A 72,089-nucleotide genomic window follows, 5' to 3' on the forward strand; every position below is an offset into this window, starting at 1 on the left:
ATAGAGAACAAAACTAATTAGTGACTAAAATAAAATAACATAAAAGCAACATGTAAAAATTAAAATAAAACCAAAATGCAAGTAGAAATAGAATGATAACAAATAAATCATCATGTCAAAAATTAAAATAAAATAAAGTAAAAAAGTGACTAAAAGGAACATTTTTAATATTAAGTGCTAAAATTGTAATGAATAAAAATAAATAAGACGTGGAGACCAAATTAAAATAAAATAAAATTGCATGATTAAATTAAATAATAAAAAAATATTGAAAACCAAAATACAAACATGTTGAAACTACAGGGACTATTAAAAGATTATACCTTTTTTCACAAGCTTAAAACATGCTTTTAAAGAAAATACGTAAATTACTAAATCAGTCTAGCCAAATTAAAATAAAATTAAGCAGTAACTACATATGACCAAAATGCAAAAGCAAACTAAACATAGAGACACTAAAAATCATATAACCTAATAAACACATAACATACATGAAAACGGGTAAATAAAAACTTTGGTCCCTACAGGTGACCAATATGCAAAAAAATCTAAACTATGGGGGATTAAATAGAAAATATCCCAAAAAAATAAAGCATATATAAAATGGGTAAATGACAACTTTGGCCCTACAAGTGACCAACATGCAAAAACGCACTTAAGTTAAGAGACCTATGTGTGATTTTACCCTAAAGTTTCCTATAAAACCTATTTTCTCCTTTTTTTCATTTTAACCGACACTTAAAAAAATTCTAAAACTCTATCCCCTATCTCTCTTCTTTTCTTTTGGTCGGCCCACTGTTGGACACCCTACGCCGCCATTTTGGCCACCACACATGGTGGTTGAAGCTTACAAACGAAACCCAAAAGACCCTAAATGCTCGATTCACTCCCTAAAATTCATATATAGGGTAAAACCTAGTTTTTATATTTTATTGTATTTATTTTGAAACCAAAAATAAAAGAAAAATACCTTGAAATTTTTTACTTGATTGCTTCTGAAAAACAAAAAAGAAGAGCCTCTTTTGCATACAATTGTTTGGGTTTTATAACCCTTGATTTTTACAGATTTTTTTAAAAAAATGAATAATTACATTGTGTTGCATGCTGATTTGGATGAACTAATGTGGAAGGGTTGCCTTTCACGATTGGCAAAAATGGTTGTGGTAGGAGACTGGTGCAGCAGGGCTAATGTTGTTGACAGAAATGGCGGTGGTAGGGGACTGGTACAGCAGGGCTATTATGGCAGGGATAGGGTAAAGACATGATCAGGGGTTATCAGGGATGCTAGATATCTCTCATATCCAATGGTTGTGATTGTGCGGCGCAAAGAGAAGAGAATAAAACTCTAGTTGGGTTAGGGTTTTGTCTGGGCTAAGTTTTTTGCTTGGGCCCGGGTTTTGGGTTTGTAATTGGGTATTGGGTTATTGGTTTTAATTTGGGCCTACAGAAATAAAAAATAAAAAAATATAAACATTATAATAATAATAATAATATAAATAATAATTAAATAATAATTAATAACATCAACAAGATCCCCGGGTGAAAATGGGCGTTGACAACTGCTCCTCATTGCCCATTTTTGTGTTAACAAGAATACATAAAATATAAAGAGACAATGAGTTTTCTCCAGGTCCGATATGTACTTGGAAATCTGATATTGTCTCAAATGAGACTGGAAATAAACATATCAAGAGAGATTTTTGAAGATAGAGTCTGAAAAGAGATATGCTCTGTTGTTTCTTCAGGGTATATCAAATTAGGAAATATTGATTCATTCCATTGTTCTTCAGGGAAGATTGAATCGATGCAGACTTGTTCCACTGCTACTCGAGGAAGATCAAATCTGGAAAGAGGGGATTTGTTTCGTTGTTTCTTCAGGGAAAATCAGATCTGGAGATGTTGCTTCACTCCAATGTTCTTCAGGGAAGATTGAAACGATACAGACTTGTTTCACTATTCCTCAAGGAAGATCAAATCTTGAAAAACAAGGGATCCACTCCACTGCTTCTTCAGGGAAAATCAGATCTGGAAAAGTTGATTCATTCCATTATTCTTCAGGGAACATTGAATCGAGTTCGATTTGCTTCTCTTTCTTTTAAGAATACCAAATTTAGAAATTAAGCATTACCACTTGTTAGTATATGTTTTGAGAATTTGAAAACATCATACCTAAAAGTTTTTGGAATTCAAGATAATCTTTGGAAATTGATTTTTCTTGTGAAAGCTTATCTCGCAGCCACCAAATATAGGAATCTTCCTCGACTTGAATGTCAGTTGAACCTTTCCTTTTTGGGACTTTTAATTGGTTACTTTTATGTTGGGTCTCGACATCTTCAACATTTCCATTTGGAAAACTTGTAAGTACTCAATTGCATTTATCACCGTCATGCATTTTATGAATGTTATGATCCTATTTATGCCTAAAATGTGTGCAATGATGCAATTTTAGGGTATTTTATTTTTCAAATGAGAACTTTCTTTTGTCGATCAATAGTAGTTCACCCCGATTTACAATTCTCATCAGACACTCTTTGGTTGAACATGTCTTTGATTCTTTTTATTCTTGAATCCAGACATTATTCAGGAACATCTACTTGATCAGCGACAAACATCGTGGATTATCCCAACTTTCTAAGCTTTTATGTGTAGCCCAAGGTTTTAACTTTCTGTAGCCCATCATCATGTTAGCCTCATGCTAAAGTCATTTTCAACTTTGGAACACCTGCACTTTTCCAAAACTTTTTGTACAATATTACACAATGATATCATGTTTCCCAAGTTAATCTACATGTTTTTATTTTCAAATTAGGATGCTCGTAAAATGGTTTTAACAAGGAAAATACCTCTTTTTATTTATAAAAATGTAAGAGTTTTTTTATATAAATGCATGGCAAACTTTTAACTTGAAAAATCAAAAGAAAATAAAGTAAGCATCCTCATATATCAATAGTACGAATTCTTTTGAACTAGCATGTTGCAAAATGACTTGATTGTCGCTTTTGTTAAATGGATCTTGAGAATTGTGACAATGCGTAAGGGTGTAAATTTTCCATGTACTACCAAATTCCTCGAATATTGGATGTCATAAACCAATATTTGAATCTCATGTGCTCTTCAATTTTTTCTGGTTATTCAAGCCTTTTTCAATCTCTAGTCCTAACCCTAACCACCATTTGATGTCACTGCTCAAATCTTTGTAATTAATTCAGAACCTCCACCATGCACGAATCCTGAATTTGAATAATTCCCAAGTTGCCCTTTATCGATTTTCAACTTGAGACATCCTTTGGTTTTAAGACGCCCTTTGCGGATTTTTATCTTGAACCCTATTTTATTTATTTTAATTTATTTTATTTTTCTTTATTTTTCTTTCTTCAGGTGAAGTATTTCTTAACAGCGTCGGAATTCACAGGGTTAGGTAACTCTGGTCCATCCATCTTGGTGAGCTTTGAAAAGGTTTTTTCACAACATAAGGTCTCTCCTAATTTGGCATCCATTTACCTATAAAATCTTTTTGATTTGGAAGATTCTTTTTAAGTACTAGATCTCCTTACTAAATCTCTCGTGGGTAAACCTTCTTGTACATTTGTCCATAACAGATAGCTTTTAATCTTTTTTCATCAATCATATTCAGCTAGTCATACCTAACTTGTACCCATTCTAGTTCATCCAATTTAACTTCTGATAGAACTCGAAGCGACGGAATTTCTACCTCGACGGGTAACACAGCTTTCATCCCATAGGCTAAGGAAAATGGAGTTTCCCTAATTGACGTCCTTATCGAAGTTCAATAGGAAAATAGATCGAATGGTAACTTCTCATGCTAGTCTTTATAAGTCTCAGACATTTTCTTTATAAGCCTCTTGATGTTCTTATTAACTACCTCTACTATCCCATTCATATTTAGGCGATAAGTGGTGGAATTATGATGTTTTATCTAAAACTGCTTACGTACTGATTCTATCATCTTATTGTTTAAGTTCAAGGCATTGTCAGTGATAATTGTTTCAGGTAACATATATCGACAAATAATATATTTCTTTAAGAACTTGAATATTGTTGATTGAGTGACATTTGCATAGAAAGTCGCTTCTACCCATTTGGTGAAGTTGTCTATTGCCACCAAGATGAAATGATGACCATTTAAAGCTTTGGGAGAAATTTGTCCAATGACATCCATGCCCCACATAGAACAAGGCCACGGAGCAGTCATCACGAGCAATGGATAAAGAGGGGTATGAAGTTTCTCCATAAATCTGGTACTTGTGATATTTTCTGGCATAATCGATACAATCAATTTCTATGGTTGACCAATAATACCCAAATCTCATTATTTCTCTAGCTATTTCATGTCCATTAGTATGGGTACCACATACTCTCTAGTGCATTTCTTCAATGATTGTTTTAGCTTCTTTGACATCCACACATCTCAACAAAACCTGATCATTGCTTTTTTTGTATAAGATCTCACCGTCAAGTACGTAACCTGCAACCATCCTTCTAATATTTCTTTCGTCATTCTCAGTTGTCTACTCAGGATAACTTTGATATTTGATGTATTGCAAGATATAATAATACCAAAGATTTCCATCATCTTCCTTTTCTATGCTATAGCAATGGGTTGGATACTCATAAGCTTGCTTCTCAAAAGTCATCATATTTGAATACTCATTTACTTTAAAGGTTTCTACCAAAGTGGCTAGAGCATCCTCCATTTGATTCTCTTCTATTGGGAGGTAGTGGAATGTCACTTCTTCAAGTTCTTTGATCATATCCAGGACTAACTTACGATATTCCACCAACTTGGGATCTTTCATTTTCCATTCACATCTAAGTTGATAAATTACCAGAGCTGAATCCATATACACTTTTAGTGTTTTTACTTTACGCTCAATGGCAGCTATGAGACCCAAAATACACGCTTCATACTCAATCATGTTGTTTGTGCAATCAGAATTTAATCGACTCGTGAAAGGATAATGTCCTATACTAGGTGAGACCAAAATTGCCAAAATCCCATGCCCTAAGGCATTCGAAACACCATCAAAATTCAACTTCCAATGTTCATAAGTAGAGCAAACTGCTTCTTCAGCTGAAATAGCCATCAAATCTTCATCTGGAAAATTGAAGTTCAGTGGTTCATACTCTTCAGAAGCCCTGCTAACAATGAAATCTGCTATAGCACTCCTTTTAACTGCTTTTTGGCTCACATAATGGAAATCAAACTCAGACAATAAAATCTACCAACGAGCCAATCTTTTAGATAAAGAGGGTACACCCATTAGATATTTCAAAGGGTCAAGTCTAGAGATCAACCAAGTAATATGATACAACATATACTGTCTGAGCCTTCGAGTAGTCCAAACTAAAGCACAACACAACCTTTCAATCGGGGAGTATTTTTCCTCATAATTAGTGAATGTTTTGCTGATGTAGTAAATTGCTCTTTCTTTTTTCTTGGTTTGGTCATGCTGCCCTAATACACACCCTATTGAATTCTCGAAGAATGATAAGTAAAGAATTGATGGTTTACTTGAGATAGGTGGAATTAAGACTTAAACATTTAAAATATTATTTTATTACTCCAAAAGCTTCTTGGCAATCATTACTCCATACCCCTGGGTTATTTTTACGGAGAAGGCAAAAAATGGGATCACACTTCTTGGTTAATTGTGAAATAAACTGAGCAATGCAGTTTAATCTCCCAGGAATCCTTGAACTTTTTTATGTTTGTAGAGGTAGTAAATCCTTAATAGCTTTGACTTTTTTTGGATCTACTTCAATCCCTTTTTTGCTCACTATGAACCCCAAAAGTTTCCCATACATCACCCTGAAGGTATACTTGTTTGGATTGAGTTTTAGCTGGCATCTTCTCAATCTTCGGAAGAGTTTCCTCAGATTCTCTACGTGTTCTTCAAATATCTTGACCTTAAATATCATATCATCAACATAAACCTATACTTCTTTATGCATTATGTCATGAAATAGTTTTACCATAACTCTCTGGTATGTTGCCCCTACAATCTTTATCCCAAATGGCATCACCTTGAAGCAAAATGTGTACCACATGGTGACAAACGTAGTCTTTTCCATATCTTCAGGATGCATCTTTATTTTATTGTAACTAGAGAACCCATCCATTAATGAAAATAGGGAATTCCTAGCAGTATTGTCTACCAGGGTATCTATGTGTGGCAAAAGAAAATTTTCTTTCATGCTCACCCTATTAAGATCTTTGTAGTCAACACACATGCAAACTTTTCCATCATTCACTAGTACTATAATGATATTTTCCACCCACTCAGGATACTTGGCTACTTTAAGGAATCCAATATCGAATTGTTTTTGACTTCTTCTTTAATTTTCAGTAGTATCTCGGGTCTCATCATTTTGAGCTTTTTTGTTGTACATGTTTATATTTTGGCTTAATCGGTAATTTGTGTACCACCAATTTAGTATCTAAACCTTGCATGTCCTCATATGACCAAGCAAACACGTCTTTGTACTCTCAAAGCAGTTCAATCAAACTCTATTATCCCTCGACAGATAGGGTGGTGCCAATCTTTAGTTCTTTCTTATTTTCGTATGATCCCATATTCAAAATTTCAATGGGCTCTTCATGAGGCAGAATATGTTTATCTTCCCTTTCCACCATTTTTAGTAGTTCATAAGGTAAGTCACAATCCTCATTATTATCATAACCCTCGATTTCCCTTTGACATATGGCAGGTCGAAATTAATCTTCGGGTCAGTGTCATCAGCATTCATACTATTGATATCGGAGGTCCTAAAAGGATAACGAGCGAGAGATATATATGCACATATAGGAGAATATATCCCATATCAAAATAGAATGAAATAATATATACATAAATAATAAAGAATGAAAGAAATGCACGAAATAATCTTTTCCACTTTGTGAATTAATAGGAATGCATCTTTCATTGAAGATTTAAAAACAAGTAGATTAACCCTTTATGAAATATCACCTATTGCCCTGGGTTTAGACAATAGGGGAAGTTTTTGTGAATTACTCTAAAAAAGTTTTGTAAACTACATGTATTTCCTTTGTAGTCCAATTGTTTAGCATGAAGTCTGGCAGTGTGGAATAGATGCCTACAACTATTCCTTCTTTAGCCTCATCATCATATACTCTCATATTAATGCCCATATTTACTAATTCATTCACAATAATCCATTCCTTAGTTGATTGGATTCCATGGAACATATGGCCTCCAGAGAAAAAGGTATCACATAGCGGTCGAAAAGTTATAGGCTCCCACTTAATATCCTCCTCGCCTAACATTGCTCTCCTCCTTTCTTGGCTTTTCTAAATACCTTTCAATTTCTCTATCAAGGTCGGCTGATATACCAGGCCTAAATGGTCTCTTTTGATTGTGGGAAAAACTGGATTAACATATCTCTATAGGCGGCTCGCTAGCCCTTTTCAAGGCTTGACCCCCTTTCCATAGTCATTTTTAATTCTATTCTAGTATAATTGGATAGTCTAGGCTTGATAACTTCTCCCCCTCAGCCACAAATATGGAATTATCAAATTCCAAGGATCTGAATGAACATTCAACAGCTTTTTCCTCCACTTTAACATAAGGGGAAGTAGTAGATACGAAAGTAATAATGTCTTCCCCATCATTGATGCATACCAATTTTCCCTCACTAACGAATTTGAGTTTCTGATGCAGAGTGGATGGCACGGGCCCTGCCTGGTGGATCCAAGGCCTTCCCAATAGGCAATTGTACATAGGCATAATGTTCATAACAAGGAACTCTACCTCATAAGTATATGGGCATATGGTCAAAGGAACATCAATCATCCTCGTCACTTCTCTTTTTGGTTTTTTAAATGCTCGAAAGATGATTTGGCAATTCATTATGTGTGTACTATCGATTGGAAACATGTTCAAGGTTACCAATGGCATTACATTCAGCGTAGAGCCGTTGTCAACTAGCACTTGGGATAACACATGCCCCTTGCACCTAATAGTAATGTACAGGGCTTTGTGACTGCCAACCATCCAATATGGGATCTCATCATCGAAAAAAAGAGATAAAGGTATCAGTTTGAATATTCACAACTATCCTATCTATCTTATCCACGTGTACATTCTTCGATACGAAAGTCTGATTCAAGACATTCAATAATGCATTCTGGTGTGCCTCAGAGCTTAGTAAAAGATCAAGGATTGAGATACGAGTAGGTAGTTTATGTAGCTGTTCAACGATGCTATACTCGCTATGTTTCAAAATTTTCCAAAACTCCACAGCCTCATTTTCTGTCATAGACTCGTTAATAATTAGCTCATCCTCTTTTAGCAACAAGTCATCCTTCTTCCCTTTATCAACGATAGTTCTTTTCTAATATTCGTTGGTCTGATTGGGAGAATAACATCTCCCACTTATGGTAAAATGACCTACCTTATCAACTTCTTCTTTAACGTTCTCTGAAGTACCCATATTATTCATCTTACACTCGTAACACCAAGTGACTTGTTTATTGTCCTTATAAAGGAATGAAGCAGGGGTATGATTATCACTTTAGAAGTTATTTTCTCTACCACATGAGTTTTTGGTGTAATGACTAGAGGATAACTGGCATTGTAAACTCCCTTAAAAGAATCCTCAAATGCACAATCCATGTTTCTTCTTTTTCAACAGTTTCTTTGTAAAATTCCATCTCCTTTTCATCCATCATTCTTTGCACCAAATCTCAGAATTTAGAATAATCTTGTATGGTATGAGCCTCACAGTTGTGATATTGGCATGAATGTTTACTCTTATCAACCATGTTAGAGACCAACAAGCATGTCTTGATCATCTCCCCCCATACCCAATGCATTGGTGACTTCCCCTCACTCACATTTGTTATAATTTTCTTTCTTCAGTCCTCAACAATTGCATTAACCCCTGCACCTGTATGGTTAGGCAATGGGTTCTGTTCTATATTTGGTTGCTTGTTTTCATCAAAGTTGTTGAAGTTCTTTTGCCTTAACCTTTGGGCAATCTTCTTAAAGGAAATGTAATTCTCTATTGCATGTCCCAGAACCCCTTCATGATACTCGTATTGAGTATTAGCGTCATACCATTTAGGGTAGGGAGGCTGCATTGGTGATGTATGGTAAGGTGACACCATATGTTTATCATATAAAATCTGAAACAATTCCTTGTAAGAAATGGAAATCGGGTCAAATTGAAGCCTTTCTCTCTCTTTTCTTAGTTCTCTTGTCCCTTGCATGGCATAATTTTGTGTGGATGACCCCATTTCTTAAGGTCGAGACATAATTATTTTATTAGAGCCATACTTCCTCACGTTATTAATTTCATTATCCCTCATTTTCACATGTGGTTTCTTGTTGGACTCATCCGTCAAGCCTCTCACTCTTGACTGCCATTTCGATTATTTCTCCTTCTGTGACCAAATCAGCAAAACTCTTGGATGAATTTCCTATGAGGTGGCCAATGAAATGAGCTCTCGGAGTGTTTTCAAATAGCATTTTTTCCTCTTCCTTAAGTGGATGATGAACTTGTACAGCCACATCTCTCCACTTTTGATCATATTGTCTGAAGCTTTCATAAGATTTCTTTCACATTCTCTGCAACATGATTCGATTAGGCCTTATATCTTTCACGTGTTTATATTAATCTAGAAACGCTTTAGCCAAATCCTTCCAGGATATAATTTGATTCATGATCAAGTAATTATACCAACTGATTATATCTGTAGAACATAGTGATGTGTACATAGGGACATCTCGTGCCATCAAATTTTTCAAAATTAGTAATTTTAAACTTGGGAGGTGGCACTAAATCAGGAACCAAACTTAGCTCTTTGGCATCGATTCCATACATGCTAGTGTCTTCTTTCATAGCTCTAATTTCATTTTCCAGTTGTTTTCATTTATCCTCTAATTTCTTATTTTGCTTTTTGTCCCTCCTCATCGAAATATGGGGCATCTTAAACTAGGTACGAGTTCACATAGGTGCCAGGTAAGTTTATGTGTATTCTTCTGGGATGAGCAGTCGTTGCTTGTTGTGCTCAAACATGCAGTGGTGTAAAGTCATGGGATATAAGGGTTATTCGGTAGAACCAACAGTTACAGCCTTTCCATGATCAGGCAGTGGTTCAAAGCCTAGGGATACACAGGTTTTTCGATAGTAGCACTAATGTTTAGAGTCTCTTCACGACTTGTATTCTTTCCCTGTAACAAGCTCGCTACTTTTTCCATCATATCATTATGAGCTTTCAACATTTGTTCACGTATCTCCTCTCGAGCATTCTTGAAACTCTCACGCATTTCAAGTTGAGTCTTCTGAATTTGGGTAATTCTCTCGTCCATTTCTTTTTTCGGGTATGATACGGATGCTTAGAAGTTTCCAGTATTCTACCATACACTCCTTTTATTAATATTGATATTTTATTATTGAATGTGAAAAAGATGGCTATTAATGAATAAAATGCAATGTGAAAAGTAAATGTTATGTAGATGCAAAAATGCACGGTTTTGATTTTGGAATGATTCCTTATAACAACTTTTTATATTAGAAACGAAGTTTGGTTACAAGGCTTAAACATATCACATATAGATCTGAGCTATCTCTCCTAATTGTTACATGTGCCCTAGTAAATCCAAAATTATCTGAGTTTTTTTAGTCTCGAGTTCCAATCCTTCACTTACAGCATCGGCTTCATGTGATAAATCAACCAAGTACTAAGCCACTCCTTGAGCATGTTGCAGGTAGCTTTCGATGAGGACATCCCTTTGCTTAACTCTCCACTGAGCCTATTCCCAACGATAGTACCACTGTATAACTCCTTCATAGGGGATTATAGGCAATACACTTTTCCTTCTCTGAAAATCTTAAACAATAACCTCAAGTTCATTCACAAGCTTCTTCAAGTTTTCAACTTCCGCACGGTTTGAAATACATTCTCGACTTCGGTAACGTCGTAAATATGTGTCTAAACTCAAGACCCTATCATTCAATTTCTCATTTTGAGCCCAACTCTCTTGCAGTTGTTGCTCTAATGCACTCTTTTATCTTGAAAGTAGCTTCGCTTGATGTCTACTCCGCTTGAGCTCGCCGTTGCTTTCCCAACTTCTTTCTTTTAACTTGCCACTTTCTGCCTCCATTCAGTAGGCGATTTACTTGACCTAGTGGACATTTGAGCTTTGACTATTAGTTGGTATGATAGTTGGAGATCATCGAAATCCAATCTGAGTTGCTTCTCTATTTTTTTAATCTGGTCAACTAGACCCATTTGGATATTGATTTCCAAACTTTTTTGTTACACCTCATCCTCCATTTTCTATAATGTTTCCTTCCACTATTTACTTTCGACCTCAAAATCATGCCTGGTTAATTTAACAGAGATGGTATCACTCTGAGATGTTCTTCCATAGGTCGAGTATTTTCAGGATTGACCATCAGGATATTATTATTAACTCTGTTGCTTCTCCATTCCTCATATTCTTATGACATCTTTAATTCGAAGGTGAAGAGGTTTACACTAGGAGTATGCTTCCATGCATCAGTAGCCCTTTTGAATTTACTTTTGTACTGCTCTCCTTTTAATGCAAACTCAGACCTAGATAAATCCCAAGTTGCCGAAATGAATTGTCTTGACCCATATTGCCTGGAAACCATTAAAGGAGCATACCATACAGAACCCCATATACTTGGTAATGGAACCCAGTCTCGTTCTCTATACATATAAAGTATGTTTGAATAAATGTTCTATGAATCACGTCATAATATATCACTATCTCAGATATTTTTGAAAATGACCATCTATTTCTATTCAGTGAAACCCCCAGGCCAGTATCGAGTTCAAAGGTGAAAATCCTTCTAGAAACACTCGACCTAGTGCCCTCTCAACGTGTTTGAAGTGATTAAGGACCCACACTAGCAACAGTGGTGCGCACCCTATGAAGCATCCTTCTCCTTCTCGTCTGCAAGAATTTAGTGAACAAAATGTTTCTGTCAAAATAGATGGAATAAGATTCAAATGTCTGTCCAATCTCTCAAACAAATCAACCACTGATACATCAACGTGCCCCATAATCATCGGGAATATGACTAGCCCATAAATACCCAGAGAAAATAGATCAATCTTCTTTCTCCTATCGAGATGATGATCAATTACTTCTCTCAGAGTAGTCCAGGTAATGAACTCACTATCTCTTTTCTTGTTGACGCTTCTTACAATATATTCTTCACTTATTTTGGTCATCAAAAGCAGTTTCTTCTTGAAAGAATGAGTATTTGAAGGCTTAGAGTACACCTTATCCACTTGAAACCTTGGACAACGAATCAAGGCATGGTACTCCTCTATGGTAGGTGTAATATACACTCGACCAAAATTAAAACAACTGTAGGTAGGGTTCCAAAACTACGTAAGATCCCTAAACAAATTTTGATCAATCGGAACATCTAAGAGATACGAGATATCACCATAGAGTTGATAAAACAACTGTTTATCGGATGATTCCCATTTCCCTATATTTCTTTTAGCTCGTTCAGGTCATTTTGATGAACATTGATGTGTGTGTATCCAATCAGACTTGACATGTACCCAGGCTGTAAGCTATTTCCATTTGTTAGTTGGGACTGCTTATACCATCTCAGAATATATGCATTGTCTTCTACCTCTTTTTGAATCCTTTGTTCCATATTACTAGCATTCTATATGGACATTGTTCACATACAAACACCAGGAATGAATAGTGAATGCAAAACTGAGAACAAAATAAAACCAAAAATCTAAAAGAAAATTAGTCAGTAATCATAAGGAAAATAATCGGACATAATATAATTTGTCGATAAAACCTACCCCACATTCTGGATACCCAATCATCCTTTAGTAGATCCTACCCAATCATGATTTCTACCCACATATTTTGTTTATAGAAAATCCTAACCTCATGCCATCTAGTTCGTATGCTTATTCGAAAAACTAAACCTAACCACATGATCTCTAGTTTGCGTACATTTATTCGAAATGTAAAATTACACTACAAAAATTTAAATAATCAATAAGGCTTTTCCTTGTGTACTATTCTCACTGGATTCTTAAGGTTTGAGTAAGGTTCTATCTGGGTTCTAGGCTCACTGTATGCTAGGTTCAACTCTAAAGTAAAAGGTTCTCGATTTGTCCTTATTGATACCCCTGGGCTACCAAACCCTTAATCCTGGCCATCACAAACTTTTGGATCGAGTTCAATTTGAGGGGACACACCTCCTTATGTTCATACATAGGTGAAAACCATCACGAGGACCATAAGGCGTGAACCCTATTAGTGATCCACTATCCTATAAAGAGGTGAAAACCACACGAGGGATAGTTTCTCACTCCTACTTAAATTGGACGGAGCGGGGTTTTAGCTCATATTCTGCAAATACAATTGTGCAGTAAGTGAGGAAAACCAAAAACAAAACAAACAACACAAAACATAATTATTAAAATCTTAAACATTTATTTAATCTGAAAACACCAACAAACAAATCAGTACACTATTTAGTGATTAACATAAAATTTATTTAAACCAAACAATGGATAAAAAATTAAATTAAAACGAATTCAGAATTCTCATTTCAAAGACAATTAATTAATCGACTAATAGCCTGACTCTCTAAAAAGAAGTCTCCAACGAAGTCGCCAAGCTATCAAAACGATTTTTCTTTAAAAACAAGTTTGGTTTTTAAAATATGGTTTTTAAAAGATATCGTCTTGAATAATTTGGTGACCTTTTAATAAAAACATAATTCAAGGAGTCGCCACCAACCTTTGATTAGGGTGTGATTGGGCACCCAAAAATGTATTTGTCGTTTTAATAAAAAAAATAATTTTAATTAAAACAACAAATTTACGGTCTGTATTACCAAAAAGTTGAGTTTAGGAGTCGGTTACGTGTGGGGAAGAATTAGCACCCCCTCAATGCCCTAAATCGGTACCTAGTCGATTAATTAATTGTCTTTACAATAAAATTTAAGAATTTGAGTTTAATTTAATTTAAGATCCCATACAAATAATATTCTTTGAATTTTGGGACGAAACACAATAATATTTAATTATTTCCTATCGAGAAGAATCGACCTCTGTAATACCCCAAAAATTTGGATAACGACCAAAATGAAAATTTTAAAAGTTTGATGGTCAAAATAGAAAATTGGTAAAAAGTTTAGGGAATTAAGTGATAATTTCCTAAAAAGAATTTTATTCCATAAATAGATGGTTTACTCTTGAGAGTGGAGTTTTATGGAGATCATATATTTGGATTTGTAATTTTAGTAAAGAAAAATTTGAAAAGGGTTAAAGCCGATAAGAAATTGGTAATTCGGATCAAATTGGAATTTTACAAAATTTGAAGGATGTTATAAAATTGTTGGAAATATTATTTTAATATTTTAGATCAGATAAATTTGGTTTGGACATGTGCAATTTGTCAGATTTGATAGAAATAGTGGAATTAATGACTAAATCGAAATGATTTAAAAATATGAGGATTTAATTAAATTAAATTAAATAATGAAAGAAGAGGATAAATAGGATTCATGTTTAAAGTAGATGGTAGGAAAGGATGATTAAAAGGATATGTTGGTCATTTGCATTAAATTGAATTTAATATTCAATTAATGGGGGTTAGGATAAGAGATAAGATGAAGAAGGGAATTGGAAGTCAACCCTTTCATCTTCATCTCTTTTTGCCGTGGAAAGCTCTCCCTTTCAGCTCAAAGGTAAGTTTTCAATTTAATGGTTATTTCCTTCGATTTTTTATGGAGATTGAAGCTTTGTATATTATGGAAGCTAAAGGAAGGTTTAAATGAGATTAAAAATAAGTTATTGATGAGATATTAGAGATTAAAGATAATGGGTTTTTGAGTGACATGATGGAATATGAAGGTTTATGGATGAGTTATTGTAGATTTGATTTGTCATCAATTTAATTAAGAGATATGAGTTGTTAGAACTGGATTTAGAACATGTTAAAATTTGAGTATGATTCTTAAATCTCATGTAGAAGATAGGATTTTATGGTTAATGATGGGATAAATGAGTATTAATGAGTTAAAGCATGTGTATGTGACTTAAGAACATGAAAGGGGAAGAAACATGGAGTATTGAAGTTGAAAGGAGTGATATTTCGTGCTTAAAATGAGATTTCTGGGCAGAGTGCATCGATGCACAGGTGGTGCATCGATACACTCTTCAATTAAAAAACATCGAATGCAATAAGTGCATCGATTCATAGGCAATGCATCGATACACTATAGAGTGCATCGATTCATAGGCAATGCATCGATACACTATAGAGTGCATCGATGCATAAGGGCCAGAATTGTTAAGTTGGGATGGAAATATTGTAGAAAGATTAATAATAAATATTTTGATTAATGTTTAAGTTATAATGGTTAGTAAATACACTAACAATTGGTAATATATACATGTACTCAATGAATGGGAGATAAATCGAAATAAAGATTCCGAGTCGAGTAAGGCGAAAGGTAAGGGCCAAGTCTAAGAGTAGTTATCTTGCTAATCAGGATTTATAAGCAAGGCAAACTAGGTGAGTGCATCTAATTATGCGCGTACATGTGGTAATAGTTAAAATAGCATGATTTATTAATGTATGTATAGTGATTACCAAATGGAACTCTATGTGTGCTAAAATGATAAGGAAATCATACTGAGTGTATGGATTTCCATATGGAGCACTGAGTGTGATAAAAAGATAAGGAAATCATACTGAGTGTATGGATTTCCATATGGAGCACTTATTGCGCTAAAAAGATAAGGAAATAGTATTGAATGTATGAATTTCCATATGGAGCACTGAGTGTGCTAAAATGATAAGGAAATCATATTGAATATATAGATTTCCAGATATGGCATTATATGTGCTAAAATGGTAAGGGGATCATACTGAGAGTATGGATTTCCAGAAAAAGAACTAAGGGTGCTACAAGGATAAGAAAATCATACTAACGGTATGGATTTTCATATAGGGCAATTCATGTGCTAAAAATGGTAAGGAATCATACTAATAGTATGGATTTTCATATAGGGCACTTCATGTGCTAAATATGGTAAATGAATCATACTAATGGTATGGATTCTCGCATAGGGCACTTCGTGTGCTAAAATGAGGAGGAAATCATATTAAGTATATGATATTCCAGATGGAGCACTGAGAGTGCTAATATTATAAGAAAATTATACGAATTGTACAAATTTCTTATGAAATTATAGTAAGTAGATTGATAAAATAATCTTACGAGCTTATGGAATAAAGGTAAGTATATTGGTAAAATAAGCTTATGAGCTTATGGAATAATGGTAAGTATATTGGTAAAATAAGCTTACGAGCTTATGGAATAATGGTAAGTATATTAGTAAAATAAGCTTACGAGCTTATGGAATAATGGTAAGTATATTGGTAAAATAAGCTTACGAGCTTATGGATTAAATGGTATATATATTGATAAGAAATCTTATAGCATTTTATCATGGTAAAAATTGGATATATTGATAACATGATTTTATGGCATTTTGATTTTGACATTGAAAAGCATGATTTGTATTGCATTGTTTATTGTTTTAATTGCCTCACTAAGTATATACTTAGCGTGTGATGATTTTCACGCGTAGGTAAAAAGTTAGTAATGGAATAAAGAGTTTAAAGCGTCATCAAAGATCAAGAAGTATAATTCAATATCAGTAAGACATCCTAAGTTGTAATGTTAGTTTTATTAGTGGCATGTAATTATAAATGTTTTAATTTATTTTGTTGAACAAATTTGGAAACAAAATGGTAATTTTATGAGTTTTGTATAATGCTGAAATTACTATAGCAATTACTATAGCGTATCGATGCACTGTAGCAGTTACTGTAGCTTATTGATGCACTGTAGCAGTTACTGTAGCTTATCGATGCATAATATTAATTCGATGTTTTGATGCATCGCTGCACTGTTCATGTACTGTAGCACATCGAGGTACTTTTCACTGTTCATTAAAAAAAATCTTTTGAATTAAATTTGCAATAACAAAATATAAATTACATGATATGATATTATTATAATATCAATTACCATTTTAAGAAAATAAATTTTAAATCATTGTTATTAATTGGATAATGGTTTTCGAAATACGGTTGACATCCGTAATCTGTATAGGTATAAATATACGAATTTCGGGTGTTACAACCTCTCATACCTTAAAGTAGTTGATTCTTACTCCAATATCTACAATCTTCTTTTCCCAAAAACCAGTGGGGGATGAGACGGGATATACGGTTTCATTTGTAATGGTCGTTGAACCTTTAACCAATATGCTTTGTTGAGCTAATCTTTTGTATCAGTGCTTTCATAACTTTTTAACTGTAGTGTTGATGCATGAATCAGCTGGTGGAAGCACATGTTTCACGTTTTCTTATAATTAATGGATCATCTGTAGCATATTGCATATATGGTTTCCTCTTCAAATTTCTTGTTTGATACAAATATCTTCAAATTCTTTGGACAGGTGTACACCCTCAATATTTTACGTTAATGTAAACTTTGATTTATTATTATGGATTTTAAGTTTCTTGTTATGGATTTCAAGTTTGTTGTTATTGATGTGAAGTTTATTGGATAATGCTACAGTTTAAATTTGGGTAACAAAATAGTAGAAAACAACATTTTAAAAAATATTTTTAATTAGTGGAGTTTGTATGCAAAAATACAACTATATACATAGTCAATACCAGTGTTTTTAAAAAATGTCACTAAAGTTCTAGATATTTTGTGGCGCTTATATATAAAATGCAACTATATACGTAGTCAATAGCAGTATTTTACATTCACAAACGCCACTATATGACATAACATTTAGCGACATTTTTAGGGGGGAAATCCACTATATGTCATAACATTGCGATGTTTTTCAGACAAAACGCCACAAAAGAAAATATAAATAGTGGCATGTGGAAAAAATATCGCTAAATATCATAACCTTTAGCGGCGTTTGTAAAAGAAATCGCTAAATATCATTACCTTTAGTGGCGTTTGTGAATGACAAACGCCGCTACCTTTTGCGGCATTTGTTTTTTTACCACAAAGGTTTTTAGCGGCACTTAAAAACGCCGCTATATGATTGAAAAAACACCGTTAAAACATGTTTTGTTGTAGTGTGATCTTGAAGCTGCCATCATCAAGGCACAAATCATGATGGACACAACAACGTTAAAATGAATGCGGGAACAGTTTTCGAGTCGATTCGAGTTTCTCCGAGTAAGCTATATCATTTCCTCCAAACTTTGAATAAAATGATCGAGAAGATGTGGAGTTGGGTGGTAGCAATCAAAGGGTTGATGCTCATGCATGATCTTGTTCATTGTAAGGTCTCGGCCGTTAAAAAGCTGGGTCGTTTTCCGTTCAATTTGTCAAGGTTCAACGACGGGTATTCGAGGTTAAGCAAAACATGTGGTTTCAATATTTTTATTCGATAATACTTTGCATTTCTTGATCAAAGACGTGCCATTTGGCTCGAGGAAGAAAACAAAGATAGTCCGTTGATGGTTCATCATCTTTTGAAGCTTCAAAAATGGCAACTATTGCTCAGTATGTTACTTAAATTAGGCCACGAGCAGATAACATGAAGTACATTCAATAGGTAAACCTGAAGCAACAATGGCCCTTGAGATTCTTTGAAAGGCAACGAGACAAGGTGAAAATCTTTCTCGATATTTCGAATTCTGTAAGGATTACATGGTATTAAATTGCGGTCGCAACGTAGTATAACGGTAACATCGTAACGGTTTTGAAGGTCACCGCGACGCAATATTTTTCGTAACCAGTTTTCGCCCGGGCACAAAATTTTTGCTTCGCGGAAAAATAATGTGGATAAAAATGATTTTGATTTAAAATACATATTTTGGGAGTCGCCATTGACCTTTAGGGGTTAGGTAGGTCAAATACCTAAAAAATCTTTTAAAATAGTTTTGAATAAAACATAATTTAAAAGATTAAATTGATCTGCGTATAACCAAAAAATTTTAATAAAAAGGATTCGTGATCGATTACGTTTAGGGAAGGATTAGCACCCCTATAACGCCTAAAATTTGGTACTCATTAATTATAATTTGTCTCTATTATTATAAATTTAAATATTCAAAAATATATTTAATCTATAATTATGTCATTTCAAATTTACTAGTATAATTTTAAGAAAATCTATTAATTTTTATATAAATAAGATATTTATTTATTTAGAAATATCAGAAAAGAAGTTCTAGGTTCTTTAAGACAACTCTTTTTTCGATATTAAAAAATAAATAAATATAAATAAATTATTTCTTAAAAATAATATATATTTTATAGGGTAAAAATATCAGAAAACAGACTTCTAGGTGCTTTAAGACAGTCATTTTCTTTAATATTATTAAAATATGATTATTATTTTTATTTTATATAAAAATAATTCATATAAATATTTTTATAAAAAGAAAAATAAAATAAATAATTATTTATTATATATATATTTGTAAAAATAATAATAATAATATATTACAAATAAACGTATAAAATTAAATCAACAACTAAAATAAATGAAATTAAAAATATATAAAAATAATTAATAATTTAAAACTAATGACTAAATTAGAATATATTAAAAATAAATATCTAATTCATAATTAATTATTTGAAATTTCAGTGGCTAAACATGATATTTTACTCCTTTATTAATTTAGTGACTAGATTAAAATTATATCAAATTCGTATATCAAATTAAAAGAAATTAAAACATGTTATTCGGGGTTTAAAATATTAATTAATAAAATTATGAGGGCTAAATCGGTTATTTTACCTAAAATATATATAAGTAAATCAGTGACAAAATTATAATGAATAAAAATTAATAGATCGAATTATAATATATATAACAACATGCTATAATGATCAAATTGCAAGTTTTCAAAGTTACAGTGTCTGCGGGAATAGTTTATCCATATGCGAAATTACACAAAGGCCCTCACCAAAACTACATCGTTTTGGTGAGGGTATTTATACCCCATTATAACCGGCCCTCCGGGCCAATTCCTCATTTCTCTCTTTTCTCTTCTCTCTCTAAACTGAGAGAGTTTAAACTCTCTCTCGCTTCTCTCTAAAACTGAGAGAGAGAGCCCCGGCCGACAGCCCTATGCCGCCGCAAAATTCACCGCCGGCCACCGTTTTCGGTGGTCGGAAAACACCAAAATTTCCCAAACCCTAGATCCAAAGACCCTAAACTCAATTCCAATCTTATTTTACCCTAAAAAGCCATAGATATTCCTAAATCTAAGAATATACCTTCGATATTTTCAGTTTTCTGGTGACGTTTGAGGTTCTCCAGTAAGCTTTTCTTTTTCTCTCCTTTTTCTTTTCTTTGGTTTTGTTTTTTTTTTTTGCTGTGTTGTTGGTTCCATGGTTGCCCTCTCTCTGTCTTCTCTTTACAGGTTCGGTTGATGGCTTTATAGCCATCAACGACGCTCGTCTTGGACCGGGTAAAAGGGTTGTATTATGGTAAGTCACCAAACTATAGTGGTGACTCACCGTAGCCCTCATATGGGCGGTTCTCTTCAATTCTTCTGGAGGCTTCGTGTCAAAGGCTGAGCGGCGTGGAACGGTGGAGACAGCAAAAGCGGCGGCTAGGACGTGGCCCTAGGGTATCATACCCTAGGGTTTGCATCTGGAAGTGTCTGGGACCGTTGGATCTAAACCAGATCCAACGGCTGAGATTGAGGCGACTGGAGAAGCTGAAAACCCTAATATAGTTTAGGGTTTTATTATTAGGCCTGTTGGGTCTCTTGTAACTAGGTCGGTCCAGTCTTGATTGGGCCTGTAATAATATTTGTAAATAATTATTTATTTTATAATAATAATAATAATAATAATAATAATAATAATAGTAATTAAATGAAAAAAAACAAGTATCTTCAGCTGCCCCTCTTTGCTCATTCTTATGTTAATGAGAATAGAGCAAAGACGAAAAGATAATAAGTTTTTTTTCATTTGACTTCACTTGATTATGGTGGCTATGTTAAATCAATTCTTCTATGGGATTAGTTCTTCTCATTATGAACTTTTCCACTGGGGATGACAATTTATCTCCTTCTGTGATATAATCATGTAAAGGTTGAATAGGTTCTGCTCATTCTTCTTCATATGAGTTATTCTCATTATGAACATTTATGAAAATGTTGATGTTGGTCTATCTCTTTCTGTCATAGGGTCATGCAAAAGGTTGAACAAGCTCTTCTCATTATGAACTTCTTCTTCCTTCTTCAGATAAGTTCTTCTCATTATGAACTTTCTCTGGTAATGCCGATCCATCAAATGATGAATTCAAACAAAAAGTTGAACAAATTCTTCTCATTATTAATTTCTTCTTCCTTCTTTAGATGATTATGAACTTCTCTGGAAAAGTTGACCCATCGAATGATGAATTCAAACAAAAGGTTTGAACAAATTCTTCTTATTATTAATTTCTTCTTCCTTCTTCAGATGAGTTCTTCTCATTATGAACTTCTCTGGAAAAGTTGATCCATCGAATGATGAATTCAAACAAAAGGTTTGAACAAATTCTTCTTATTATGAATTTCTTCTTCCTTCTTCAGATGAGTTCTTCTCATTATGAACTTCTCTGGAAAAGTTGATCCATCGAATGATGAATTCAAACAAAAGGTTTGAACAAATTCTTCTTATTATGAATTTCTTCTTCCTTCTTCATATGAGTTCTTCTCATTATGAACTTCTCTGAAAAGTTGATCCATCGAATGATGGATTCGAATCTTTGCTAAAATCTTTGAATTTCCTGTCAAATATTTAACATGGATAAAATGGATAAAAATGCACCTATTTTGCAAATGTCTAAATATGATGCATGAATGTTAATTTTATCTTTATTTAATTTCAAAGAGGTGAACCTAGTCTTTCTTCAATTATGTAGAAATCCAATAAATCTTTCTTCTTCGAATGGAGAATTTATCCTCTTTGAAGAGTGTAGATGTAGATATGCCTTATTTTTGTATAATGTCACAAAACCCCTTGAGAACAAAACTCAATGGCACAAGCTCTTGAAAAGTTTGCACTCATGAAACATGTTGATTCTGATAGCTACTCATCTGATTATACAGCGATGTTTCAGGATGATTTCACAGATATTGATAATTCTTCTGATACTGAGGAAATCCTGAATTCTGATTCTGATGAGAAGAGTAAACTCTTATACTTGATGAAAATGGGATACTCAGATGTTGAGTCTTCAATAGTCATAGAGATATGTAGTTCAGGTTCATCAATTGCAGAGTTGACAGATTTTATATGTGCTGCTCAAATGGCTAAGGTTGCTGATGCACTTCTTCAGGTGGAATATAGGGAGCCATGATCCCAATTACAAGAAAAAACGAAACTTGGGCTATGATTTTCTTAGAAAAAGAAGAAGCAGAGGTAGCTTGGAAAGAAGTTTCTTGATGAAGACAATCATGCAGTTCATCTTCCTAGTCCAATGATTGGTTTTGGAGTTCCTATCGAACCAGATCAGACAACTCAAAGAACACTTCCAGAAGATGCTATTGGGCCTCCTTATTTCTACCATGATAACATGGCGGTTGCTCCAATTGGTGTTGGGACCAAAACATCACAGTACTTATACGATGTAGAGCCAGAATTTGTAAATTCGAAGCATTTTGTACTGATACACGGAAAAGGTGATATATTCATAATCTGTCAATTGAGAACAGATTTTCTCTTGTTCCGTTTCTAAATAACTCTATGATGGTAATAATTTATTTGCTTTTCAACAATGATTGCAAACGTTGATAAGACTTACTTTGAATTCCATGTACTTAAAAGTATTAACATAAAGTGATATTCAGAAATCTTTAGCTTATTTCAAAATTATGTTAATTCATTTACAAAATAAAAGAATAAATTGAATTTCGAAAATAAATTGAATCTAAAAAAATAAATTGAATTTAGAGAAAATAAACTTAGAATTTATTAATAAATAGATAGAATTGTATTCAAAGTTATGGCAAGCATAGGAATGATAAAAATTCAAATGACTCAACAAATTATTAGCATAAGTTTTTCTAAATTAATCAACTTGATACAATTTAGAGCACTGATGTAAGCTAATGTCTAGAAGATCTCAAACGTTGCCAGAATGCTTGTAGATGTAAAGTTACTCCCAAAATATCAAACTCTTAAGAGGGTTCAATTGCCAGATGCCTAATATCAACATGCATTTGAGCCGCCCTTTCATGTTTTCAGCTCAAATCCTTCCTTTGGTTGCAAGAAGCTCTTTGCGGGTTTTCATCTTGACTCTATTTTTTTATTTTCTTCTGTTTTTTTTATTATTTTTCTCTTTTTTTTCATTTCATTTTTCTTTTCTCTTTTTTTTCTATTTATTAATTTCTTCAAGCATAATATTTCTTGACAGAATCTGAGTTTATTGGGTTTCTCAGAACTTTTCCATCCATTTCTGCCAAGATCAACGCTCCTCCGGAAAAGGCATTTTTTACAACATATGGCCCTTCCCAATTAGGCATCAATTTCCCACGAAAATCTTTATGTATAGGAAAGATCTTTTTCAGCACTATATCACCCTCTTGGAATTCTCTTGGATGTACTTTCTTGTCATGAGACTTCATCATCCGTTTCTGATACATCTGCCCATGGCAAATAACTTTCAATCTATTCTCATCAATAAGGTTCAATTGATCAAATCGGGCTTGAATCCATTTAGACTCATCCAATTTTACTTCTGTCAATATTCGAAGTGATGGAATCTCAACTTCAATTGGTAAGACTGCTTCCATCCCATAGACTAAAGAAAAAGGTGTTGCCCAATAGATGTTCGCATAGTAGTTCGGTATGCATATAAAGAAAAAGGTAACTTCTCGTGCCAATCTTTGTAAGTTTCAGTAGTCTTTGTAATGATTCTCTTGATGTTCTTATTTGCCGCTTCAACTGCCCCATTCATCTTTGGACGATATGCCACTGAGTTCGCATGTTTGATCTTAAACTGTGCACAAAGTTCAGTCATCATTTTGTTGTTCAGGTTCAGAGCATTATCTGTAATGATCCTTTCTGGTAGCCCATACCGGTAAATTATTTCTTTCTTTATGAATTTGCAGACTGTAGACCTCTTAATATTGGCATATGAAGCAGTTTCAACCCACTTGGTAAAATAGTCAATTGCCACAAGGATGAAACAATGTCCATTTGATGCTTTTGGTGTGATTGCCCCAATGACGTATATTCCCCACATAGAAAATGGCCAAGGTGCAGTCATTACATGTAAAGGTGATGGAGGTACATAAATCTTATCTACATATACCTGGCATTTATGACATTTCCTGGCATAATCAATGCAATCTGTATGCATGGTAGCCCAATAATACCCATATCTCATTATTTTCTTAGCCATGGAAAGACCATTTGCATGTGTTCCACATATTCCACTGTGTACTTCCTCAATGATGCTTCTGGCTTCGCTATTATTTACACATCTCAATAGCATTTGATCATTGCTTCTTTTGTACAAAATCTCACCATCAAGAAAGTATCCAGAAGCCATTCTTCTTAATGTTCTTTTATCAATCTCAGATGCATTTTGTGGATAACTTTGATATTTGATATATTGCAGGATATCATAATAACATGGTTTGTGATCTTCCTCTTCTTCCACACTGTAACAATGTGCATGAATTTCATATACTTGCATTTTGATCGGCATCATATCCACTTTCTTAATTGCCTGAAATATAGCAGCTAATGTAGCTAAAGCATCTGCCATTTGATTTTCCTCTCGAGGGAGATAATTGAAAGTAACACTTTCAAATTCTTTCACTAATTTGAGGGTAAAATTTTTGTATTCAAGTAATTTGGGGTCTTTTTTCCCATTCTCCTCGTAATTGATACACCACTAATGATGAATCTCCATATATTGTGAGAAATTTAATCTTCCTTTCTATGGATGCCTTTAATCCCATGACACAAGCTTCATATTCTGCCATGTTATTGGTGCAAAAGAACTCCAGTCTGCTTGTGAAAGGATAATAAATATTTTCTGGAGAAATCAATACTACCCCAATTCCTCTTCCCAAGGCGTTGGATGCTCCATCAAAATAAATCTTCCAGGATTCATCATTCGTTCTGACTTCTTTATCCATGTATATGCTCAACAAATCTTCGTCTGGAAAATTAAAGCTCAGAGACTGATAATCATCGGATACGCGACTGGCCAGAAAATCAGCTATGACACTTCCTTTTATTGCTTTTTGGTTGACATATACAATATCAAACTTGGATAATAACATTTTCCATCTAGCCATTCTGCTTGTCAAAGCTGGTGATTCCATTAAGAATTTCAAAGGATTAAGTTTGGATATCAACCAAGTAGTATGATATAACATGTACTTTCTGAGTCTTCGAGTAGCCCACACCAAGGAACAACATAATTTTTGTATTGGTGGGTATCGAATTTCACAATCAGTAAATTTCTTGCTCAGATAATAAATGGCTTTTTCTTTTCTTCCAGATTCATCATGTTGTCCCAGTACACATCCCATCGAATTTTCAAAGACTGTTAAGTAGAGAGTTAACGGTATATCAGGCATTGATGATACTAAAATGGGGACATTGGATAAATATTTCTTAATAATATCCAAAGTTTCTTGACATTCATCATTCCAGACTTCAGGATTGTTCTTTCGAAGTAACTTGAACACTGGATCACATTTGTCAGTCAATTGCGAAATGAATCGAGATATATAATTTAATCTTCCCAAAAAGCCTCGAACTTCTTTTTTCATATTGGGTGGTGGAAGATCTTGAATTGCTTTTACTTTATCTGGATCAATCTCGATTCCTTTTTTGCTGACTACAAATCCCAAGAGCTTCCCTGACGTTACCCCAAAAGTGCGGGGTTGAGCTTTAATTGATACTTTCTCAATCTTTGGAAAAGCTTTCTTAGATTTTGAATATGTTTTTCTTCGGTTTGGGATTTGGCAATCATGTCATCCACATATACTTCAATCTCTTTATGCATCATGTCATGGAATAGATTTACAATTGCTCTCTGATAAGTTTCCCCTGCATTTTTCAATCCAAATGGCATTACTTTGTAACAAAATGTGCCCCACATAGTTACAAATGTTATTTTTTCCATGTCTTCAGTATTCATTTTTATCTGGTTATACCCTGAAAAGCCATCCATGAAGGAAAACCATGTATGTCATGCCGTATTGTCCACCAATGTGTATATGTGAGGTAATGGAAAGCTATCTTTTGGACTAGCTTTGTTGAGATCTCTGTAATCCACACACATTCGAACTTTCCCATTTTTCTTTGGTACTGGAACAATGTTGGCTACCCATTCTGGATATTTGGTTGCCTGTAGGAAACCTGCATTAATCTGCTTCATCACTTCCTCTTTGATCTGCAACAACATTTATGGCCTCATTCACCTGAGCTTTTGTTGAATCGGTTTATATTCTGGACTGATTGGAAGTTTGTGCATCACTATATCTGTACTTAAACCAGGCATATCTTGATAAGACCAGGCGAAGATATATTTGAAGTCTTGAAGGAGATTCATCAATTCTTGTTTTATCTAGATTGTCAGAGTAGTACCAATTTTCACCTCTTTCATTTCTTCATCTGTTCCCAGATTTACAGTCTCAATCTCTTATTTGTGAGGTAAAATTTGTTTATCTTCTTTTTCTACCAGTCTTAATAATTCAGTAGGAACATCACATTCTAGTTCATCCTCACACTCATTGATTTCCTCCAGACATATGGGTTGCTCTAAATTTATCTCTCGATTAAATTTAGGAATAAGCATGCTATTAACATTGTGACACCTGTAAATTTAAGTCGGACATATTTCCGAAAGGATATAATAAATTTATGAAAAATAATGAATGTAAAAAAAAATGTAAAGAATGATTGCCATTTGAGAATTTTAAAGAAAATTTCTTATATTTGATATTAGGTGAACTTAACATAATTTCCTTTACAAGATAACAAAAAGTTTTCATATTCTTCGGCTAAACATAAAGATTAGTTTTGAATATTACTCTATGTTAATATTAAAAACTACAGGGAGGTCTTCAGCAGTCCAATTTTTTAGTGTTTCTCTAGGAAAACAAGGGCGAATCTTAGCCAAGTATTTGCCAGTCTTGTTGTCATTCATGATCATGTTGATAAATAATCCTTCCATAGCTTCTTCAACTATGCTTTGATCTTTTGTCAACTTTTCTTCTTTAAAGGCATCAACAAGCTGTTGTTCTACATTAACCGTGCCTCCTGATCTGAACGTGGTCTTTAACTGTGGGAAAAACATGTGTTCCCAAGGGATTTCTTCTCCTTTCAACCTTGCCTTTCTATCTTCGCATCTTCTTTTCATCTCTCTGTTCTTTTGCTGAAAATTGGGCTTGAATCCAAGCCCAAAATGATATTTCTTCATCTTCATACTTACAGGAACTGAATTCCCTTAAAGATTCTTTCCCAAACCTTTCCCAATTTTAGCTCCGATGCCTAAAGTCTGTCGTACAGTCATCTTGGTGCAATCAGACAATATGGGATGTGGAATTTTGCTTCTCTCTGCAATAAAGGTTGCATTGACAAATTCAAAAGCTCGGAAAGAGCATTCAAGAGCATCATCATTGGTTTCAATATACGGAACATCACTTGTTATGGACTCAATGATTTCTTCCTCAGCTCCTACGCATATTAGTTGTCCATCAACAACGAATTTCAATTTCTGATGTAATGAAAAAGGAACAGCTCCTGCAGAATGAATCCATGGCCTCCCTAATAAACAATTATATGTAGGGTGGATATCCATCACCACAAATTCAATATTGTACATGACTGGTCAGATCAACAACGGTATTTCCATTTTCCCAAGAACCTCTTTTTGAGTGCCATCAAAAGCTCGCACTACATTCTGATAACTTTTCATGTGCGATTTATCCACCGGCATTCTTTAAAGTGTGACCAGAGTCATCAAGTTAAGAGCGGATCCATTGTCAATCAATACTCCTGGCAAAACATGACCATGACAATGTGTGGTAATATTCAAAGCTTTTACTGACCCCATTCCGCCTTCAGGTATTTCATCATCCGTGAACGTTATGTAATTGTCAGCGGCTATATGTCCCACAATTCTGTCAAGCTTGTTGAGGGATATATCTTCAGGGATAAAGGTTTGATTAAGCATTTTCATCAAGGCATTTCTGTGTGCTTCTGAATTCATCAATAGATCAAGAATAGAAATTCGCGCTTGCTGTTTATGTAGCTGTTCAACCACACTATATTCACTATGTTTCAGGAATTTCAAAAATTCTTGCGCTTGTTTTTCTGTTACAGGCTCATTAAATACTGAAGGGGATTCATCATCAAATACCTTTTGGGGTATTACCATGGATTTTCCTTTTGCTTTCACCTGTTCTGATGCATTTGATGTTTCGGGAGAGTAACATCTCTCACTTCTTGTAAAGAATCCGACTTCACTCACTGCTTCAGACGTAGAATCCACACTCTGTATTTTCTCTTCTGCTTTTTCCAGAGAAACAGATCCTCCTACCATTGAAACATTGGTAGTATAATTCCAAGGTACCCTACGGGTGTCCTTATATGGAAATGGTAAAGGAGTTGTGATAACCACTTTCAGCTTTATTGGTGCAGAATTCACTGTAGATGATTTCACATTAATAATCACGGGATCACTTGTTCTCTGATTAGGTTTAGAATCTTCTGATGAGAAAACGTCATCTTCTCTTTTCCCTGGTTCTTCTTCAAAGAATTCTATCTCTTTGTTATTCATCAATTTTTGCACCAAATCCCTAAATTCAGGACATAGTTGAATTTCGTATCCCTTCTCTTGATGATATTCACAATAATTCTTGCCTTCATTATGCTTTGGCTTGAATTCTTGTGGAATCATACCGGATAAGGAGAGTTGTTGAAATATCCAACCAAAAGGAGATTTAATATCAGAAACGTCAGTTTTTGATTTCTTTCTGTTCTCTTCCTGAATTGAGTTTATGTTTTTATCTCCATGATTTGGCAGCGGATGATTTGATGTAGTTGGTGAATTGAATTCTAACTTTCCAGTGTTGATTAAAATTTGGACCACTCTTTTGAATGCCAAACAGTTTTCAACAGAATGACCCGTAATTCTTTCATGTTAAACACAGTGCACTTTTACATCATACAATGGAGGGAATGGTGGTTGTATGGGAACTAACGGATAGGGCCGTATGACATCTACTTTTAACAGCGAAACATAGATTTCAGCATAGGGTACTGGTAAAGGTGTAAAACACAACCTTTCACTTTCCCTTCGAGATCCTCTGGACTCTACTCGATTAGTGTTTGTTTCTTCTTTCTTAACCCTTGGATGGGTTATTGTAACACTTTTCAAAGAATCCTTGTTGTAAGAGGTTGCATTATTGACTTCGTTCTCTTTTTTCCGGAATGTAGGTCTTTTGGAACTAGACTCCTCATTTGATTCAATTTTTCCACTTTTCAAATCATTTTCAATGAGTTCTCCAGAAATGACCAGATCTGCAAAATTTTTGGTTGCATTCCCCATTAGATGACTTAAATAAGGAGCCTTTAAAGTATGGACAAACATTATTGTGGCCTCTTTTTCTGATAGATGTGGCTGAACTTGGGCTGCTGTGTCACGCCATCTCTGAGCATAATGTCTGAATGTTTCGTTATTCTTTTTCTCCAAATTTTGGAGAGTCCATCTATCAGGGACCATATCTGTCACATGGCGATACTGCTCTAGGAATGCCTTTGCCAGATCTTTCTAGGATCTAATGTTGGCTTTGGTCAGTTGAGTATACCATTTTAAGGCTGGTCCTGTCAAGCTATCTTGAAAGCAGTGAATTAATAATTTCTTGTTTTTCACATGTCCTGCCATTCTGCGATAAAACATAGTAATATGGGATGAAGGGCAAGTGGTACCGTCATATCTCTCAAATTCAGGAACTTTGAATTTGATTGGGAGGATTAGGTCTGGAACCAAACTCAACTCGCTAGCGTCAAACCCATAAAATGACTTAGTTATTTCTACGGATTTCATTCGTTCTTCTAAGCTCCTTATCTGTCTGGTCAATTCTTCATTTAATTTTTCTTTCTCATTCAGCTCATTCAAATCTGGGATTAGATGCTTAGCATTAAAATCTCCAATTTTCACATCTGATATAAGTGGATTTTTGCTTGAAGATGCAGGATCCACTTGTTGATTTTCATGTGGTTTGGCCTCTTGAAGTGCTGATGTGCGGGCATGGATTTGTATAGGTGTAGTACCAGAGTGATAAATTGGTTCCGGTGGGAAACCTAGAGGATACATAGGTTCTTGGCCGAAAGATACAGGATTTTCATGAAATTTTCCAATGATTGCCTGCTTTTTGAGCATGTCTTCTATTTTCTGCATCATGTTGTCTTGTGAGTTTGCAATACTGGCTTCAATTTTCTCTAGCTTCATTCTCATCTCTGCTTGTTCTTTGTTATGTTGTTCCTCAATACGCTGTATTTAGCCTCCATAATTTTCTTAGTAGCTTGTCTAGTACCGTAGTGATGTTGTATTTCTTGTTTGGCCAGAATAACTGCGATTGAAAATTCTTTTGATATTATTTTTTCAAATTTTAATTAATGAATGTTTATCTTAATGTAAATTATACATAAAGAAAATAATGCAATGAATAATGAATGTATGCAAAATGCATGTATGCAAAAGGTATTGATCCCAAAAAGTTAACTGTCATAGAACAACTTCCATCGGCATACAAAAGCTTCTTTATAATAGTTCATAACTACATATATGGCGTAGCTTTCCTATTAAGCTCTATAATTTCTTTTATCAACCAAGTCATCTTCTTTCCATACTTGGAAACTGGATCAACGTGATGCTCAATTATTTTTGCTTCAACAGCTAGCTCCCCAACATATCTGGAAACTTCGCTCATTTGTACCATGGCCTCGAATACCATATTGCTTCTTTCTTCACTTCTTTCTACATAGAAATCAGTCGATTTTTGCCATTGTTCATTAGTTCCCTCGAGAGTCTGTTCTAACTAAGTGATTCTGACTTGACAATTGTGCAGATTTTTTCAAGATCTCTAATGTGTCTTCGCAGTGAAGCACTCTCCTCATTACTTTCTTTAAGATCACTAGGTCCTAGATGAACCTTTTCTTTAAATAATGACTCTTCAAGTTGCAAAATGTAAGCATTAAACTCTGAGTTTTTATTTTTAGACTGATCCAGATCTTCTTCAAGTTTTGTTCGTGCTTCTTGCGTCCTTTGACTAAGCTTTTGGATTTGAACATTCTTGTTTCTGCATCTTTGCATCCAATTTCTAGCCACTTCTTGCTCTACTTCAAGTCTGGTGTTGAAATTCTTTTTCTCCAATTCCCATTTTTCTTTTTCAACATCGAACTCTTCAATCCTTTGACCCCTGATTTCAAGTTTGACAATCAGATTGTTCATTTCAGATTCAAATCCCTTGAACATGATGTTTTTCTCACCTTCAAAATTCTCAAGCATGCCGTTTTTCATCTCTTCTAGTTCTTTGGATCGATCCCTTTCTCTCTGCATTTCATTCATGATTTCGCGACTTTCAGCTTTGTGCTTTATGATTCGCTCCCTTCTGTCAACCTCAAAATCCTCCATTTTCTGCTTTCCTTTCTCAAGGTTTTTGAGTAGACGGCTATTCTTTCCTTTCAAAGCTTCAACTCGGCCCTTTCTCAATATTCAATTCTTTGGTCATCTGTGTTGTTACTTTGCTTGATCCTGATGCTTTCCGGGATTTGTGTAGCTCATGGTAATTCTTCTTTAATGTTCTGAATTCACCATCAACTCTTTCTTTGTTTTCCCTCAGCATTGCACATTGTGCTAAATGAAAGTCAACGTCAACACCCAACATAGCTTTATCTCGTCTCATTTGCTCTAATTCTTTCAACCAACCTTCTCTTTCTGCTTCAAACTCAGCTCTTAGGATTTCAATCTCTGATGGAACCACCTTAATGTGATCTTCCATAGAGATATCCTCATTTTGGTTTGGTAGAGTAATATTTTCATTTTTCCTGATAGATCTCCATTCTTTATAATTGGGAGTTAACATTTCTTTTGCTGCTTTAGCTCGGATACAAAAAAGTTGTTTTCCAAGCTGTAAAGGCCTCCATGATATTTCTTTTATAATTTTTGTTGTGGAATGCGAACTCAGACGAATGTAATCCAGCAGTGACAGGAACAAATTGACGACCTTCATACTGCCTTATGACCAGAAGTGGTGCATATCTGATTTCTCCCCACAATCCGAGCAACATCACCCAGTTGTAATCACCACATTTGTAAAAGAATTCCCGTTGGATTTTCCACGGGGCTCGCCAAACAATGTCATCACTTTGCAGATTTCGAAAGGCATTAATCCACATATCTTTAGTAATTTCTTTCGGCCATTCTTGCTCCAGAAATTCTTTTAATGGTGAGTAGTCCGTATTAAAGCGCCGGTATGAAACCTTTTCTGTCCTCCAAAAATGGCTATGGATCCAGACATATAACAATTGGGCACATCCTAAGAATCGTCCACCTCCTAGCTTTCTACAAGCGTTAACGATCTGAAAGTCTCTATTAGAATTGCAGAAGCAGGATTAACCCTTTTTGGTAGCTGCTCAAACAAATCTACTACTGCAACTTCAATATATCCCAATACTTTGGGGAAGATGACCATACCATACATACCCAGAGCAAATAGATCTAATCGTACTTTATCATCTGGATGACTCTGAATAAGTTCTTTAATATTGGTCCAAGCAATGCCTTCGCTTTCGCCCTTTTGTTTTGTATGGGATACCACCCATTCCTCTCGTACTCCGGCAATCTTTTCTAATTTAACTCGAAAAGGTTGAGTTTTAATTGACCTTGAATAAATTCGATTCTCTAAAGCCCCTTCTATATGTAGAAAAGTTATGTATTCTTCAATAGTAGGAACCAAGTCCTCCTTATTGAGAGTGAAACAATTGTACCCTGGATTCCAGAATTGAATTAGGGCTCAAAGTAAGTCATCATCAACTTCGACATAGAGCAAATATGGGATGTCCCCGTAGGTCTGATAAAACTGTAACTTTTTGTTTGAGTCCCAACTCTCCCAAATACCTCGCAAATCTTGCATATCATTTCTTTTTAGCAAAACTGGAGCATAACTGACTAACTCAGATACATAGTCATCTTGCAGACTGTCTCCCCCTTGTCTTTGTAAGTCCTCAGCCCACTGTCTTACTTCTGAGTTTAGAACTATTTGATTTGAACACTTTTTATCCATGGATGAAGGTTTTTCAATGAGACGATTAACACGAGGATCAATGTCTTTTATTCTGTATGATGCTATGCAAACAAAAGAAATAAAGAACACACAAAAAGAAATGAATTAGTTTACATAATAAAGAAAAAAATTAATTTAATAATAATGTCTACCTAAATATCTTTATTTAAACATGCTTTCTTCATACTTTAAATAATTTAAATTCACATGCAATTTATTCAGTAAGAAAATAAATAAATTAATTAATTAAAAGGAAAAGTTAGAATTCATTTCTCCTGTGTGTACACCTATTTTGGACGAAATTTCAGCATGGCTTCAGATCGGAAGAGTTTCTAGGGTTTATTATATGCAGGGTTTCAGATCTAAGAATAAAGGTACCCAAATTGTCCTTGTTAGTGCCCCCTTGGGCTGCTAACCCTCAATCCTAGTCCATCACAGACTAAAGTGGATCGAGTTCAATTCGAGGGGATACACTTCTCTATGAATGAAACGAAGAATAAATTCTCACGAAGACATGGAGCATATGAACCCTGAAAGCTACTTGCTAGGTCTGACACGAAGAATAAATTCTCACGAAGACGTCGCTTTCACTGCCACTTAAAAGGGACAAGCTTGATTAAAAAGCTTATTGTTATGCAATGCATATGTTGTGTGTGAGGAGAAAAGTTCAAACCTCTGACAGACAATAAATAATGAAATTTAATACTTGAAAAATAAAATAAAGCATTAATAAAATAATATATAAATATTATGAAAATAATAAGTATATATAATTTTTTTTAAAATAAAAAAATTAAAAATTAAATATATGAATTTTTAATTTCTAATTAATAGAGACAATTTATAATTAATTTTAAAGCTTGACTAAAGGTCCCCAGTGGAGTCGCCAAGCTGTCGTAACCAGTTTTCGCCCGGGCACGAAATTTTTGCTTCGCGGAAAAATAATGTGGATAAAAATGATTTTGATTTAAAATACATATTTTGGGAGTCGTCATTGACCTTTTGGGGTTAGGTAGGTCAAATACCTAAAAACAATCTTTTAAAATAGTTTTGAATAAAATATAATTTAAAAGATTAAATCGATCTACGTATAACCAAAAAATTTTAATAAAAAGGATTTGTGGTCGATTACGTTTAGGGAAGGATTAGCACCCCTATAACGCCCAAAATTTGGTACTCATTAATTATAATTTGTCTCTATTATTATAAATTTAAATATTCAAAAATATATTTAATCTATAATTATGTCATTTCAAATTTACTAGTATAATTTTAAGAAAAACTATTAATTTTTATATAAATAAGATATTTATTTATTTAAAAATATCAGGAAAGAACTTCTAGGTGCTTTAAGACAGCTCTTTTCTTCGATATTAAACAATAAATAAATATAAATAAAATATTTCTTAAAAATAATATATATTTTATAGGGTAAAAGTATCAGAAAACGGACTTCTAGATGCTTTAAGATAGTCTTTTTCTTTAATATTATTAAAATAGGATTATTATTATTATTATTTTATATAAAAATAATTCATATAAATATTTTAATAAAAAGAAAAATAAAATAAATAATTATTTATTATATATATATTTGTAATAATAATAATAATAATAATATATTACAAATAAACATATAAAATTAAATCAACAACTAAAATAAATGAAATTAAAACTATATAAAAATAATTAATAATTTAAAACTAATGACTAAATTAGAATATATTAAAAATAAATATCTAATTCGTAATTAATTATTTGAAATTTCAGTGGCTAAACATGTTATTTTACTCCTTTATTAATTTAGTGACTAGATTAAAATTATATCAAATTCGTATATCAAATTAAAAGAAATTAAAACATGTTATTCGGGGTTTAAAATATTAATTAATGAAATTATGAGGGCTAAATCGGTTATTTTACCTAGAATATATAAAAGTAAATCAGTGACTAAATTATAATGAATAAAAATTAATAGATCGAATTATAATATATATAACAACATGCTATAATGATCAAATTGCAAGTTTTCAAAGTTACAGTGTTTGCGGGAATAGTTTATCCATGCGCGAAATTACACAAAGGCCCTCACCAAAACTACGTCGTTTTGGTGAGGGTATTTATACCCCATTATAACCGACCCTCCGGGCTAATTCCTCATTTCTCTCTTTTCTCTTCTCTCTCTAAACTCAGAGAGTTTAAACTCTCTCTCGCTTCTCTCTAAAACTGAGAGAGAGAGCCCCGGCCGACAGCCCTATGCCGCCGCAAAATTCACCGCCGGCCACCGTTTTCAGTGGTCGAAAAACACCAAAATTTCCCAAACCCTAGATCCAAATACCCTAAACTCAATTCCAATCTTATTTTACCCTAAAAAGCCATAGATTTTCCTAGATCTAAGAAAATACCTTCGGTATTTTCAGTTTTTTGTCGACGTTTGAGGTTCTCCAGTAAGCTTTTCTTCTTCTCTCCTTTTTCTTTTCTTTGGTTTTGTTTTTTTTTTTTTTGTTGCTGTGTTGTTGGTTCCCTGGTTGCCCTCTCTCTGTCTTCTCTTTGCAGGTTCGATTGATGGCTTCATAGCCATCAACGGCGCTCGTCTTGGATCGGGTAAAAGGGTTGTATTGTGGTGAGTCACCAAACTATAGTGGTGACTCACCGTAGCCCTCAATATGGACGGTTCTCTTCAATTCTTCTGGAGGCTTCGTGTCAAAGGCTGAGCGGCGTGGAACGGTGGCGGTGGAGACAGCAAAAGCGGCGGCTGGGACGTGGACCTAGGGTATCATACCCTAGGGTTTGCATCTGGAAGTGTCTGGGACCGTTGGATCTAAACCAGATCCAACGGCTGAGATTAAGGCGACTGGAGAAGCTGAAAACCCTAATCTAGTTTAGGGTTTTATTATTGGGCCTGTTGGGTCTCTTGTAACTGGACTGGTCCAGTCTTGATTGGGCCTGTAATAATATTTGTAAATAATTATTTATTTTATAATAATAATAATAATAATAATAATAGTAATTAAATGGAAAAAAAACAAGTATCTTCAATATTAACGCAACGCGATAAAATATTTTAGAAGTATTTTAATTTTTGAGGAAGAAATCACGCCCACGAAAGCCGCAACACGTTACGTAACGTTCGCAGCATCCGCAACCACGACAGATGCCGCAACCGCTATTTTATACTATGAAGGAATACCGTGTTTCAAAAGCCAACGAATTCGTCACAGTTATTGAGATTTCGGAGGAAGATTTCAAAGAACTCGAAAGAAGAATTCATGGAGTTTCAAACAAGACATACAAGGACCAAACTGCATTTGGTGTGAGAGAGGAAGACAATACCATTGTTGAACATATAGAAACAATGGAAAACTTGAAGACAACAGTAATAGATAGATGGGAACGATGACATAAACATCAATGGAGGAAATAATAATGGTTAATAATTAATCAGCTATATGCTCACTAATTTCTTCACGAATCATACTTGTGATATTATTGGTTAAATAAGTATTTTTTTATTCAGTTGACATTCAATAAATTTAAACTTTAGTAATCACTATGTTTCATTTCATTTTTAAAAAAAAAAAGCGTCGCTATGTTATTAACCATTAAATTTGAATTTTAAAATTTTAATATCTAATTTCTTAAAATTAAAATTATAAAGGTTAAATTCTAAATTTTAAAACAATATGAAAGTTGAAACATAATTTAACCTCGTAATAAAGATTTGAGCCTTGAGGTAGGGATGGCAATGGATACAGACCCGAATCTGTATATCCATATTTTTTTCATAAGGTCTGGATCCTAAAATTTTGAACCTGACAGATCTAGACCTAATTTGGATCCTCTGATTAAAATACAGACCCTCTAATTAAAGTACAGATCTGAGTTCGGATCTGACACTAAGATACCATGTCTGAACCCATTTATCTATTTATAAAAAAAGTCCACCTTTAGTTTTAAAATATATATAAAAGACATAATAGGTTTTAAATATGTATATATATATAAATATTTTATAGAGGGAGATGTCTGAGTTCTCATAGGGTTGAGTTCTCAGAGGGTTGAGTTCTTATAGGTTTTAAACTAGGCTTGCGACAATAGAATGTTTCATTATCTACATTTTTTAATGTTATTGTTATTCAAAAGACATTTGTGTAATTGTGTTGAAGTTTTTTTTTTTTGAGAATTTAGTTTATCGTTTTTTATTTTGCTACTAGTTGTATTGAAATTAATATTTCCGCAATTGGGGATATGATATGAAATTAGTCGGTGACAATTTTATTACGTTAAAAAATAGGTTGAATGGTCTTTTTTAACATACCCGTTTTGGACCCAGATCCGTTGGATCTCGATCTGGGTCTCAATTTTCTAAACTTGCAATTCGAGGTGGGTTTAGATCCATGATGTAAAAATGAGTCTGGATCTGAATCTAACTGGATTCGGTCCAAATCCGACCCGTTACCACCCCTACTTGAGGTCAACTAGCGTTTAAGGTAACAAAACCTTACTGAACATGTCAATGCCAAGCACAGAAACAGCCAACCTGGAATTAAACAATATCAAAACTCTAATTATTAGCTTCCAATGCAGCAGCTGCAGTCCTTTTGAAGTAACACTTATTATTGTTAAGAGCGTGATCACACCGATCCGGATGTACATATTATTCAAGGTGTGTAATATCCTGAATATCAGATTAATTGTTTCAAGTAATCCTTTCGGGCTTAAAGTGAATACAGTAGACCATCATGAAGAGTTCAACAAAGTTTAAGCGTGTTAGGCTAGATTTAGATCCAAATAAACATAAAAATGACATTTTTGAATTTGGAGTAAAGGAGAAAATACCTATTAAGTAATTAACCCATTGTTTGGGGGAAATAGGATGATCTTCCATTAAGATGCATATGTCACAAGTTGGGCGGAGGAGCATTCTCTCTTCTTCCTTATCTTTATCTCTTTATCCTCTCATCCTTTCTTCTTGTGAGTTGATCAATGAAGCCAGCTTTATTGTCTTCCATCTTTAGTCCGGATTTATTAAGGTAAGAACTATAATTTGCTCCCCTAGAGCTTCCTTTCAAACCCACCATCTCAAAGTTTGGTTATGGTGGCCATGGTGGGGTTTTAGAGGGGTTTTTTTATCAAAATATCTTTAAGACTGGGAGGGGATCCCTCTTTAAAGTTCTGCTTCAGATGTGTATTGAATTGTGGTTCAAATGAATCACCACTTATCCTATTTAGGGTGTGACTGGATCACCCGAAAAGAAATTGTTATTTTAATAAAATTAAAATAATAAAATCAGTCTACTTGCCAAAGAAACGAATTCAAGAGACGATTATGTGTGGGGAATGATTAACAACCCCACAAAATCCTTTCGGTACCTAATCAGTTAAGTCGTTGTCTTGAACATAGAAAAATATGAATTCAAATTTTAATTTGATTAATGATCCTTAAAAATCCCATATGTACCTGAAAAGAAGAGTAAAATAATTCATTAATATATAAACATAAAATATGATTAAAAACATTATGTTGTGATTAAAATGAATAATAAGATCGCACTCTCTTAACCTACATAATAAATAAATTGATTAAAAAGAATAAATTACAAACATGTTAAAAATAATATAAATAAACAATAGTACACAGTAAAGGATTGAATTAAGCTAACTTAAAATCATAAGTCAAAATAGAAAAATAAACAATCAAATAAATGAAGGACCAAAGCGAATTGAAATTTAAGTAAAGGATCTTAAAATTGAAATACTCGTAAAATAATAAAACAAATAAAATATTATATTTAAATAAAATTAAATAATGAAATTAAAAAACCTCAAAAACTAGAAAAAGTCCAAGCTGTAATCATAATCATAAAAAAAGGATGGCGGAGTAATTTTCCCTTAAGAATAAATAGAAAAGTTCTACCTACAAAAAGTAAGATTTGTTAGTGAAACATAAAAGATTATGAATAAAGAAAATAATAATATAGAAGAAAAAGAGTCAACTTGTCTTAAAATAAGAAAAGAAATAAACGATCATATTCGTAAAAATAAGATAACAAAAATAATTAATTAAATTCTGCAGAATAAAATATCATAAGTGAAGTAAAAAAACAAAAATAATTATCGAATAAATAAATTAAACTCAAAATGATCTAAATAACGATAAATGAAAAGTCAAGGTTCTTGATTAAAATATACCGAATTAAAATGAATAAAAGTACCAAAAGGATCAAATTGAGTTCTCAAGGAAATTGCAAGGGATCAAGATTGTATTTTCTCGAATATATAAACCAAATGCAGGTCAAATTTGATGAAATGACATCGTTTTGGGTTTGAGAAGCTTTCCCAAAATGAAGTCATTTAGGATTGGCTATATATGCTTACTTTAAATCCCTTTTTTATTTTTTTATTCACTCCTTCCTGTTTGTTTCTAGAGAGAGATGCTCTCCCTTCTTTCTAGAGAACCACCATTGCGGATAGTCATCTTCCAAGAGTAGTCGTAGATCACCGTCATCGCCACATTAAACCATCATTGTCCATTGCTGATGAGCACCGTCGTCGTCCCCTCTTTCTTGAAAGTTTGAGGTGAAGCTCACTTGTTAAAAAATAAAATAAAAGATAAAATTTATGGCATGTTGAACACACTTTTATTTTTTTCATTAAAGCATAAATAAACACAAGACTAGCACATGTAGGTTTTCTCTCTATCAACTAATGCAACAACCACAGGAGGATGAACATGGTGAAGAGCAGGGACGAATACATGATTTTATGTAACCCCTCAGACCGATGTGGATAGCCCGATCTGATCCAGGGTGTCACATTAGGGCCACCAGAGCGACCCACTATAAAATCTCAGAAAATTTAAAACTTTTTATCAGAACATGTAAACTTATAAAATCATTTATTAGTATTCAGAAATAAAATAGATTTTCAGACTCATATATAAAAACAAAATACAAGTTACATGCCCCCTAATCACATGTACTATACTCTGCAAACAACGCCGGAAGAACTCCCTTACTGATGTCGATAGCTGCACTGGTACAATTCTTTTAACCTGTAATGTTGAGTAATAGAGTGAGCTTCGGAAAGCTTAGTAATACAGAACTACCAGCTAATGCTGAAGAACGTGCAGATACAGATAAACATATATTTCCTTATCGGATCAGACATCTACAATTCTTTATGTTGAGCAAAGATCCTACTGATATTTCAGGTAGTAACAGATAGTAAGCTTTCAATTCAGATGGAAATATTTTGGATGTCTAGGTTCAGGAGATCATAATAGGTTATCTAGTGTGTTCCCGTAAAACCAGTAAAAAGATACAGATCTTTTAAAACATATTTATTAAAAATTCAAAAATTATAGTAATCCCTCCAACCACACAGCCAAAAATGTGTAGGTTCCCCATAACCATACACCCAACTGCACGTGCGAGTAAGGCCCTGAGCACAAAGCCGAGGAACCTGCAGATATACTTCCTCCAACAATAACCCCCCATATAAAACATTTCTCCGTCAGTAAACGGAGATATCAGAAATCAAAATAGAATTCAGATCAGATGTCAGAACAGAATCCAGATCAGAAATCAGAATAGAATTCAGGTAATGTATCAGAACATAATTCAAGTCGGAAATTAGATAAAATATTTATGTGATTAGGGAACACACTAGTGTGTACATATATTATTCAGAAGTACAGGATAATCTTATTAGGCAGAGAAACACAGATCTTCAGTTTACCGATAGAATGTCGGAAGTTAGAATCACTATTGGAAGAGTTTATTAATTGACAGAATCATCAGTTATTCATAATATGAATTATCAGGATCATGTCATATTCGGACAGTTTTCAGAAGTTGTACGTAATCATAAGGGTATTCAGAATCCTTTACAACCATGTCAATTGATCGGATAATCGAACAACTTGAGATGAATAGCTCCCAGAACAAATTCTTGTCGATTGGTTAATTCATTGTCTTTACAGGGTATTTACACTTTAATACCAAATATTCTTGTCCATAGTTCATCTTCTGAGTCATCACTGGACAGATCTTAAGCAGACGAACATATATTCTAATGTCTTTATTTCATTTCCATGTTTCAACTATACCAGGAAATACCAACGTACTTGATTTGTATCCATAGGGATGATACATCATGTAAGTTCATCTGAGTTTCCAGGCTTATCCCAATCACTTACTTAATCCTCAGTCCTTGAGATTACTTAATTCATTTAGCATTCAAGTCCATTCCAGTTACTTCGGGATTTTCCAGAGTAAGACAGACGTTTCTGAATTTCATATACATATTGAACTTCCTTTTAGTTCAGTTCAGTCTTCGTGTTTGATTTTTTGAACAAAAATCTAATTCATAATACTGAATACGATATAGAGTTGAGCTGAGCTGAATACTTCCAAAATTATCATCGAGCCACACTTGAGAAGACGAACATGCATTCAAGTAATATCTATATCGTTCAAGTACAGACATATCATTAAGATTGATCAACTCACTTAAGATGTGTTCCATAACTTTTAAAGGTAGTCCAATACCAATGCTTATTTGGATTCCTTAATTAATCCAATACATTTACTTAGTATAGGCCATAAGGGTATTTTGGTCATTTTGGTGTTCAGTTTTATTCCATTCATTACAGAGCTCGAAGATATCCCATCATTCCTGAGCTTGGTGATATTCTTGGGTCATTTCCATTACAGTGGTATTTTGGTTATTTTACAGATTCAGTGTATTTCAATCATTTCCTTCCATCCGATTTTACTATTAAATTCAATCTTATCATTTATTTCAGTCCTTTTGAACAATTCTGACAAAAGAACACCCCCGATAAATTATTCTTCAGGTATTTACTCATAACTCGGATATTTTGGGGTCTAGTGCCTTCTCAGATTTTACAAACGGAATATCATGAATTTTTCTGTACAAAGACAGGATCTTAAAAATTAAATCCATAATTTATCGAGTTAAGTACAAATCCTCAAAGTACTTTCTCATTCTGGATCAACTCAGACTATTTTTACCTTTCAAGGGCATTTTCATAATTTCTTAACCAAATAGTTTCGGTATTAACTCTTTACGAAAATAACTATAATTTAGAGATCCTATGGTTAATTGCTTTCCCGAACATTCTCTGATCTTGAAATGATTCCTTAACGGATTGGGGACATCAAAAAATATAAATTATGTCTTTTCAAAAATTTTGACTTTTCGGTCAAAGTCAACGGTCAACGATTTTACACAAATATCACCCTAACAGAAACTAATTACATATTAGGCACCATTCTAAAAATATTTACAAAACTATCAGCCGAGTTTTACACAAATATCACCCTAACATAAATTAATTACCAATTAGGACTTCCCCACGAGAAAAGGCGGCGCGAGCGGCACCGTGGAGGGTCTAAAAATTCCCGAAAAAATTCTTAAAAATTATTTTAAGGCATTTCGAGACATTTATTAAGCTCGGTTCACAATTTTTAACGGCAGAGAGCTCATTTCCGGAACATCAAAAACTTTGACCGCTTCACCTCCCTCACGCGCAGACGTCGACGGAAACAATGAGGACACCGACAGACTCTGAACGGAATAAGGAACACGATGGTGTTAGAGGTATCAAAAACGAAGCAACGACAGACGGTGAATTTAAGATTTTCTCGGCGGTGGTGCTAAAAAAAGGTCGAAACTTTGACTCAAAATTCACGGAGTTTGATAGTGTTTCACTTCAATTGATTTAAGGGATTTGTTCATCAGTCGATGGAAAACATGATGGTGGTTTCAAATCGACAAGCAGATGTCGGACGGTGAGAGAATCGAGTTTGGAAGTTGGGCGTTGGAGGAGAAAATATGGGAAATTGATTTCTGTTTTGAAAACAGAAATCATGCATATAACATGTCTGTCGACACTATTTGGGTGAATTTAGGGCTTGGTCCCTGAATTTCCTTCAACACTAAAACAGTCTACAGGTTTTGAAAACTTTCAATTTAATCCTCAATTTTCTTCCCAAAATACTAATTAAATCCACCACTTTATAATTTCTAAAATTTAGCCCCTTATGTCAGGGGTGAATTTGAATTTAGGGTGCAAATTTGAATTTTTAAAATTCTATGAGACAAACATATTTACAATAGAAAACACATAGAAAAAATCTAAAATATATAGCAATTTTAATTTTCTAGAGGGCGACTGTGTGAAAAAGCAGCCATGGAGGCTGAGAGTGATGAAAGGCTGGTGGCCTAAATTGGAGAACGGTGATTGTGGGTGTTTAGATTTAGGTTCAGGAAATAAGAAAGTGAAAGAAAAAAACTAAAAGTATTTTTATTGTAACTATGACTTGTATCAATTACAAACCGAACTTAGGTATTTTAAAGGCCAAATATAACAACCCAATAATAACTCAAAACAGATTAACAAACTAACAACTAATTACAACTTATTTCTAACATTCTCCTTACTTTCTTAACCTTCTTGATCTTCATAACTTGACTTGTTCATGAGCAAATTACAATTTATTTCTGACATTCTCCACTTAGCTAGTTCACGATCAAACTTAGACTCCAAACTTATTGAAGTTGAAGTACTAAATGAAATGTGAGTTGGTACCCGAAAAGAAATATACTTTCTTTCTTTATTCTATATTTTTGTTCTTTCTTTTTATTTTATTCATCCAAAATTCTTTCAAAATTCATTTTCCCTTAACTAGGCGGTCTATCAAGAATCAAAAGTGTTATTATTTCTTTTATTCTACTTACTCACATTCCTTTTCTTCTTCTAAAAGAAAAATCTTCATCCATAATTTCTTCAAAACTTTTCTTCCTTTTTTTGTTGGAATCAAGGCGGTTAAGCTTCGACTTCTCTTGGGCAAGAAAACACCCTATTTTGGTTTCGAACTATTCCGCATCATCCATAAGGATTATATAAGTCCCTATTATTTAAACCAAATTTTTTTCATGCCATCATCGTAAACATTCTTAGCATGTCCAACATACCTTTCTTCCTGTACATTTTTCCAATTATTCTTTAGTAATTATTCATCAATTTCACATTTATGGCATCCTTTCATGCCTTTTATGCACCATTATGCATTCCATTTATGGCATCCTTTCATGCCTTTAATGCACCGTTATGCATTTCATTTATGGTATCCTTTCATGCCTTTAATGCACCGTTATGCATTTCATTTATGGCATTCTTTCATGCCTTTAATGCACCATTATGCATTTTCATTTATGGCATCCTTTCATTCCTTTTATGTCAAATAAATGAATGAAACCATTTATATCAAATTGCATTGTTAAGCATTTAGTCTCTTACCCAAATGCATTTAGCCTTTCATCTAACTTGCATGATTGACACCTTCCTTCCAAATGCAAAGCTAGGAAATTAATCTTTTATTTTAGAATAGTTTCTACTCTAATAATTATTCATAATATCAATTAACTCTTTCAATTCATTATAACTGTATAGTTTGCACATGTAATGCCAATACGGTAAATTACCAACTTTCTAGTCATTATCATTTTATTAAAATGCACACGTAGTGCCTATACGGCCGTTCATCAACACATGATGAATTCTGTGAGTTGCACACATAGTGCATGTACGGTTGTTCATCAACATATGATGAATTCTGTGGGTTGCACACATAGTGCCGAAACGGTTGTTCATCAACATATGATGAATTGCGTGGGTTGCATACTTAGTGCTAAAACAGTTATTCATCAACATATGATGAATTCCGTGGGATGCACACATAGTGCCGAAACGGTTGTCCATCAACATATGATGAATTATGTGGGTTGTACACTTAGTGTCGAAACGGTTGTTCATCAACATATGATGAATTCCGTGAGTTGCACACATAGTGTAAAAATGGTTGTTCATCAACATATGATGAATTCCGCGGGTTGCACACTTAGTGCCTATTTGGTAATCATCATACAATTATTAAGCAATCATACATCTATAACTAGTATAATATATGGGTATATAATAAATGCACTCACCTGGTAATCCTCGCTAATAAGATGTACAGATCTCTGACTATTCAGCAACTTTATCTTTACCCTTTTTCTTGATAGATTCAGGAGCTTGGTTATGATTTACACAAGCATCCATTAACGACATATACCATACCAAATGTTAGTATATTCCCTAACATTTATACTTTAATAATACTCAAAAGTACTATTATTTCAATTTCTATAACAATTTCAACCTATCTTTTAGTTCCAAGCTCAATAGTATCGATACACTTACCATGGTATTGATACTTCTATACTAAGGTACCAATACCTTTCTCTCAGTATCGATACTACTATACTATGGTAATGATACCCCTTTCAGTATCGATGCCATTTTGACATTTTGTTATCCATGGTATTGATAATTTCCCCTTTTAGTATCGATACCTCATCAGTATCGATACTACTTGATTTGGTACCAATATTGTTTATCACATTTCTACCCATTTAAGCCTATAGTATCGATATTGTTCTATCAGTACTGATACCCTTACCCAGATTTACCATTTTTCAACCCGATTTTTACTAAATTTTCCCCTCTAATCTCATACTTTTACCTCCAACAATACTACTAAACTCTTATTTACTTAACCTAGCTAACTTTACTTCATTTAACCTCTTATAACTTCTAAAATCTCCATAGAACATCTCAACTCAAGAATCGTACCACTTTTTCTAGCATGTTTTCACTCATATCTAAAGCTTCTAATCTCTTATTTGCTTCTTTGACAAGTCAAATATACTAATAAACATCAGTAAAAACTCATATTCTAACATATCATTCAAAAACTCATTTTATTTAATCTCCAATAACTCATCCATCTCTTAGTTTAAATCTTATTTAACCCTTCTTTAAGCTTCAATAATACTCAATGTTCCAATAACAACCCAAAAACAAGAGGAATAACTGGTTAAATTAAATCTTACCTTTGGCTATGGAGGATGGTCCTTGCACGGGAAGAAGAAGAAAAGGGATAACTCTCTTTGTTTTTCTTTCCCCTTTTTCTTCCTAAAATCTCTAATAAGGAATGAATTTTAAATTCATTTCTCCTTAAAGGACCAAAATACCCTCTATATTCATTCATTTATACAAATTGGTCTTAAATACTATTCTAATCATTTTCTATCTTTTTATCATTTATACAAATAAGTCTTTAAATTTTAAATATTTTCAATAAGGTCACTACTATGATATTTGGGTAATATAATTCTCCCCCTTAAGAAAATTTGTCCTCGAATTTAAAGACTTTATGCTTTTACCACAACACTTCAACTAGAGGAATCATTTTGTTACACGGTATCTAGATTTATCGAGTCCAGATTTGTATTGGTTCTTTTTCATAATTCAAATATGATTGAATCCCTACTTTCCCCAATGTAAGAGCATGCAATGAATTTGATCAGTAATTAAGAAGCAATGACACATGAAAAAATTATAGGTCTTATCAATTTCGTGAGACAAAAGCTAACTGATAAAATCTCACAAGGTTCAATAATTCTCGGACTCAGTCCCAACCTCAACATTTCCTTCCAAAGCGATACTTTCCAAAAAAAAACTTTATCACATTCTTGCTATTCAATCACTTTTCTCTTTAGATTAGCATAAGACTTTTGTCAATCGGAGGTTATCTTAAAAATTATCTTGGGTAACTTTCATTTTATACTCCATTTCTTTCATTAAAACAGAGCCAACTAGATTTGGATCTTTTAACTCAAACTAATTTAATAGTGTTTAACCTTTTCTCCCATATAAAGCTTAGTATACAACCATCTTGATGTTCGATTAATAACTGTTATTCCAAGCAAATTCTTCTAAAAGAAAATATTTTTCCCTTGATCTATTGTCCATTCATGAATCGAGATTGATTGAAACAATTTAGAAGATACTTGATGTTCAGTTTTTCCTCTAATAGTACGTCAGACATTTTACTAAAATTTATGTGATGGCTCTTTTCAAACCAGACCACTCAACCGACTCTTTAAATGTTGGTACCTCTTGTTTCCACCTGCATGCATAGTCAACGAACTTAATGCCTCAACAAGAACATCTTTCTAAATTCTTAATCGTAGGGAATACAAAGTCTCCCATGATAATACGAACATCCGTCGAACCTGACCTCAAAAGTCCTTAATCTCTTCATTTCTACTTATAAAATTTTTATAAAAAACATTTCATCTTTCCTTTGTAATTATCTTTTTATCTCTAATAAAAACATCAGTTTCATATTTAATTCATCACACATTGTCATCTTCATTCAACGCTAATTGCACATCCATAGTTCGCAAAACTGCAAAAGGTTCTGAGCAAGTACCTTCACAACAACATTGGCCTTTCCTGAAAGATAATTGATGATCACTTCATACACCTTTAAAGGTTTTTTCCATCCCTTTATGTCTCAGGTTCACTCTCTTCAATTCCACAAGTATTTTAGACTTTTAAGGAAACTTGATTATTGTCGACTATAAATCATGCGTAGATAATTCCTCTTGTGAGTCTTTAACTTTATCGAGGCATATGTCACAACCTCACCTTTTTGCATAAGCACACTTATAGATGCATTAGTAAAAACCACATAATCCTTACACAACTCAAATTGTATAAACATTGGTGTCTCTATTATAATCCTCTTTAGCATTTCAAAACTCTCTTGACCCTTTTTCGTTCTTCGATAGTAACCGGCAATCCCTCCAAGAAATCTAAACTTTAGGATCATTCTTTGGGAGTTTCCAATTACTACAACATGAGTTTTTCTTAGGATCTCTTCTTATATCGTATGCTAAAACAACCTAGCCAAAGAAAGCCATCTCTGCTAACCAGAATTTCACATTGGTATAGTTTGGCGTATAAGTTCTTATCTCAAACAGTCTTATTTAACTGTAAAAATTTATGTATAGCAACATAAGTTTATCGATGAAATACTTGGACTGATAAAATTTTGATTAATCAACTCTTATAATTGAGCCCCATTTTCTCTTGGCTTACTTAAGTCGTGTGATACGAAATCAGAGAAACATGTTCAATACCTTAATAACCATCAACTTTGAATTCCACCTCTCGATCTAGAGGTAACCCCATGAATTTATCTTAAAAGACATTTATAAATTCTCAATTTGGTGAAATTATAAGATAATTCTACTTTAATTAATTGAGTATCTATCCCATTAGCCAGAAAAACAATATATATATATATATATATATATATTTCTGACATCATTTTCTTCACAATCATTATCGATATCACATTGAGCGGTGATTTTACTTTCTCATCAAAAACTATAACTTCTATACCCAATATGATCTTAACTCATCAAATGATAATATCAAGTTCACCTAGAACATAGCCCCTGGAATCTTTATCAAATGTTTACTACCTTTCCAACTCACACTTGCAATATGACCCACTAGAGTTTACCACTATCATCTCACTTGAGATTAAGTTGAATAGAATACTTTTATTTTTAAAATCTTTTGTTTCCTTATTGAGGAAATCCGGTAACTTTTCTAGCTCCATTTAAAATATTCCCGAGCAATTGAAACATTTTCTCTCTCAACTATGAAAGTCTAATTATCCACATCATTTAATAAGAAGACTTGACAACTTTGTAGCAATAACTTCATAACATTTAATGCTAAAAATTACACTAGTAAATAAATTTACTCTTTTTTTCCTATCATTACGAACTTGACAATTTTTGAAGTTCTCGAGAATTAATCTCGATTTTAAATAATAATTTATTGAAGTATGAAATGGGTAGAAAATTATTTTTCACAAATTACCTTTTACCAATAACTCTATTAGGTCCATAAAACATAACATTTATTCTTAATAAACTTATAATCAGTTGATCCACTAATAACTCCTCTTTCTATATAAGCTTTTAGCAGTCAATGTATTTACCGCTTACTCATTTCCTCTTACTCCAATTAACAATACTTTAAACAATTTAATGTTTCACATAAGTATTATTCAATTATTTAAGCTTACACGAAGAAACCTCAAAATCATCCCTAGATTCAGAAATCTCCTCTACATCCTCAGCTAATTCAACTTCTCTTGGGTCGATTTTGATCTCGATGTTTTTTTCAATATCATCTACTTTCTTACATTTTTCCTTAGTTTCCGACATCTATTAGGACATACATAATAATAATACTCAAGTTAAATAAGGTGTGACATCAATCACACTCTAATTGGCACCATATCAGTAACTTTGACAATCTTAATGGCATGTAATCTTTTTTCTTAATTCAATTAAACTTGGTTTCGGCTGAGAATCGGCTAAACATGTAGCTCTGATACCAATAAATGTAATACTAATTTACCTTATACATTTATGTACACAAGTCATAGGTGTCACATGACTTTTAAAAACATTTGAAATTTAAAAGCAAAAACATTTTAATACAACCATAAAAAATCGTTGAAACTTATTACCAGAGTTATCACTTTAAATAAATTCTAGAGCAATTTTTCTTAATTTTGATGACATGCCAATAATTTTTCAAAATAACATGATTGTCCTACTATTACTAATGAGAGTCAACCTGAGATTGATGATAGTTGCTTCTGCTCCCAGTACCTGACTAGTCTTTGTTTATAATTACACGTCAAAACAACACACGTTAAGTATATACTTAGTGAGACATAATATTGAAAAAACATTTCTATATATACATAGCATATCATGTTTATCTGGTTTCAAACTATTCCGCATCATCCATAAGGATTATATAAGTCCCTATTATTTAAACCAAATTTCTTTCATACCATCATCGTAAACATTCTTAGCATGTCCAACATACATTTCTTCTTGTACATTTTTCCCATTATTCTTTAGTAATTATTCATCAATTTCACATTTATGGCATCCTTTCATGCCTTTTATGCACCATTATGCATTTCATTTATGGCATCCTTTAATGCCTTTTATGTTAAATAAATGAATGAAACTATTTATATCAAATTGCACTGTTAAGCATTTAGTCTTTTACCCAAAGGATGCCTTTTATGGCATCATTTCATGCATTTAATGCTCCATTATGCATTTCATTTATGGCATCCTTTCATGCCTTTAATGCACCATTATGAATTTTTATTTATGGTATCCTTTCATGCCTTTTATGTCAAATAAATTAATGAAACCATTTATATCAAATTGCACTTTTAAGCATTTAGTCTTTTACCCAAAGGCATTTAGACTTTCATCTAACTTGCATGATTGACACATTCCTGCCAAATGCACGTCTAGGCCATTAATATTTTATTTTATAATAGTTTCTACTCTAATAATTATTCATAATATCAATTAACTCTTTCAATTCATTATAACTCTATAGTCTGCACATGTAGTGCAAATACGGTATATTACCAACTTTCTAGTCATTATCATTTTATCAAGATGCACACGTAGTTCCTATACGGTCATTCGTCAACACATGATGAATTACGTGAGTTGCACACATAGTGTCTGTACGGTTGTTCATCAACATATGATGAATTCCGTGAGTTGCACACATAGTGCCGAAACAGTTGTTCATCAACATATGATGAATTCCGTGGGTTACGCAATTAGTGTCAAAACGGTTGTTCATCAACATATGATGAATTATGTGGGTTGCACACATAGTACCGAAACGGTTGTTCATCAATATATGATGAATTCCGTGAGTTGCACACTTAGTGCCGAAACGGTTGTTTATCAACATATGATGAATTACGTGAGTTGCACACATAGTGCCGAAATGGTTGTTCATCAACATATGAAGAATTTCGTGGGTTGCACACTTAATGCCTATTTGGTAATCACCATACAATTATTTAGCAATCATACATCTATAACTAGTATAACATATGTGTACATAATAAATGCACTCACCTGGTAATCCTCGCTAATAAGATGTAGAGATGTTTGGCTATTCAGCAACTTTATCTTTGCTCTTTTTCTTGATAGATTCAGAAGCTTGGTTATGAGCTACACAAGCATCCAGTAATGACATATACCATACTAAATGTTAGTATATTCCCTAACATTTATACTTTAATAATTTGATATCTTGATGTTCGATGTAGATCACGTTCTAATAGTCGATAACTTATTTTGGTTAGTCAACTTTTATTGTTCTAATATTGAAAAAAGAGAGTTTTAACTCGTTTGATCGAAAGATTAGCATACAAAAAACTCAAATCTACTTTGAGGACAAGGTTCCTCTCTGAGAGAGGGGTATTGTTATAATGCAATAGTAGCTATGCCAACTCAGCACACACATCAACAATTAACAAGTGAGCATCAAACAATGAGAAAGAATACTCGTGAGAGAATGTATCCCCAAAGCCTCTAACTATTAAATACATTATAGAATAGAAGGAATGGCATGAATTTTGTTACAATCTATGAATCTCTCTCCATTTTCTAATTTTCATCTTTCTACATTCTTCTCTTCTATTTCCCCTTTTTTCTTCTTTGTTTTTGTACTTCTTTTGTTCTTCAATTAAAATATAACTTTAACAATTCCAATTCTTATCAGTGAGTTATTGAGTTCATAACATCTCACATCTAAGTAGTTGGTCAGCTAGTTCCCTTAAATGCATTCATGTTTAATTAATCATATCGATCAAGCAAATGACATATATAGCGGGAAGTAAGAAGAATATCTAACGGTCATCAGTTAGGACCTTAATATTTTCTTTAAGAAGTTCAAGACAGATGGCAATAAAGTCGTTCATTTTGCTCACACCATTTTATGCACCCATAAAAACTGAATTGGGTCTTGTTGTAGATGCAACCAGCAAGAAAAGCTCTCTTGGTAACGTTCGCTACCATTTTGATCTTATTAATTTCTTCGATCTGAAGCCTAACCTATATCAAAAGCTAAGAACTTCAATAATATATACCAGGTTATGTTAAAGCTAGCATATTAAAAAATGTAAGTTAAATTTTGTCCCTAAACAATTTTGTGTTGCAAAAAAAACATAATTAATATTTCTTCAATCTAAGGCCTAACTGATATCAAAAGCTAAGAACTTTGGTAATATATAACAGGTTATGTTTGAGCTCTTTGAAACGATTCTTATCATCGGTCGTATGTTTTGAGCATCCTAAGGTACCATGAAGATTTTTCACATTGTAGCAATGTTCCTCCTCATACAAACATAAATTATTTTTTGATTTTTGGTACCCAAATCTTTTGGGTCCATAGGCATTAGTTTCCAATAATCTAGTCCTTTTTGGTATACATTTTTCTAAGATACTATTTTCCATAGTAGCAATGAGTCCTTAGGGACTCATATGATCCTAATAACTTTCCCATTAAAGGTTCTTTGGGGACATTTATGTTTGTATGGTCTAAAGTTATTTTTAACTTAGTTGAATTTAAAAGTTTGACCTTTTTCAAAATAGTTTGATCCAACCTTGTTAGAAGAATCTATGATATCATCAAGTTCCTTTTGATAATTATCATGAACCTCATAAAGCAAGTTATGCAAATCTAAATTTTTCTTTTCAAATTCAACAAGTTTAATTTGAATATCTTTCATCTTACTTTCTAGTTTACCATTAGTCTTAGATAAGAGATCATTTTCATTTTTTATTTTTAAAATATTTTTCTTATGCTTTGAAAGCATGTTCTTTAATGCTAAGGCCAATTAATCATAGGCCTCTTGTAGTTCATCAAAAGAACTATCATTTAAATTAGATGAACTAGAGGTAACCTTAGTTTCTCCCTCTATGGCCATGAGACACAAGTTGGCTACCTTTTATTATTCTTCATTTGAGCATTCTTTATAGCTCCAAGTGGATACATTTACCTTTTGTGCCTTTTTGGTGTACCCATTTTTCTTCAATTGAGGACACTCAAATTTCATGTGCCTTGGCATTTAACATTCATAGCAAATGATGGGATCATTCTCCTCAATTTTATTCTTGAAGCTTTCATTTCTATGAAATTTTCTTCCTTTATTAGACTTCATGAATCTTCTAAAGCTTTTGGTAAACATTTTCATTTTTTATCTTCCTCCTCACTTAAATCACTCTCTTATTTGATAGACTTGAGAGCAATTACAACTTTCTTTTTCTTCTTCAACTTTGAGTCATATCTCATGGGTGAAAAGTGACCCAATAAGCTCATCAAGTGTAATAACTTCTAGATATTTGGCTTCTTCAATAGTCTTCCTCTTGGATTCTCATGACATTGGCAAACTATTAAGAAATATTCTCACAATTTCCTCATTTTAGTAGAATTTCCCAAAAGCCTTTATCTCGTTGATGATGATGGTAAATCGATCAGACATGACTTTAATGTCTTCATCAAGGTTCATTTTGAAAATATCATAATTAAATCTAAGAATGAAGATCGTCGATTTCTTTACTTGAGTTATACCTTCATATATGACTTCAAGCTTGTCCCAAATCTCATTTACATTAAAGTATGAAGACAATATACTATATTTTTCGAGGCCAAGTGCACAAAGAGGATGTGCATGGCTTTGGCATTAAGTTCAACAAGTCTTCAGTCTTCATCAGTCCATTTCGACTTGGAATTCTGTACAACTAGCTCTCCTTGATCTTTAAAGGAATGGATGATCGGATGGTGATGACACCCCACATCGAATAATTGGTGGATTAAATAAAAAGCATCATCTTGTTCTTCCAATAAGAATAGTTAGTGCACTGTTAAAATAAGAAGGCTTTGAAATGAATTGAGACTCACCAAAAATTCTGGAAGTATATGAAATGGTCATTGATGATGAAATAATTGAACCCTTCAAAAGATCTTCTCAAGAGAGTGTTAAGCCTTCTAATGAGTTAAACTCTAGTAGCAATTACTGACTCAATCAAATGAATAAAATAGTCAAGAGGGGGTGAAATGACAATTAAAAAATTTGGTGGAAGCTTATAGAAAAATTGAAAAGATTAAACACAAGAACTTAGAGTGATTCGAATTTCTCAACCAAAGTCTAAATTCACTACCTTAGCTATCCACACTAAGGATTTTTCAAAAATTCACCAATTTGTAGCAACCTTTAAGGATCGGGTGTAACCTTACAAACTACCTCAAGAATTATACCTCAAATTCTTAAGACATTCTCTCAAAGAGAAAAATACAAATTGAAAACTTATAAAAAAACTCACTAAGATTATGTTTGCACAATTCAAGAACAAATAAGAATAGATGAGAAATAAATACAAATGAAATACAAAAGTGTTTTTTGAAAGCAAAAAAAATTGTTTAAGAATATTGACTTGAATTTGACTCTATTTGATTATTTAAGCTTGATCTCTTGTCTTCACATGTGTGTTAGGATCTTGATTTTATACCCCTTTCATTCAGTTCTAGTTGTTTAGATAGTTGTGGGAGTTAATAGAGCCATTGGGATGAAGTTTTCTTGCAATAAATGTTGCTTAGACACTTGGAGTATCAGTACTCGAGCTTTGAGTATCGATACTACCTCTATTAATTAAAAAATATAGTTGTTGGGGAAATAAAGGTATCAGTACTGATCAAATGAGTATTGAAAATAATGTTATATAAGTTGTATCGATATTGGATGAGTACAGATACTGAAATAGTATACTAGAATTTGTTATCTTTCAAAAACCCAAGGGTAGTATCAATATTACCATTTGGAGTATTGCTACTACTACTATAAGTAGTATCAGTAATGATAGGGTATCAATACCAAATTTGCTTACTATTTTTGTAAAAACAAAATGAGTATCGAAACTACCTTGAGTAGTATCGCTACTACTATGTACTTTTTAAGCATTAGCATTGATACTGCATCGAAATCACATTAACAGTATTAGTAATGTTTTTATAGTATCGATATTATTTTGCTTAAAAATAGTTTTTTACTCGATTAGATTTTGAAACCTTTAGAAAAAGTTCCAAAATATTTCAAGTATATGACTCAATATTTCAAGAAAGAAGGAGAATAATGGAGTTTTTTACCTTAAAAGTAATGTATATATTTGAATGATTGAACTGGATTTAATCTTAATTTTTTTTAAAAAAAATACTAATTACTTTTGGTATATCAAAATATTAAAACATAAGACTTGTACCATTATGATAGAAATAATGAACCTTAATGATGTAACACATGACTCTGAACCATGAATGTACTTTCTACTTATTTTTATATCCGTTAGCATGTTTATATTTATTAGATTCATAATGTTGCTCTAGATTAACGATATATTAATGAGTTTGCTTTGTAATTGGATGTTTTCGTTCGTATGTTAGTAGCTTGCTTAAGGAGTATCATCGCGACACGATTTCCAGCAGCTTCCTATATAATAGTATTGTATTATTATTTTTAGTGGGCATGTGTGTTTAGTGGACTCTTATTGATGTATTGAGGAGTTTGTAAACTCTGATATTTATATCAATTTTGTTTTTAAATTGTCACGAAGCTCCTATTTTGTATAAATATTGTATAACTATGATGGATGTCTCTTTTGATAAGCTTATTTTGTTTTGAAAGGAAAGTGGAAAGGGATTTTATATTTTAGCGATTACAACGACAGTCCAATATGACACTTTGGGTCCATACGAGTTTAGGGTGTTATTTGTTAGCGATGACAATGATTAATCTAAACCCAATTATCAAATTATTCTCTAAGATTCGCTCATCATTCTTGCATCTGGATCTCATAAAACATAAGGAATCTCCAAGGTTTATCTTCATCTGTTAGTTATGGCTCATAAATGTACCAGGTTTTTTTATTATAAATAGAGATGTAACCTAAACCTATGAGATATTGAATAAAACTTCTAGCGCCGTCTAGGCACTGAGGACGTAAGCACATTGCCGAACCTCGTCAAAATTCTTGTGTTTTTTCGTTTTCTTTACCCGATTATCCAACATCATCAATATCACATATTTCCACATCAACGTGAGAAGACGAGAATGATACGATTTAGCAACGGTCCAAACCAAATTCATTCAAGTTGTGGAGCAACGTAAGGCTCTAGAAAAGACGTAAGCACATTGCCGAACCTCGTCAAAATTCTTGTGTTTTTTCGTTTTCTTTACCCGATTATCCAACATCATCAATATCACATATTTCCACATCAACGTGAGAAGACGAGAATGATACGATTTAGCAACGGTCCAAACCAAATTCATTCAAGTTGTGGAGCAACGTAAGGCTCTAGAAAAGAATAAGAAGAAATTCATCAGTCTTTAGATGTGAAACGTTTAAACAAGCAAGACCAGCAATACAAATTTTAATGAATAGAAGGCCAAGATTGTGTTTCAGAATGGAAAGATCACAAAGATCCAAAGATAAAGGTGGCATGTAGTGAGTTGAAATGCCAAGAGTGATCTGAAACAATAAAGAAACCATATTATAATTAATAACATTAAATGCAAATAGAATTGAAAATGGAATTAAAAGAATAACATGAAAGAAAAATGCCGCAAGAGTCTCTTAGATTAGAGTGATCCAATGATCCTTCAAACGGTTCTAATCTCCTTTCAAAGAAAAGTTCATGTCAAAGCTTAAAGATGAATCCCCAAAGATCTTTAAGAAAGACTATGTTTAAACAATTTCCAAAAGATACAAGAAGAACGAATCTTGTAATTCTATCCTTCTCGTACTGATTTTTTCATAAGAAAAGATTTCGGGTTTTTTTAATGTCTCTCGACCTATTCCTGAGACGTTTGATAGCTCAAACCACAAACATTCCAACATAATATTTTTATTGTGTTGGGTTGGCCCGCACTGTAGAGCCCATTGATATCTAAAATTTATTTGAAGGACCCACTGAATTCATCTTACAAAAAACATGAGAGCCTAATATGACCACATGTCATTTCTTGGGTTTTTTTTTCCAAAATAGTTCAAACAATTTAATTAATTAGCCTAGTAGGATATATAGAAGTTTATTTAGCAGCATTTGTTATAGTGATTTAAAATTCGTCACATTGAGGTGATGAATTCTAATAAAATATTTTTTTATTCACTCTTTCTCCTGATGTGATAAAAATTAATAAAAAATATTTTTTTTATTGAAACTCATCACCTCAACGTGAAAAATTTCTTAAACAATGTAACAAATGTCGTAAATCTCAAAATAAATTTTTATTTGTCTTATTTTCCCAAACAATTTATCCTTTTTTTACCTCATTTCTTACCATCATCAATATTCATTGGGCTATCCTCCGCATCAAAGCCCATTGTGAAGATTAATTTGAGATAATTCCCCTAACATAGGACCAAAGTTAGCATTTTGAATCTCTAAAACTCCATCATATTTTTTTATGTTACCGTTTTCATCCTTACCTAGAGGTTAAAACAAACCTCCTCTTCCCAAGTGAGTATAAAGAGGAGATTGTCAAAATGTTGTGCCACCAACTTATATATTTTTACATAAAACATTTTTTATTTACCCACATCATTAATTTAATAAATATTTAATGATTAATATATACTATCTATTGATTTAGTAAGATGATAAACAATATCAAAAGTTAGAATCCAGAAGAATTGCCATGTCAAGAACATCTATAATACATCGACAAACTAATCAATTAACTAATCAAATATTAATATTTAAACCAAAAAAAATTGCATTAAATTAATATATTAGATTGTGTAATATCCGTAATTTAAGCAGAATTCATTATACCAACCAGATCTAACCCAGGCTAGAGCAAACACAACTTAAATGAGCTTTAAATAATTTATAAACAAAATTGTTCATGTATCTATGTAACTCAGCTCAACCCACTTTTATGTGAGTTCAATTCATAAATCTTAAAATATTGATCATAAGGTTTCATTTATTTGCTTATAAATAAAAACCATGAATTCATTGAATGGTCCTAGACAAGCTAAACTCGATTATGAAAGAAGCAAATATATATGAGAAAACCAAAGTCAGGTCGATTCAAACAACAAAAGAAAAGAAACCCAGATAGCCCGTACATACAAACACCGATACAACTGTTTTGCCTTCCTGCATTTTGCCCATAATTAGATATCTCAATTCCAAGAGCCATCCTGGGAATTAGCATAATATTACATATATATACAGGAAGAAATCAAGCAACACTGATCAAAGCTCACCAATAAATCAATGCCATATGGATTCATCACTGTTGCAGATATTCCGGGTTGAATGCAAGTGCTTCCTGATATATCAGCTCCTTCATCTGCTCCTCGGTTAATGCATGCTGCTCAAAGTCGAAGTTAAAGGGGGTCATGCATACAGGTTCATCACTTATGTCGTGCAGTGAAGTTAGATATGGATGAGCAAGTGCATCCTCCACTGAAATGAATAGGAAGTAGAATTACGTTAGTCCCAACTTGAGACAAAGACATTGCAACACAGCAGTAGCAAAAAAAAAAAAAAGCCAACGACAACCGAACTAATTGAGAGAATTTAGCATGCATTGGTAAACTTCAGTGACTAAATTGGGAAAGAGTAGTAATACACACCGAATATAAGCGATGTGTCGAATGGAAACATGCATATGGATAGTAAGAGAGAGATAAACATGCATTCTTTTGCAACAAACTCACCAGTAATCCTTTGTCTAGGATCAAATGTCAACATCTTTTCAACAAGATCAATAGCTAAAGGGGGGACATTTGGAAACTTTTCAGTGAAAGATTGTCGACGATAAAGAGTAAGTTGTTGAATGTATCTCTTAGCATTTTCATTCAAAAACTCTAACTCGGCCTCTGATGGGGTGCCAATCAGCTGCAAGGCAAAGAATTCACTTCTTATGGTGAAATTCAACAACCATTTCTGATTCAGCAACTTATTTGTTTAAATTTTAGATGATTTAATACTGGACGGGAAAGAACTAACCTCCATGAGCAATCGCAGCTGATGCACATGATCTCTTCCGGGAAATAACGGCTTCCGATCCATCAATTCCATAAAAATGCAACCCACAGACCATACATCAATGGCTGCAGTATAATCAGAAGAGTTTAGCAACAGTTCTGGTGGACGATACCATCTTGTAACGACGTATTCAGTCATAAAGTCACTTTCAGAGGTGACACGAGCCAGTCCGAAATCACATATTTTCAAGTCGCAATTAGCATTCAGGAGAAGGTTGCTAGGTTTTAAGTCCCTGTGTAGAACATTTGCAGAGTGTATATACTTCAGCCCACGTAAGATTTGATAGAGGAAATACTGCAAAGCAAGAGGAGGTGATTAATTTGATGTTAAGGCTCTAACAGTAACCCTTAAAGTATTCGCAATACAATTAACATTTGGAAACGAAAGCAAACAACATTTTTGGAAAGAAATGAAATTAGGAATATTAAAAATGTGTTTCTATTACTCATTTGTTAGTTTTAATCAATTACCATTTGGTTCTACTCTGACAATTTCCTAGCTATGAATAAATAGAATCTTCATTTACGAGAGGGTCAGTTTAAGTTTATTTTTGCACTGTTCTTTTATTTGAAATTGTATGAACTACCCTTGGCATGAAGCCTTTGGGGCCTCACCGCTTAAAACCTAAGGAAATCAAGTGGAGAATACTGTTAAGAATTCCTTTTCGCTCATTATTTATATTCAGGCAAACATTCAGATATAAAATAAAGACAAAATTAGCCCCCAAACGTTTATACAAAAGATCACTTTGCTCCCTATTCCCTTTTTTGGGGGTATTTTCGCCCCCAACGTTTCAATATTTTGTCAAAATAACCCATGTTGGATGGAAACAGTTAGTTGACTAATGGTCAATACATGTTGCTGACATAACATTTTTACATGTGCTTAATTGATGACACGGCATGTGCCAAGTCACCCAAAATGATGATGTAGCATATGTTACGCCACCCAAAGGGATGACATGACATGTGCCACATCAACAATTAAACAAGTGAAAATGCCACATCAATAACTTGTGTTGACCATTAGCAACAAGGGCTATTTTGACGACAAAAAAAATGTTGTGGTCTCAAATGCTCCAAAAAAGAATAAGGGGCGAAGTGATCATTTGTGCAAACATTGGGGGCTAATTTTATCATTAGCCAAAAATAAACCCAGAAGCTTTTCTTTTGAAGTTGAACCCTAGCAAAACCATCTATCCAAGCATAAAGTACCCTTTAAATCAAGGTCACTGTTCAAGAGCAGAATGCAAAGCTGAACAAAAGATTGAACTTCTTGATCCATTATTGTACTATAAGAAACCTTATTTGTCTTATATTTACCCCTCCCAAATAAGCACAGATATTTGCTTTCAAACCCTATCTTGCACACCATCCCACATTAACTAGTACTCTAAAAGCCAAAGAAATTTCTCTATGCATTACTCTTCAAGTGCAAACGATGGCCAATGTTTGCATTTATAGCAGTTGAACTTTCCAGTTTGGTTAGGTGTGAAGATAAAGTGATTACGACGAACTGTACTGACTAACAGCTGAGCTTGATGCAAGTAAAAATTAGGGATCTAAATTAGCAGTCAACTGAAATAGCTGTACCATAAAAATTTTAACTTATATTTGAGGAATATGATGACTCCTTATCGTTAAAAAAACAAATCTCTAAATTCCAACCTGACAATGCTCTTCCGATAAAGCTTGATTAGAACGGATTATCTGATGCAGGTCAGTGTCCATCAGCTCATATGCAATATAAACATCATTAAAGCATTCCCTTTGGGTTGGTGGAATTATATCCCTGATTGCAACAACCTGCATAAAAGGTGCTAATGAGATTACCCACCATGATAACAAAAAAGATAGTGTTCTTCCAAGGTATCTCTCACTTTCTCACAGCTACAGAAAAAGAAAGATAATTGGCACAAAGAAAGGAAATGTTATAAACAGTTAATGTAAAGTGGTTACACCATAAGCTAAGGTTTAAACAAAATTAACCAGCGATAGCATTAGCGCCAACCTGACAACAAAACAACACTGTTATACATGGATATTATTGATACTTATGATCAGAATAGAGCAGCCAGTATAGGATAGGACAACACTGTTTAAAACTTGGAATTGCAATTTTAGTTGAGAGCTTTGAGGCTTTTCATTAGTATAAATACCATCCAACATCCCCATCTAGAAAAGAGAAATAAACACTTCCAGGGTTAGTCTTTCTGTTATTCACTTAAGGAAGGTTGAAATACAGTAGCAATGCATAAACTAATACTAATATTAATCATTTAATAACATAGCACGATGAAAATGCAATGTGTTTAGTAATTATACAAAAGAATTATTTCATGTCAATGCAAACCTTCCATAATCCTCAAAACCAGGGATACTAATTAATTAGATAGGCCACTTTCATATGAAATAATATCCCAAGCATAGCCGAATTCAGTACCAAGATGTTATGAACTGTAACCTCTTATTAAGGTCTATTAAATGATTGATGAGTGAATACTCTTGCGTTGCTCTAACAATTTTCCTTTTATTTCCCCCTAAAGTAACTACCTATATCGAAAGCACATATAACACGATGTTATGTACACCTCGTTAGATTTATTCAATGACTTGTGAGTGAATACACTTGCATAGCTCTAGCTATTTTCCTTTTATTTCCCCTACTATATTTGTAATACCCCAAATAATAGGACATTGATTAAATTGAAAGGAATTAAAAATATGGAGGACTAAATTGATTAATTGATAAAGATGAGAATGAGTGGGACTAGTAGTCTAGACTAAATTGTAGGGGGAAGGATTAAAAAGGGCATTTATGGGTATTTGGATATAAATGAATTTAAAATTCATTTATTATAGTATATTAATTATAGAAATAGGAGAAGAGGGAAAGGAAAGTCAACACTCTCTTCTTCTTCCTCTTTCACGTGAAAAAGCCTTCAACCCTAGCTAAAGGTAAGTTTTCAATTTAGTGGTTTATTCCTTCAATTTTTGTTGGTTATTGAAGCTTTGTATATGATGGAAGCTTAAGGAAGGTTTAGATGAGATTAAAACTAAGTTATGTATGAGATGTTAGAGATTAAAGAAAATGGGTTTTTGAGTGATATGTTGAAATAGGAGGGTTTATGGATGGTTATTGGTAAAATTGACTTGTCAATGAGGTAAATGAAAGATTAGAAGCCTAGAATGAGTTTATAAAACAAGTTGGAATTTTGGTGTGATTCTAAGAATCAAATGCATCTGAGATATACTAGATGTTTTAAGTGTCTAAACGAAGTAAAGTTAGTATGGTTAAGTAGAGAAGTGTTATATAGTATTGTTAGGGGTAAATGAGAGGAAAATTGACCAAAGTTGGATAAGTTTCGGGTTAAAAACTGGAAAATCTGGGCAGGGGTATCGGTACTGATAGAACAATACCGATACTATAGGCAAAAATTGAGCTAAATCAGCTGAGAAGTATCGATATTGATTCAATCAGTATCGGTACCGAACGAAGTGGTATCGATACCATGGTGAGGGTATCGATACCGGGTAACATCAAACCTAATTTTGGTATCGATACCATATACCATAATATAGTAGTATCGATACCATGGTAAGGGTATCGATACTGGGCCACATCGAATCAAATTTTGGTATTGATACTGGAAGGGGATATCGATACCAAAGCAAGGTAGTATCGATACCATGGTAGGGGTATCGATACTGAAGGGACAGAAATTTTAAGTTGGGCTGATATTGTTGTAGAAAGGTTAATAATAAGTATTTTGATTAATGTTTAAGTTATAATTGTTAGGAAATACACTAACAATTGATATTATGTATGTATTTAATGAATGTGAGATAGATCGAAATCAAGCTCCTGAATCAAGTAAAGCCAAAGACAAAGGCAAATTTTCGGAGTAGCAAATTGTGAATTTGGAATATCAAAGCAAGGCAATCCAGGTGAGTACTTTATTATAAGTATGATAGATGATGAATATTCAATTTAGATTGTTTAAATTATATATATGTTTTATAATATTGATTATGATATTTTACAAGTACGAAAAAATATTATGAACAAGTTTTAGAGTATGAACTGCTCTAAATAAAATTCATAATTGAAAATGCATGAAAGGATGCATTAAGGCATGAACGGATGCCATAATTGAAAATGCATGAAAGGATGCATTAAGGCATGAAAGAATGCATTAAGGCATGAACGGATGCATTAAGGCATGAACGGATGCCATAATTGAAAATGCATGAAAGGATGCATTAAGTCATGAACGGACGCCATAATTGAAAATGCATGAAAGGATGCATTAAGTCATGAAAGGATGCCATGTATATTAAAATGTATAAATGGATGTGTTAATACATGAAAATAGACATAAGTTTAATGAGCTAAAGAGAAGTATGTTGGACATACTAAAGATTATTTTAAGGATAATATAACCAAGGTTTGGGATGTAATACGAGTGATTTAACAAATTCCTATGGATGATATAATTTCATATGAAGTTAAATAGCCATGAGTTATTTATGTATTCTTGAATGTTATTTTCTATATTATCTCCCTAAGTAAATGCTTATCGTGTGTTGTTTCTCACGCGTAGGACAAAGGAAAGATTAGCTGAGTAATGAGTGTTTTTGCAGCTGTGGTGATCATCAACTAAGGTGGACTAATCCGTAACACAAACAATCTAATATATTTGGAAATTTTGTTGGCATGTAATCACAATATTTTAAATGCTTTTAACTTCAAACAATTGGAATGTATAACATGTTGAAAGAAATGTTTTGTATTATATTAAAATGTTATGTTTAAAAAAAAAACTTTAATGTGACATCCATATCTCATGTACAGAAGGATATATGGGAAATGGGTGTTACAATATTTGTTATGAATTGTAACCTCATTAGGTTCTCAAGTTAAGGTATATTCATTGTTTAGTGAGTGAATACTCTTGCACAGCTCTGAACTACAGTCCTTTCATTTCCCCCTACCTATAAAAAACAAAATACCTAACACTTCGATGTTATGAACTGAAACCTTTTTAGGTTCTTCAGTTAAGGTTTACTCAATGAATAGTGAGTGAATAATCTTGTGTTATATTACTTCTATTTCTCCAAAAGTAAATACCTATATCAAAAGCATATGCAACACCCCAATGTTATGAACTGTAACCTCATTAAGTTCTCAAGTTAAGGATTATTTAATGATTAGTGAGTAAATACACTTTATTAGTTCTAACTATATTCCTTTTATTTGCCCCTAAAGTACCTACCTATATCGGAAACATATCTAACACTTCAATGTTATGAACTGTAACCTCATTAGATACTCAAGTTAAGGTTTATTCTCAACGATTAGTGAATAAATACTCTTATGTTACTCAAACTATTTTCCTTTTATTTCCCCCAAAGTACCTATATATACCGAAAATATATCTAACACTTTGATGTTGTGAACTGTAACCTTATTAGCTTCTCGAATTAAGGTTTATTCGATGATTAGAGAGTGAATACTCTTGCATTTCTCTAACTATTTTCCTTTTACTTCCCCCTAATTAACTACCTATACGAAAATATATCTAACACTTCAATGTTATGAATTGTAACCTCGTTAGATTAGAGTTAAGGTCTATAACACCTACCATTAGTAGGGATAGTGATGGAATTGGGTATGTCATTAGATTTTCCTTGATCTTTATCTTATAACACCTACCATTAGTAGAGATAGTGATGGAATTGGGTATGTCAAAAGGACTCGCAGCTCTTACCACCATCTTCGCAGCAAGAATGTCGTTCTTTTGGAGAGTCTCCTCTTGAATTTTCACCAGAGACCCCCACCTCGAAGCCAAACTAGAGAAGAAAACTTCACTCCAACAATTTAGTGGAACTCCTACAAAAGAAACTGAACAAAATGCCATAGGCACTACCTCCTCTAGGGATACCGAAGCCAACCATTCAAACCAAAACTTAAATTCATCCGCTCTGTTCTCCAAGCATCCTTTTTTCTATTTCAGACGGAAAAATGATGATACACGCATTTTTTGCATAGACCCAACTAGCTATCTTTGCGTTGAAACCATCATTATATATGGCCTTCTGAATAAACTCAATGTCATACAAAGGTTTGAAGATACCTTTCAAGGACAGCTTAATCCACTCCCTCTCCTCCGATGGTATGAAAACATTTAACTGACTCTTCTTCTCCATTGGTCCACTCATGTCACGACACAAAGACCCTACTGTTTTCTTCCTCTTCCCAACCAAGAAATCTTTATACGATCTCCAATCATAGAAATTGTTAAAAGACGTTCTGTCTTTTGAGCTCCTTGGCACTTCCCTTGTATGCCTCTCTGACCCTTAAACTCCTTCACCTGTCTCGTTTTTATGAGACTATCCAAGACCCTACTGTTTTCTTCCTCTTCCCAACCAAGAAATCTTTATACGATCTCCCATCATAGAAATTGTTAAAAGACGTTCTGTCTTTTGAGCTCCTTGGCACTTCCCTTGTACGCCTCTCTGACCCTTAAACTCCTTCACCTGTCTCGTTTTTATGAGACTATCCCTTTTGTTATTTGGCCACACCTACCGTGATCCTTCTCCCGTTGATCAGAGTATTATTAACCCACTCACTGGCGTTAAACAGATCATTCTGACTCTCAAAATGAACAAAGGCGAAAGTAGCGTCTCTATATCTTGGCCTCCTATTGGCAAGAGGGATGAAAACCTTGGAAACCTTGCCATGGCGATTGAAGAACTCCCATAATGCACTCCTAGAGACTCGTCTACTCAAATTATCAAAGAATGCTGTCCATTTTGCTCCAATGGGGAGTGAACCGACCCTAGAACTCATGACCCTTAGTAAAAATCTGCTCGAGTTGTCGTTTCTTAATGTCTTTGAATTACCAAATGCTTCTAAGATAGGATGGGTCTTCAATATTTAATACTATTTTTCTTAGAAAATATGATTTTATTAAGAATTTAATCAAACAATCCCAAAACTTAAGATCTACTTCTCATGCATATAGCAAGAAATTCGCCGTGTAGCAAAGTTACACCCAACCTACACTAAAGTAAACCATTTACCACCATGCTTAAAATAACTCACGCCTAGGCATCCTTTCCCTATCTAAGTGTCAACCATTCCATTTTGACTTCTCAACACATAGACAAAATTCACCAATGCAATTGAACGAATCATGACATCTATTTTGTCAAAGGTAATCTACCAACACCATGGCCTCAATAACGAATGATTTACTCAAGGAACAACGATCCAAGAGATATCAAATATAAACACATACAACCAAGCAATTGCAATTGCTACAACTATTCTGTCCAAAGGACTACAGGTCATAGAGCTAAAGGACATCTATCTTGCACATGTAGCATATCACCATTCGAATGCATCAAGAATCAATAAACATCATCAACATTTCAACAGGCAAGTTACACTGTCTCCAAAACAATATTTGGCCGACGTGAAAATCAGTTGCTTCCATTTAAGAGATAGAGCCTCATATAATAGCCCGAGATAATAGAAAGATAAGGCTAGCAGCAATCAACTTTGAACTCTACCAAGACCCTACCAAATATTAAAACAAGACTCTTTCCAAACCCATCCCCTATTCATTCATTCAACTCCCACATTGCAAGATTCAAACATCTTGCTGCAGCAGACATCCAAACTTTTTATCCATCAAGCTTCAAATATTCAATATGCCCATTAATTCATCCGCAAAGAGTCAGACCCATAAAGATTATATTTTTTTTTTGATAGAATATTAGGCCTCATTAAAAACCCTCATCTTACCCTCCATATTACTATAGTAACATGAAGGACAATGAGAGAGGGAAAAGAGTGCCTATTACTTTTATTAATCACAAAATCTCTAAATAGCTCCTTTATCCTTCACCTACTGGTCAGTTAAACTTTTAATCCCTAAACACATACCACACAACAAAAGAGAATCAAACCACCTACAGCATTGACAATTTGAAATATCTTTAGCATTCATCCGAATACGACATATAAGAAACCACTCAACCTTCTTTCAAAAAGAAAAAAAAGCACTCAACCTCATCAAAAGAGACAAACAACTATGGTTAAAGAATTATTCATCAAAGATGCAGCTATTATTTTGAAATTCTAATATATTTTAATGATTCCTTCCAAAACCAAAGAAATAAAACCTCAATGCTTCTAATATACTTGTTATTTGGACCAAACCGAGTGAATTTCTTGCCCACCACTGAAAGATCAAGCAAATTTACAGTGAAGGAAATAAATTCAGCATTTCCAATCACTTTACTAACACAACCTCTCCACTTGCTCCTATTTCTGAACGAGATAAAGACTCCCCAATTATCCCATATAGTAACAAAGCCACCCAACCTATTCGCCTTTGGAACAAATGCATAGGTTCAGGTTTACTCGTTAATTAGTGAGTGAATACTCTAGTATTGTTCTTAACTTTTTTTCCTTTCATTTTCCACAAAAGTACCTACCTATATTGAAATCATATCTAACACTTAGATGTTATGAATTGTAACCTCGTTTGGTTCTCCGGTTAAGGTTTATTCAATGATTTTTAAGTGAATATTTTTAAAATACTATTTTCAATTTTTAGCCCTAAAGTAATTACCTACGTTGAAATCATATCTAAAACTTCAATGTTATGAACTGCAACCTCGTTAGATTCTCAACTTAAGGCTTATTCAATGATTATTAAGTAAATACTCCTCCGTTACTCTAGCTATTTTCCTTTTATTTCCCCCTAAAGTAACTACCTATATCGAAATCATATGTAACACTTAAATTTCCCGAACTGTAACCTCGTTAGCTTCTCAAGTTAAGGTTTATTCAATGATTAGTGAGTGAATACTCGTGTTGTTCCAGCTATTATCTTTTTATTTCCTCCTAATACCGGCCCATATCTAACACTTCAAAAGCAAAACACCATTTGATTTTTCACTTTTGAAGATTGAACAAATCCAGATCACAACGAGGCCGAGTAATATATCCATCAAGAACGTTAGAACAGAAAAACAAAAAATAAAACCAAGACAAATAAAGGAATTAACAACGAATGTGTTGAACTAGAAGCAAGTTAAAAAAAAACCCAAATAATTGACTCACTGACGTTTTCATGATCCATGTGACGAAGCAGCTTGATCTCACGAAGAGTTCTCTTTGCATCAATCTTATTGTCAAATGCGTTCGCGATCTTCTTTAACGCGACGTGTTCATTTGTCTCGGAATTCAATGCAGAACTAAAATAAATCAAAGAAAATTAACAAAATTCAATCAAATAACAGTAGTTCAAAATAACTAATCAACATTAGTAGTAGTAGTAGAAGAAGAAGAATAGTAATTACCAAACGATGCCGTAAGCACCTTTACCAATAGGCATAATAGGGGGTTTGTATTTAGCAGTGACCTCAAAAATGTTCCCAAAAATATTGTACTGAATAAACCTGCCCCCGTGGCTAAGAGTTGCCGGGATATTTTCCATCCCGGTGGCCATCTGCGGCGGATGTTGCTGGTGGTGTTGAGCGGCCTCCCCCATCTCGGTGTCCGCCGACTGAGGTGTTCCACCGCCTTCCATACTTTACCTTATTTCCTGGAAGGAAAAAAAAAAGAAAGAGAGATTGAAAAGAAATTGGGGCGAGCGATGCTGTAGCAGAAGGATGCGTAGAATTTTATTTGTCAATGCAATGGATCTGTGTTGTGTTTTCACTTTTTATTTTTCAGCGCTCTAGAATTGGTGTTGCTGGTGGCGATTTTACCCAAATATACTTTAACAAAAAATAATATTAAATCTGACACATCCAAAAAGAAGATTTAATATAAAGATAAAATATAGTAATGGTCATTGAATTTTTTTGAAATTTACATTTAGGTCTCTTAACTTTTAAAATTTATAATACAGTCTTTTAACATTTAGTCCATTTGCAATATGGTTCTAGACGTAACCGCCCGTTTGACGCCGTTACACTGCCGTTAGTACGTTTGCAATATGGTCACTGAACTTTTCACGCGCTTGCATTTAGGTCCCCCAACTTTTAAAACTTACAACACATTCCTCAATTTCATTCTAAACCATAAAATCATTTTCGATCATGAATTTCCTTTTTCGCTTCTCTCTTCTCATTTCCAGTGTAACTTTTCAGTCGGGGATGCATGGGAAATTCTAATCTAACTTTGAATTCTATGGAACGATAGATGTAACAAGACCATCAACGATTCAAGGTGTAACGATAGATACATGTCATCTCAGGTGAAGAATAGATGTTCGATGAAATGCTTGTGAGAAAAAAAATAGGGTTGGAAATGCAGAGTTGACAAATACTACTAAGATGAACTAAGTATCATTGTTGAAAGTCACCAACAAAGTTGAAATTATTTTGTATAAATGACATATAATAATTTCTTCGTTTAATCCTTGTGGTTAAAGATTTTCCAACAGATGATCAAATATAATGAAATCTCAAACAGCGCCTTCACCTCTCAGTCTCTTTCGCTCACATGCACTCTCGTTTGGTTTTTGTTCTTCAATTTTCCGCCATGTAAAATTGTAAACCCAAGTTGTGCTCTGTCTTTCAGCTTTTTATTTTCAAAGAAAAAATGGAGGAAGAATTGCTGGAATACAACACCGATTGCGTTTATTTCTTAGCCTCTCCCCTCACTTGAAGGTATTTATTTTTTCTTTTGGGCTATTATGAAGTAAGCTTTTTCTCTTTTCCCATTTTCAACTCGCATTGTGTGTTTTTTGTTGATTTTTTTATGTTTATGAAACTGCATGTCAAGGATATGGATATTCAGTGTTAGTTTTGAACCAAAACCATCTAATCTTCTTTCTTTCTTCTTAATCAAAACTTTTAGTACTCCTTATTAAAGATATTTAATCCATCAGAATAGAAGTGAAAGAGGGTCCTAGGCTAATTTTTTTTATCTTCTTGTTTGGTTTTTCTTTAAATCAGGGAATCGGTTGTGAGTATCGACATAGTGAAATCGCCAGGCTCAATCCCAGAGACTACTGATACCAGTTTACTGGAATTGTATTTATCCGACTTGTGGTTTTCGGCATCCTGTGAACTCGTATTCTTTTTAATAAGTTCATGTTGATTATGAGACTAATATATTGTGAACGAATTGGATTTTTTACATGTTTTGGAAATTTTAAAGTTGAATCTATATTGAATTATAGCTTTAGAAGACAATTATGCATGCACGTAACTCGAAAGGCATCATGACATGATAGTATATTTTGAGCAGCTACTTGATATGTTGCCCGATCATTGCACATCTGCACCTTCATTTCTAGCATATATATGTTTGTTGCAGTGTTCTTTATGTTTTACAATGTCTTTTATTGTTGACATGCCATGAATTTACAAGAATTATGGGGTCCTATGATTTTAGTTTCGCTATCTGATTTAGATTCTCATCATGTTTGGATATTGATGAACATTAAACATGGAGCATTAGAAACAATTATATGTAAAAAGGGTAGGCCATTAATGTATTTACAACTGGTAATGTTGTATTTGGCATCTAATGTCTATCTTAAACAACCCATTTGATGCCTTAGCTTTTGGAGTGACTATGACCGAACCACTTTCCCTTTATTTATTAAGTCCTCCTTTTGAATGAGTTATTAATTGATTTTCTTGGTTTATTTTAGTTATTGCTTGGTTGTATGTTGTAGTCCTATGAACTAAAACTCTTTACTATTTTCGCAGCCGTTGGATGTGCATGCTTAAGTTCCATCCAAACCTATTGGATTGCCATACCAAAGTGTGGCAGCTACTAACAAGACAAATTGGACTTGTTACTTTTACTTCAACGGTTTATGCAATAAACGTGATAGGTGCACTTTTCATTTTCAAAGTGCGGCATTCGTTGGATGTGCATGCAACAAACCTCAAATTTTTATTAAAGTGAACACTATCAAATAGCAAATTCATGTTCAAAATTCCATAACACTTCAATTACATTCTAAACCCAAATTCCAAAATATTTTAATTACATTCTAAACCTTAAATTAAAGTATTTTAGAATTTAAGGTTTAAATTGTAATTGAATTATTTTAGAATTTGGGGTTTAGAATGAAATTGAGGATTGTGTTGCAAGTTTTAAAACTTGGGGGACCTAAATGCAAGCGCTTGAAAAGTTTAGTGATCATATTGCAAACAGACTAAATGTTGGAGGACTACCACATCATTTTCTTCTAACGGTAGTGTAACGGCATCAAACAGCCGGTTACGTCGGGGACCATATTGCAAACGGACTAAATATTAGAGGACTGTATTATAAGTTTTAAAAGTTGGGAGACCTAAATGCAAGCTTCAGAAAAGTTCAGTGACCATTACTATACTTTACCCTTAATATAATTATGTTTACAACTCATCCGAATTAATCAAATTTTAAAATTGTTGTGGTCAATAACAAAATGAAGGTTCAATATAAGACTTACCTATGTGACGTATTGTAAGACGTTTCTTATAAAAAAAATGTATTTTATACGTGACATTTAAGTTAACAAAATATTTATTGATGAAGCAGATAATAATGTAAAATGTATTTAATGATATTTAGGTCATTTAAATTTAAAAAAAATAAAATTACAGGATTAATTCCAAATCAGAATTGTTACCGGAGCTAGTTTACAAAAACATAAATGAAGTGTTAATTTTTTTTTATAGATGTAGGATGAATTAAAGAGAATTTCTCTACTTTTTTCTCATATAAAATTTAATTTTTTTACTTTTACTTAATTTATTAAAAAATATTATTAAAATAAA

At 33.4% G+C, this 72,089-nt stretch overlaps 2 protein-coding genes, 1 long non-coding RNA gene and 1 pseudogene across 3 annotated transcripts; 1 reads left to right on the forward strand and 3 right to left on the reverse strand.

Moving 5' to 3' along the window:
- Positions 1–4,529: 4,529 nt before the first annotated feature.
- On the reverse strand, positions 4,530–6,108 carry LOC120152800. Its single transcript, XM_039164928.1, has 2 exons — positions 5,995–6,108; positions 4,530–5,240 (listed from the first exon to the last, which is right to left on the reverse strand). The coding sequence occupies exons 1-2, from the start codon at positions 6,106–6,108 to the stop codon at positions 4,530–4,532; spliced, it is 825 nt and encodes a 274-aa protein (XP_039020859.1).
- Positions 6,109–14,649: 8,541 nt separating this feature from the next.
- On the forward strand, positions 14,650–36,783 carry LOC120152802 (annotated as a pseudogene).
- A 21,585-nt stretch (positions 36,784–58,368) lies between these two features.
- Positions 58,369–68,961, reverse strand: LOC120152907 (mitogen-activated protein kinase homolog MMK1-like). The gene is made up of 6 exons (XM_039164998.1): positions 68,661–68,961; positions 68,426–68,555; positions 60,951–61,088; positions 59,245–59,577; positions 58,953–59,133; positions 58,369–58,698 (listed from the first exon to the last, which is right to left on the reverse strand). Exons 1-6 carry the CDS (start codon positions 68,888–68,890, stop codon positions 58,523–58,525), a joined length of 1,188 nt encoding a protein of 395 aa, XP_039020929.1. The 5' UTR covers positions 68,891–68,961; the 3' UTR covers positions 58,369–58,522.
- Positions 61,818–68,180, reverse strand: LOC120152908. Its single transcript, XR_005518736.1, has 3 exons — positions 67,932–68,180; positions 67,791–67,813; positions 61,818–61,835 (listed from the first exon to the last, which is right to left on the reverse strand). It is a non-coding gene; the product is annotated as an uncharacterized LOC120152908 (long non-coding RNA).
- Positions 68,962–72,089: the final 3,128 nt, after the last annotated feature.

This window comes from Hibiscus syriacus, unplaced genomic scaffold (assembly GCF_006381635.1).
Source record: "Hibiscus syriacus cultivar Baekdansim isolate YM2019G1 unplaced genomic scaffold, ASM638163v2 tig00111095_pilon, whole genome shotgun sequence".
Classification (NCBI taxonomy): Eukaryota; Viridiplantae; Streptophyta; class Magnoliopsida; order Malvales; family Malvaceae; genus Hibiscus; species Hibiscus syriacus.

Bases quoted from the DNA above. Each gene is read 5' to 3' on its own strand.
- LOC120152800 (XM_039164928.1), bottom strand. From the start codon at position 6,108: ATGCATCCTGAAGATATGGAAAAGACTACGTTTGTCACCATGTGGTAC. The intron at 5,241-5,994 runs GTAAAACTATTT...GCTCGTTGGTAG, and splicing joins CAACATACCAGAGAGTTATG to ATTTTATTGTCTGAGTTTGA.
- LOC120152907 (XM_039164998.1), bottom strand. From the start codon at position 68,890: ATGGAAGGCGGTGGAACACCTCAGTCGGCGGACACCGAGATGGGGGAG. The intron at 59,134-59,244 runs GTTAGTTCTTTC...TTTGCCTTGCAG, and splicing joins AGCTGCGATTGCTCATGGAG to CTGATTGGCACCCCATCAGA. The intron at 58,699-58,952 runs GTGAGTTTGTTG...TATTCATTTCAG, and splicing joins TCCTAGACAAAGGATTACTG to TGGAGGATGCACTTGCTCAT.